This window comes from Sorex araneus, chromosome 3 (assembly GCF_027595985.1).
Source record: "Sorex araneus isolate mSorAra2 chromosome 3, mSorAra2.pri, whole genome shotgun sequence".
Taxonomy (NCBI): Eukaryota; Metazoa; Chordata; class Mammalia; order Eulipotyphla; family Soricidae; genus Sorex; species Sorex araneus.
The window spans coordinates 116,146,445-116,207,392 of NC_073304.1; the positions used below are offsets into that span (position 1 = coordinate 116,146,445).

At 50.7% G+C, this 60,948-nt stretch overlaps 2 protein-coding genes across 2 annotated transcripts; one reads left to right on the plus strand and one right to left on the minus strand.

Moving 5' to 3' along the window:
* Positions 1–40,365: 40,365 nt before the first annotated feature.
* COMTD1 (catechol-O-methyltransferase domain containing 1) lies at positions 40,366–42,129 on the plus strand. The gene is made up of 7 exons (XM_004615445.2): positions 40,366–40,577; positions 40,678–40,805; positions 40,930–41,035; positions 41,121–41,239; positions 41,339–41,393; positions 41,482–41,615; positions 41,891–42,129. The coding sequence occupies exons 1-7, from the start codon at positions 40,484–40,486 to the stop codon at positions 42,041–42,043; spliced, it is 789 nt and encodes a 262-aa protein (XP_004615502.1). The 5' UTR covers positions 40,366–40,483; the 3' UTR covers positions 42,044–42,129.
* Positions 42,130–44,995: 2,866 nt separating this feature from the next.
* On the minus strand, positions 44,996–58,718 carry VDAC2 (voltage dependent anion channel 2). Its single transcript, XM_055131937.1, has 10 exons — positions 58,560–58,718; positions 58,339–58,393; positions 57,379–57,447; positions 56,557–56,606; positions 53,170–53,322; positions 53,020–53,072; positions 52,082–52,309; positions 50,365–50,515; positions 48,475–48,532; positions 44,996–45,225 (listed from the first exon to the last, which is right to left on the minus strand). Exons 2-10 carry the CDS (start codon positions 58,367–58,369, stop codon positions 45,134–45,136), a joined length of 885 nt encoding a protein of 294 aa, XP_054987912.1. The 5' UTR covers positions 58,370–58,393; positions 58,560–58,718; the 3' UTR covers positions 44,996–45,133.
* Positions 58,719–60,948: the final 2,230 nt, after the last annotated feature.

Genomic DNA, 60,948 nt, shown 5'->3' on the forward strand with positions numbered 1-60,948 from the left:
CTCAGGCAGGCCTTGCCACCTCCCTCAGACTGTCTCAGGGATGGTCTGCGAGGACATGAACAATGGCTCCACGGGATAAAGACGTCCCCGCTCTGATGAGCACATTTGCAGAGAATATGTCAGATCCTGGGGCGGGAGGCTAGGCGGGCTCTAAAAAGTTGTTTTTTCTCCTTCTTCCCCCCGCCCACCTTGCCCTCTCCCCTCAGCTCCCCTCCCCTTGCTTACTTATTGGAAGAGTAATAAATATTGGGCCGACAGGCCCTTCTCGCAGTTACAAAGCCTACCTGTAAGCGAGCTCAATAATTAGCAGTCTTGAAGATGATATATGACTTTCATTACCCTTTGGGACTGGGGACTAAATGAGGACAGAGCTAATTGCCGTGCAAAGCAGTTTGGCATGAATGAGAAAAATGCAGGCCCTGTCTCCTGCCAAAAAAAGGGCCCTCTCGCCGCTCTGATCTCAAGGCTGGTTTCTGCCGCAGGAGTTCACCCGGTGTCCATAAATCACGGGCTGCTTACAGCTGGGCTGCCCTGACTCGTCAGCGAGCCGCGCTGAGTGACAGATCCCAGCCAACTGCATTAGAACTTCAGCTTGCTCCTTTCTTCTCCTCCTCCTCCTCCTCCTCCTCGTCCTCCTCCTTTTTTGGCACTGACCAGAAAATTAAACCCAGGCTCCACAGAGAGGGCATCGGCGTGGGTTGGCAGGGGCGGGCATGCGATTGCTGACTTGGGTTGGGTCCCCACAGTCCATGCAAGGCTGCTCATTCCCTGTATACAACCCCCCACCCCAGAACCACTTCCAAAAAGGGCCACCAAGGCCAGGGCAGGACGGTTGCCCCCGACCCCCAATGCTGGGGCTGAGCCTTTGTCCTTGGTTTGTCATGGAGACAAATGTGGCCTCCCTTCTGGCTGGTGGGTCCCCCACCCTCGCCCCACCCCTAACTGCAGGAAATGCTGCCTTAAAGGGGAAGGACAAGCCACATATGTGCACAGCTGACAGATGGGCACAGGCCACAGAGGCCAGAGGCGGCCGAGGTGGGACCAACGAAAAGGTGGGGGGTCGTGGTCATTCCTCCAGGCCCCAGGTGGAGCATTGCTGGGGAAGCCAAGCTCCATCCTGGCCCTCCTTTCCTCCCTGGGCGGCAGGGGGCCCCTCTCCCCTGTGGCTGACACCAATTTCACACTCAGAGCTCAGCTCTCTGGCTTTTCTAAGGGCCGTCACATAATTAGCTCTGAGTGTGGCCAAATTATATTTGACACTTCATTTAAAACTCAAGGTTCCGTGATGCAAAATCCTCTTCCAGCACTAAGGATGACATGCACCGAGAGAGAGAGAGAGAGAGAGAGAGAGAGAGAAATATGAGAGAGAGAGAGAGAGAAATATGAGAGAGAGAAGAGTGAGGAGAGTGAGAGAAACAGAAATAGAGAGGAGAGTGGAGAGTGAGATGAGAGAGAGAAGAGTGAGGAGAGTGAGAGAGAGAAACAGACAGAAGAGAGTGAGAGAGAGGAGAGTGACAGAAAGAGGAGAGTGAGAGAGAAAGGAGAGAGGAGAGAGAGAGAACAAGGGAAAGAGAGAGAGAGAGAGCCTGAGACAGCCTGACAACTGGAGATGGTGGATGACTCCTTGGGGCTCCCACAGAGGGAAGTGGGGAGGACTTTTTTCTTTTTTGGTTTGTCTTTGTTTGGGGTTACTCCTGGCTCTGCACTCAGGGATCACTTCTGGTGGGCTCGAGGGACCATACGGGGTGAGGGGATCAAACCCAGGTGAGCAACGTGCAAGTCAAATGCCTGCCCGCTGGACTATGGCTCCAACCCAAGGATAGATAGACATTGATTGAATATATATACATATATGCATATATATATAGTTTCCCTCAGAATTAGAGAGATAGTACATGCTCGCCTTGCATGCGCCCAATCCCAGTTTAATCCCCTGCAGCATGTGGCCCCCCAAGCATAGCTGGGTACAGCCCTGGAGCCCCCCAAGTATGGCCCTGAAAATCCCCAGGCACCGCTTGGGTATCTGAGTCATCAGCAGTGCCACAGGGACCAGGGAGCACTGCACTCCCACTCTTGCATTAAACCACTGGCTTGTTGGCCACGAGTCTCTAAGAGGGGTCCTGGGCCTCCTGGGAACCCCCCAGGGGTTCATGCCTTGTTGCAGGCTGAAAAACGTGAATTATCCCTGGTACCACATGGGCCCCCAGTACCACTGGGCCTGAGCAATAAACTGCCTGGCCCAGATACTAGATCCTAGAGACCCTCCTGCTAGAGAGTCACCCCCTCCAAAATAAGGAGTCATTATGGGGGGTGCTCCACAGCCCCCCACAGGCCCCCACAGGCCCTGTCTAGCTCCTGGCTGCCTTGCACTCCCAGACTTCTGGCAATTTCCAACCCTTTTTCAAGCCTCCTCCATAGGAAGAATGACTGTCAGAGGGTGGGGTGGGTGCGCTGCCAGGTGCGATGGGGCTCCTCAGCCGCACCCCACCCCCACCCTGTCATCCTCTCAGACTCATCTCCCTTCTCTCCAGGTCCCAGCAACTTCATATGTCCTGGAAAATAGAACTCAAATTCTTTACCTTGACCTAAAGGAAGGCGACTTATTATCCTGACATTATTAGGGGTAGTGACCCCCTTTTTGTCTCAAATCTGTCCTAGTTGAGGTGATAAATTATGTGGTTGTCTTCTCAAGCAATGGCCTCCACATGTGCCCAGAAATGCCTTGGGCCCAGCCTCCTCCCTGTGCTCGCTCCACTGGACATGCCTCTCTGCAGCCAGACAGGGCGGTGGGGTGAAGGGCCCCAGCTCCCACCTGCCCACCTCATGCCCCTCACATGCCTCATCTCCCCCCACACACACCTCCCAACTCCTGATGCTCAACTCCCAGCTCTCCTTCCAGTGACCCTTAGCCACAGGGGCTTCCTCTATCTGTCTCGCGCCCTCCCTAAATGGGTCCTACCTTTATTCGAGTGTTTTGCTGTGGGGTTGCTTGTTTTTGTTTTGTTTTTTGTTTGTTTTTTGTTTGTTTGTTTGGGGGCCCCACCCGGGAATTCTCCGGGCTTACTCCTGGCTCTATGCTTAGGAAATACTCTTGGTGGTGCTCGGGGGACCATATGTGGTACCAGGATCCAATCCAGGTTGGTCATGTGCAAGGAAAGTGTCCTGCCCGCTGTACTAATACTGCAACACGGTTTTGTTGATTTTATTGGGCAGCATCATTGATTAGCTGCCATATCGGTTGGTTTCATGTTCCTTTCCCGACTCTGGCGTAAGTGGAGGCTCCAGGATCTGTAGAAGCTATTGTCCCTAGCTATTATATGAAAGAACAAATATCCATAATTTCTTCTGAATGTATAGCCTACCCCAAGATACCAAACTCACTGCGATCATCCCCAGGGAGAGGTAGCTGGTCATACCCAGAGCTTTCCAGCAGTGCAACACCCCAAACTCCTCCCAGAAGTGGGAGGAGTCGAACCAGAGGCCACCACAGAAGAGAAACTACACCCTCCTCATGGCCTCCTCCTTGGAGCTCAGGCCGGGCAGCACCTGTCCTGCAGCAGGCTGCAGCTCCAAAGTCTGTGGCCCTGTCCTGTCCACCCAACTCCAGGGATACTTCTTAGTTGAAGTAAGCACCTGTTAACTCTTTAGGTCTAGCTACATTCTGGAACTCTTGAAATGCTCTGTATCTTGATATGTAATGACTAGAATGGTAATAAATTCGATTTTCAAAAAGAGATAGATCTTTCCTGGTTCAGAGAGATAATACTGTGAATAGAGTGCTTGTCTTACATGCTGCCAACCAGCTTTGGTCCCCAGCACTGTTATAGTCCCCCAAACTGCATCAGGAATAATCCCTGAGCACAGAGCCAGGAGTAAGCCTTAATCACAGGCAGGTATGGGCCAAAAATCTAAAAAGAAAAAAAGTGAAATGTTTTTAAAAGAAGGAAGAAAGAAAGAACAAAAACTTTGTTATTTCAAATACATGGAAATTTTGTTACCTGTTACAAGCACATCTTCATATGCCATTATTCACCCTTAGAGAAAAAGCCTACAGAGGCAGGGAGATGGTTCAAAGGGCTGGAGCACCTGCTGAAGCCCTAGGTCTGGCCCTCAGCACATGGTCCCCTAACAACCACCACCAGGTGTGTTCCTGGTGATGGAATAAAGAAAAGAAAAGCCTTAGAATGAACTGAATACTAATAATGTGACCCTGAGCAACGTTCACTTTGACCCTTGCCCTCCCCTGGCATTGGTGAGGGAAGCAAGAAAAGAAAGGGAGAGAAGTTTGCTCAGGGGTGGATCCCCTAGAAGTCTGAAGTATGACAGAAAAGACTCATGGAGGAAAGAAAGCCATTGTCCATGCACAGAACTATGTCCCTCCAAGGCCTAGCACAGGCTGATAGCAATAGCAGCAATAAGCCTTGCACGCAGCTGACCCAAGTTTGATCCCAGGTGTCTATGGTCCTCCAAGCCTGCCGGGAAGGGAAGGGAAGGGAAGGGAAGGGAAGGGAAGGGAAGGGAAGGGAAGGGAAGGGAAGGGAAGGGAAGGGAAGGGAAGGGAAGGGAAGGGAAGGGAAGGGAAGGGAAGGGAAGGGAAGGGAAGGGAAGGGAAGGGAAGGGAAGGGAAGGGAAGGGAAGGGAAGGGAAGGGAAGGGAAGGGAAGGGAAGGGAAGGGAAGGGAAGGGAAGGGAAGGGAAGGGAAGGGAAGGGAAGGGAAGGGAAGGGAAGGGAAGGGAAGGGAAGGGAAGGGAAGGGAAGGGAAGGGAAGGGAAGGGAAGGGAAGGGAAGGGAAGGGAAGGGAAGGGAAGGGAAGGGAAGGGAAGGGAAGGGAAGGGAAGGGAAGGGAAGGGAAGGGAAGGGAAGGGAAGGGAAGGGAAGGGAAGGGAAGGGAAGGGAAGGGAAGGGAAGGGAAGGGAAGGGAAGGGAAGGGAAGGGAAGGGAAGGGAAGGGAAGGGAAGGGAAGGGAAGGGAAGGGAAGGGAAGGGAAGGGAAGGGAAGGGAAGGGAAGGGAAGGGAAGGGAAGGGAAGGGAAGGGAAGGGAAGGGAAGGGAAGGGAAGGGAAGGGAAGGGAAGGGAAGGGAAGGGAAGGGAAGGGAAGGGAAGGGAAGGGAAGGGAAGGGAAGGGAAGGGAAGGGAAGGGAAGGGAAGGGAAGGGAAGGGAAGGGAAGGGAAGGGAAGGGAAGGGAAGGGAAGGGAAGGGAAGAACATTTCCAGGATACAGCAAAGCGGAGAGAAATCCCAGGCAAAATTGAGTCAAGCTTCTGTAGATATGATGATCTCTGCAAACACAGGTTAGGGTCCCAAGAGGAGAGAGTTGAATTGAGATTCAAACTCAGAGAAGTATAGTTCCCTCTCAGGTACGCCACAAAGTGCTAAGTGCTAAGTGCTAAGACCAATATATGGTGTGTGAGGTTATCTGAACCCTGGCAAAGAATTACTGAAAAGTTTAGAGGGTCAGGAGTATTTTCTGTTTCCACCAGCTAACCTAGAAATCCTCATTCTTCATTGAGTATTGAACAGAGTACTTTAATGAGTACTGTAATGAGTCTTGCTTCCACTTGCAGTTAGAATTAAATTAATCCTATAGTAACCTACTTGTATTCTACTTAACAATTCTTGAAATCAACACTCAAATGAGTTAAACTTTTTCTAAGTAATTTAGGAGAATCAAAAAAAAAAAACTCAAGAAGATTTATAATAGTACAAAAGCATCCAAATCAATCAAAGTCAAACTTAAGATGTCTTCCATAAATCCAAAATGACCATACATGCACAGAAAAAAGGTTACTCTATACAGAAAATAGCAAAATATTAAGGAGAAAAATCAATCAATATAAACCTAGAAGTGACACAGATATGAGAATTTCAGGCAGGAAATATTAAAACAGCTGCCAAAATGATACCCATCCATTCAAATGTTAGAGGAAGACCCAAATAGCTCAACAGAAACTGGGAGACATTAAAAATGCCCAGCCAGGGGCTGGAGCAATATTACAGCGGGTAAGGTGTTTGCCTTGCACACGGCTGGCCCGGGTTCAATTCCCAGCATCCCATATGGTCTTCTAAGCACTGCCAGGGGTGATTCCTGAGTGCAGAGCCAGGAGTAACCCCTGTGCATCGCCAGGTGTGACCAAAAAAGCAAAAAAAAAAATGTCCAGGCAGTTATGGAACTGTTCAGTCTACTGCCCAGAGAGAAGATGATAACTAGCTAGCTACACTGATGATAGATATTTTACCAATCTAGATATAGATGACTAGCTCTCCTAAAGAAAGAAGAGAGGAAAAAATTAAATTAGGATATATCAACTGCTATAGAGAGATGATACATACTAAGAAAAAGAAGAAATATTAGCCAAAATTTTTCATCAACTACTAAAGTTCACTCAAGAAGATATAGATAGCCTGAATATTCCTCTGCCTGTTAACAGAATTTGAATTTATAGTAATAAATCTTCCCAGGTCCAGATGACTTCACTGATGAATTTATCAAACTCTTAAGTAAGAATTAACATCAATTCTATACAGTCTACCAAAAAACTCGAGGAGAAAATGTTTTACATCACTCTATATTAGTAGCATTATTGCTAAAACTATAGACATTACTGAAAAAAGAAAAAACTTTTAGTTATTTGAACCTAAAATATATTTTCAAATATCATAACACATTATGACCAGGTAGAATTTATCCAGGGTTGACTTAATATACCCAAATTAATGTAATATAATGATATAATATATTAGCAAAATGAGAGGGATAAAAGTTAGTCAATTATTTCAATTGACCCAGAAAAATAACTGACAAAATTCAACATCTACTTATGAAAATAAATACTCAATAAACTAGAAAATTAAGTAACTTACATTGATCTTTAATAATAGTTAATAACCTAGGGGCTGTAGCGATAACACAGCTACTAGGGCATTTGCCTTGCACATGGCCAACCCAGGTTCAATTCCCAGCATCCCATATGGTCCCTAGAGCACCAACAGGAGTAATTCCTGAATACAGATACAGGAGTAACCCCTGTGCATCACCAGGTGTGACCTCAAATATCAAAAACAAAAAATATTAATAACCTAAGGTAATCAGGGGCTAGAGATCAGGGGCTAGAAATAGTACAGCAAACAGCCAACCCAGGCTTGATCTCCAGCATCCCATATGATCTCACAAGCACTGCCAGGAGTAATTCCTGAGTGCAGATTCAGAGTAAACCCTGGACATTACCAGTTGTGGCCTCCAAACAAACAAACAAAAATAATACAGTGACTAAGGACACCACTGAAAACCCTCAGCTAGCATCATATTTAGTAGTGAGAGGCTGAAGTGCTTTCCCCTAAGACCAGAAAGAATATTCTGATGCCCATTTTTGTTACTTCTATCCAACATGGTACTAGAGGTTCTAGACAATACAATAAAGAAAGAACGTGTTAATTAATCACAATAGCCAAAATCTGGAAACAACCTGAGTACCGAGGAACAGATTAATGTATTAATAAAAAAAAAACTATGGTACATCTACACAATGGAATACTACTCAGCTGTTAGAAAAAATTAAGTCATGAAATCTGTCTAAAAATGGATGAACTTGGAGAGCATCATCTGGGTGAAATAGTGAGAAAGAGAGAAACACTCGATTCAATCAGCTTAATCAATGGCTGAATAAATAGCAGTACTTCTACACTTAAAAAAAGAGAGGGACAAATATATAATGACTGCATTCATTTGTGGTATATATATATATGTGTGTGTGTGTGTGTGTGTGTGTATGCATATATATTAGAAGACATATCCATGGCCAGGGAAAACAGGACCTAGGAGAAGGACTGGTCAATAGTGGAATCAACCACAAGTGTGTTGGGCTGGAAATGATCACGCCAGACAAGAACTAAGTGTCAAAAGTAGGTAAAGGGATATACTGGATAACCTTTCAGTATCTGTGTTGAAAACCACAATACCCAAAATGAGAGAGAGAGAGAAAGAGAGAGAGACAGAGAGAGAGAGAGAGAGAGAGAGAGAGAGAGAGAGAGAGAGAGGGAGAATGCCTGCCAGAGAGGCATGCTGGCTAGGGAGGGAGATGATGGGAGTGAAATTGGGGACACTGGTGCTGAAAAATGTACACTGGTGGAGGGAGGGGTGATGGAACACTATATGACTGAAACCTAATCATGAACATCTTTGTAAAAATCTATCTCACAGTGATTCAGTAATAAAATATTTTAAAAAACAAAAGAAAGAAAAAGAAAAAGAAAAAAAGAATTAAAGGAAGAAAGAAAGGAAGACAAGAAAGAAAGATGAGAAAGAAAGAAAGAAAGAAAGAAAGAAAGAAAGAAAGAAAGAAAGAAAGAAAGAAAGAAAGAAAGAAAGAAAGAAAGAAAGAGAGAGAGAAAGAGAGAGAGAGAAAGAAAGAAATGAGAACATGTTAAGAAAAAAACATGTTAAGAAAAAAATTCCAGTGCCAGAGATTTAAACAGAGGTGCATGTTTCTGACCTTAATTCAAATCCCTGGCAGCACATATGGTCCCCTTAATCCCATCAGGAGTGATCCCTGAGCATAAAGCCAAGAATAATTCCTTAGTATCATGTGGATAAAATGCCTAATATTAATAAAGAATAAATAAATCAAAAGACATCCAAATAGGAAAAGAGGCAGCAAATTGCATTTATTTACCTATGTAAATAAATGTAGACATGGTCTACATACAATCCATTGGCCACAAAAATGCCTGCTAACTTTTCTGCCGCCAAGCGAGCTCAACCCCGGAGGCAACTGAACTCCTTTGGACACGAGCAGCGCCCCAAAAATGCCTCCAAACTGTGTGATCAGAGCTACTGGCCCCTGGGCCTCCAGCGGGGCACGGTCTTTTCTCTCTCAACTCTCTCTTATTTTTTTTTTCTTTTTGGGTCACACCCAGCAATTCACAAGGGTTACTCCTGGCTTTTCACTCAGGAATTACTCCTGGCGGTGCTTGGAGGACCATATGGGATGCTGGGGATCGAACCCGGGTCGGCCGAGTGCAAGGTAAACGCCCTACCTGCTGTGCTATTGCTCCAGCCCCAACTCTCTCTTATTGAATGCAGCAAGGTGATTGCCAGTTTTTAGAGTATGCAGATACCCACGGAAGTCCGGGAAAGCCGAGGGGGCGGGATTTCCAGATCCGCCCTGCGCCGATATTTAAGCACAGCGCCATGTGGGTATGTTCTTTTCTGCCGCCGCGCGAGCTCGACCCTGGAGGCAACTGAACTCCTTTGGACACGAGCAGCGCCCCAAAAATGCCTCCAAAGTGTGTGATCAGAGCTACTGGCCCATGGGCCTCCAGCGGGGCACGGTTCTTCTCTCCAGGCTTCTCCATCATATGAGCACCACGAAAGGGAAATAAAAGATTGCAGTGATGCAATTACCAATAGAATTTTCCCTGGACTTCATATGGAAATCCCAAACCGCGAGGCTGCTGTTGCAGCCGCGCGACCTAATATCTCCTAATTGTCAGCAACGTGAAAAGGTTCCTTTTTAGCAGATCTTACTGTGGGGGGGAAATTCCAAATAATAGTACCGTGTTTTTTGTTGAAATACTGAAGGTAATCAAAGTAGCAGCTATTTCTTTAGACTGTGAAGTAAGCCAAAGCCCCACACCGGCCGAGGTGAGGAAATATCCTTCTTTCTTGGTTCTTTTCCCTTTTCAGGGAGAAACGTGGTGTGGTGTCCACCATATTATGAAGTCTATTAAGCAGGCACGAACTTAGAGGCACGGGAATGGGAGGGGAAAAAAAAAAACTATATACTTTGAACAGCGGGATGCTTGGGAAGTCTCGGGCCAATACCAGCGCATGCTCCTCTGAGACTCGACCTGGGTGGCCACACTTTGAGTGGCCGCGATGTTGCTTATCAACCAGAATCCGGAGCCTAACTAGACTACTTCCGGTCCCAGAAACTACTTGTAACCATGTCTCTAGACTGAACTAAGCTATAGCCCCATGCCGGCAGAGGACTGGAAATATCATTTTTTCTCTTAGGGCGGCGTGGTGTCAGCCATAAGATGAGGACTATTCATTAAGCAGGCACGAACTTGGTGGCGCGGGAAGGAGGGGGGAAAAACTCTATGTACTTGAAACAATGGGACTTCATATCTCTCCAGTTTCAGCAATGGAAAACTAATTATCAAATGCTGCATGGGCAGTAGGGCTATCTTTCTTGGGGGAAAACTCCAACAATAGTGAATGTTGTGTTGAAATATGGAATGTAATCAAGGTAAAGTGAAAATGAAGTGAAATTTATCAACTAAGCAGGCAGGGATGGGGGGTGGGGGGCGGGGGTGGGAGGTATACTGGGGTTTTTGGTGGTGGAATATGGGCACAGGTGAAGGGATGGGTGTTTGAGCATTGTATAACTGAGACATAAACCTGAGAACTTTGTAACTTTCCACATGGTGATTCAACAAAAAATAAATCTAAGAAAAATGCCTGCTAAATCTTCAGCAAAATTTCAATATGATCTCCAAAATTACTTCTATTTGTATATTGTAATAATGAACATTCAGATTAAATTGGAGACATCCCACGGCCCCCATCATGTTAACTCATCAACTCAGATTCACGAATCATCTTGGAAGAGAAGCAAGCCAAGCCACTGAAATGTATGGGTACATGGGTGTTCTGGCTGAACACTCTGAGGCAACTTCTGGAGAGGGCAGGCCAAGTCCCCCCAAAGCCTCAGCAGCTGCACCCACACCCCACAGCCACTGCCATGGCAAGGGCCCAACCCCACCGCATCACAATTCATCTCTGCAGTGATTCCAAAATGGATGAAAATTCTAGGTATGCCAGTTTTCAGGCTGAAAATCTGGGGTCTCCTTGGAGTGGAGCGGGCAGCCTCACTCTGCTCCCTTGAACCTCCCTCTGCCCCAGAATCCACTGCCATACAGCTTGGCCACCACATGTACACACATCAGCCTATGCTACAGATCCCGGAGTTCCTGGAGCAGGCAGCCGCATATGCGGCCACATGACACCAAGTTCCACAATACCGACAGCCCAGTAGGATCACTATAAATTAAATGGGAAAGTAGCATAAAAGCCAACTAAGCTCAATAAATAATAACAATGAAATGTCAGACTCAACTAGCAACAAACAGCTTAATAAACCTTCAATAATAAGTTTTATTGAAATTTTAAAATGTTTTTAATTTTTCATAAATTTTCTTTTACTGAAGTATTTTTGATAATTCTATTAGTCATTTAGTTGTATCAAGAAATATAAAATAGGGTCTGGAGCTATAGCACAGCGGGTAGGGTGTTTGCCTTGCACGCAGCCGACCCGGATTCAATCCCCAGCATCCATATGGTCCCCTGAGCACTGCCAGGAGTAATTCCTGAGTGCAAAGCTAGGAGTAACCCCTGTGCATCACCAGGTGTGACCCAAAAATCAAAAAATGTATATATATAAAATAAATTATTTTGTGCCTGCTACATGGGTATGCTTAGGGATGGGTGGGAAACTGGGGACAACAATGGAGGGAAGGTCACACTGGTGGTGTGATTGGGGCTGGAGCATTGAATGCCTGAAACAATTGCATTATAAACAACTTTGTATATCATGTTTAAATAAAGTTAAAAATTAATATGGAAATTAAAATTCCATTATTGTGAAAATTAGAATGACTAACATTAAAAAGACCAAAGATAACAAGATAGCAAAGATATGGAGAAAAGACATATTGTTGGTAGAATGTAAATGATGCAATCACAGTGAAAAACAATATAAATTTTCCTTTAAAAATTTAATACAGTTTGATCATTGTGAGATTGTAACCCAAACATGAAAACTTGTAACTATCTCATGGTGAATCAATAAAATAAAATTTTTTTTTTTTTGCTTTTTTGGGTCACACCTGGCAATGCACAGGGGTTACTCCTGGCTCTGCACTCAGGAATCACCCCTGGCGGTGCTCAGGGGACCATATGGGATGCTGGGAATCAAACCCAGGTCGCCCGCTTGCAAGACAAACGCCCTACCCGCTGTGCTATTGCTCCAGCCCCCAAAATAAAATTTTTTTAAAAGATAAGAAACAATAACAAAAGTTTTCATAGAAGAGTATGGGTTTAGAAGATATGATATATATGTATACATAATTAATATTATTATATTAATATTATTTACCCACAAAAGAGAAGGAAACTTGGATGGAACTTGAGGGTATTATTACTGTCTGTCACTGTCATCCCATTGCTCATCGATTTGCTCAAGTGGGCACCAGTAACATCTCCATTGCGAGACTTGTTGTTACTGTTTTTGGCATATCAAATATGCCATGGGGAGCCTGCCAGGCTCTGCCATGTGGGCGTGATACTCTGGTAGCTTGCCGGACTCTCCAAGAGGGGTGGAGGAATCAAACCCGGGTCGGCCATGTGTAAGGCAAACACACTATCCACTGTGCTATTGCTCCAGCCCAAGGGTATTATATTAAGTGAAATAACCTAGAGAAAGACTGTCGTATAATCTTTGCAGTAGAATATGTGGAATCTTTTAAAAAGTCAAATTTATGGAAACAAAGTATGAAAAAGCTATTGTCAGATACTCAGTTGGAAAAAATAGAGAGTGGTAAATAATTCAAACTTTTTATTTTATTTTTTTATTTTTTGTCTTGCTTTTTGGGCCACACCTGGCTATACACAGGAGTTACTCCTGGCTCTGAACTCAGGAATTATCCCTGGCATTGCTCAGGGGACCATATGGGATGCTGGGATTCGAACCCGGGTCGGCCGAGTGCAAGGCAAACGCCCTACCCACTGTGCTATCACTCCAGCCCAAATAATTCAAATTTTTAGCATAAGGGCATAAGCTCTGAGGACTTTAAATAATGACTATAGTTGATAACACTGTATTATATAATTAAGATTTTTCTAGAATAGAACCTAAATACTCTCACATATTTAAAAAAATAAGTATGAGATGATGGATGTGTTAATCAACTAGATTGGGAGGAATCCTTCCATACACATATCAAATCGTCACAATGTATACTATATCTTATGATGTTATTTTCTAATAAACCTGAAAAAATTAATCATCTACAATAGCATTAAAAATATGAACTGCTTAGGAATAAATCTGACAGTGGATGTGTAAATCTGTACACTGAAAACTAAAATCACTACTGAGAGAAAATAAAGTAGGCCTGGATAAATGGTGAGTTACGCCATGCTCAGGGGTCAGGAGATGCTTCGTGTCATTCTCAAATTGATGTACAGCACCAAAGCTATCCCAGCCAAAATTCAAGCAGGCTTTGTTGTGGAAATTGACATGCTGAGTCTATGGTTCAGAAGACTTAAAATAACCAGACCAACTCTGAAAGAGAACAAAGTTGAAGGTCTTGCACTACCTGACTGTGTGGTCATTATAGCTAAAGTTAACAAGATAGTATGCTATTGGCATCAAGATTGATAAATGGTCAATGGAACAGAGAGAGACCCACACATATATGGACAATTAATTTTCAACAAAGATGTAAAGGCAATTCATTGAAGAAAGGATAGTCTTTTCAACAAATGATGCTGAAACAATTGGATATGCACATGTAAAAAATGAAGTTCGATCCATACTTCATACTGTAATTTACTAAAAATTAGATCAAAATGGGTCATAGACTTCAAATGAAAAACCTAGACTATACAATTTTTAGAAATCTTTGTGACCTTGAGTTAAGTAAAATTCTTAGCTGTGACACCAAATGTATGAAACATAAAAGAAACATGATAAATTGAATTTCATCAAAATTAAGATTTTAGACTTTTTAAAAAACTTCTAAGAAATTGAAATGAGAAGTCATGTACTGGGGAAAATGTGCATATCACATATCTGAAAAGAAATGAGTATCTAGATTATACAATTAAGTCTCAAAATTCAGTTAAAATAAACAATTTAATATAAAATTATAAAAAAAGTGAAAACTTTCCCAAAGAAGATAAACAAATGTATGTGATAGTCAATAGGGAAATGACATTGAAATTATAATGAGATACCACTTCCTACCTACTGGAATTCAATGTAAAGGATTGGCCGTACCAAGTGTTTCTGAGATTATAGAACTAGGACTCTCATGCTCTGCCCTTAGGAATGTAAAAAGGTACAACTGCTTTGGAAAACAGGTTGAAACTCTTAAGAAAGTTAAACATACAGCTGGCAGATGGTCCAGTCAACTATCAGGTCCAGGCCAAGAGAAATGAAAGTATTGGTGTCTATGAAGACTTGGAGAAAATGGTCTGCAATAGCTTTATTTCTAATAGTCCCAAATGGAAATAACCCATTTGTCTGTCAACAGATGAAAGGACAAACAAGTGCTAAAATAAGAGAACAAAATGCTGAAGAGATCCACGTATGCCACATTCATAGCAACGTAGCTACAGCCCAAAGGTAGTAGACATTGACAGATGAACGGATTAACAAAATCTGTTTACACATGTGATGGAATATTTTATTATTCATCCTTTAAAACAAGAAAGGAAATTCTCCAGCTGGAGAGTTAACTCAACAGGCTGAGGGCATGTTTGCATACGGTTGGTCACAGTTTGGTGGCCAGGTCACATGGTCCCCCAAACACTGCTGGGAGTGGCCCCCTAGAGCGGGCCAGCCAGAAGAAGCCCCTAGCACAGCACAATGTGGTCAAAAACTAAACAAAACAAATTTGAAACTGGCTGTCAAGGGTAAGAGGTACAAAATCTCAGTGGGGTATTTGTTTTATTTTTGTTTTGGTTTTTTAAGAGACGCTCCAGACAGTACTAAGAGGGCCAAGAGGCCACGACTGTAGACACTTGGGCAAAACAGGCCAGAGGGTTAACTAGACAGGTCCAACCATGCTGGGAGCTACCAGGACCATCCCCTGTAGATCCAGAAAGAGGGAAGAGGTGTGGTCCCAAGAATTGAACCCAGATCCTTACTTATTCAAGGCCTATACACTTGCCTTGCATGTGTTAAGCCCTCAGTTACATCCCTGGTACAAGAAAAAAAAAAAAGAGGTATTGGGGTCCAGAAACCTAGTACAGCTGGTAAGGTGCATGCCTTGTACACAACTGACCCAGGTTTGATCCCCAGAACCAAAGTTCCATCTGGAGTAATCCCTAAGTACAGAACCAGGAGTAATACCTGAACAGAACTTGATATGCCCCTCCCCCAAACAATAAATAATAAATGAGGTCTTCGGGTTGAATGGTGATGAAAGCTGCATAGCATGAATGTATAAACAATACTGAACTATGCACTTTAAAATGGTTGTGATGAGGGGCCAGAGCAATAGCACAGTGGGTAGCACACTTACCTTTTACCTGGCAAACCAGGGTTTGATCTCAGGAATCCCATACCATCCCATATGGTCCCCTGAGCACTGCCAGAAGTGATTCCAGAGAGCAGAGCCAGGAGTAACCCCTGAGCACTGCTCGGTATGACACAAACGAATAAAAATCTTATGATGATAAACTTTTATAACTTGTGTATTTCATCAAAGTTAACTTTTTTTTTCAATGCCATGGGACGAATTTTGGAGGTGGGTGTGTTTTGGGAATATGTGACATGTGGTTACACCTGGCAGTGCTCAGGGATCACTCCTAGTGGTGGTCAGGGGACTATATATGCTGCCAGAGATTACACTGGGACTGGTCATGTGCAAGGTCAGCACCTTAACCCTCAAACTATCTCTCTGGCCCAGTGAGAGATTTTTTTATATATACTTTAAAAAAGGACGGTAGCAATAGTACAGCAGATAGTGTGCTTGCTATGCACACAGCCAACCCGAGTTTGAACCCCAGCATCTCATATTCCACCAGCTTGCCAGAAGTGATTCCTGAATGCAGAGGCAGGAATAAGCCTAAGCACTGCTGGGTGTGTGCCCCACCCCCCCACCCCCACCCCCCGTAAATATAAGGAAAGGAATAGGGACTCATGACAGAGAAATAGGACAGCAGGTGGTATGCTTGCCTTAGAGGTGGCCCACCAGGGTTCAATCCCTGGCAGCCTATACAGTCCCCCAAGCACCATGTGAGTGATCCCTGGGTGCAGAGCCAGGAATGTCTTGAGAACTGCTGAGCCTGGCACATAAACCAAAACAAACAAACAAACAAACAAACAAAAAACTAGTATAAAAGCTTCCTGGAGGAGGTGATATTTATATTAGAACAGAACTCATCTGGTGAACAGGAAGTAGAGTCCCAGGCAGAAGACAACTTGGGCAAAGGCAGGGAGACTGGAATGGCCCAAGAACGGTGACAGAGCTGGCAGCAGACACCCAGGGCTCAGGAGAACGCCTTCGGAACACAGACCCAGCCCTCTGCGGCCTTCCAGCCTCTGCTGGAGAAAAGACATTCGAAAACAGCAGCCTGGCTGCTCCAGAGCCCAGCACCCCCACCCATGGAGACGGCCACTCGGGAAGGGGGAGATTGGGGTTGGCTCTGGACAGTCGTTGAAAAATAAACACGTCCCTGGACATTCGGGAAACGCTCTGTGAGGCTGTGTCCAAGCAGAACTATTTGCTTATTTGTGACTTTCCTGCTTTCCATCACCCTGTCAGCGGCCACCCTGCCCCCGTCCTGACCCTGCCACCCGGCCCAGCCCAGCCTGAGACACTGGCTTCAAAGGAAGGTGAGGGTGGGTGGGAGGGGCCCCAGGAAGGCATGTGGGCCTCAGCGCCGGAGTGTTGGCACACAAGAGGTCTGTGCCCACACATGTGCAGGGGTCTGTGTAGACACTGACACATGTCAGTAGATCATGGTTGCTTTTGTGCTACCCCAGCGTGGATGAAGGGGCCAGCATAAAGCAGAGACGATGGGCCCAGCTGCTCGGGTCAAATCCAGCGTGAGCAAGTTATGCAGCCTCTGTGTGCCCAGTTTCTGTATCTGCCCAGTGGGGGTGGCCAGGAGATAGTCAGGGGGGTCAGAGGCACAGGTTTTGCATGTGCAGGAGTCCAAGCTGGACCCCAGCAGCCCTGGGTGGGGTTCCGGCTCCTTCCAGCCAGACCCAAGCATGGAACCATCCATCCTGCTTGACCAGTGCTCTCCTGAGTCCCCAAGTACTTCTGAGCGGTGAGAGGTAGGCAAAAATGGAGAAAATGACAGTCCCTGTCTCAAAGTAGATTTGAAATGAACCCAGGATTAAAAATGGGTATTCTAGGCTCTCTGTAGAGGGGCCTGTGCTTTCTTTCTCTCTCTCTCTCTCTCTCTCTCTCTCTCTCTCTCTCTCTCTCTCTCTCTCTCTTCACACACACACACACACACACGCACACATATACACACTCATACTCACATACACACACCTCTTTCTCTCCTATTTCTCTAAACAAACTGAGTTTGTTTCTTTCTTTGAGGGTGACAGAGGGCTGGAGAGATAGTGCTTGCCTTGCATGTGGCAGACATGGTTTGCTCTCCAGCACTGCATTGGTGCCCTAAGCACCACCAAGAGGGATCTCTGCACTCAGGGCCAGGAGCACAACCAAGTGTGGCCCCCAAAACACACAAACAAAAGCACCTGATTTATTTATTTACTTATATAGGTTTTGGGGCCTCAACAATGTTCGGGGGTTACTTTTGGCTCTGCACTCAGGAATTACTCCTGACAATGCTTGGGGATCAAATATAGGATGATAGGGATCAAACCCAGGCCAACTGCATGCTAGGCTAGTGCCTTACCTGCTGTACTATTGCTCCAGTCCCTTTTTGTTTTGTTTTTTTAATCCAATGGTGTGGATATAAGAAATGCACTGGGGCCGGAGCGATAGCACAGCGGGTAGGGCGTTTGCCTTGCACGCGGCCGACCCGGGTTCGATCCCCGGCATCCCATATGGTCCCCCAAGCACCGCCAGGAGTAATTCCTGAGTGCAGAGCCAGGAGTAACCCCTGAGCGTCGCTGGGTGTGACCCAAAAAGAAAAAAAAAAAAAAAAAAAAAGAAATGCACTGAATGCGATAGCTGGGCCTATTGCCAAGTCTCCCCTGGGCACCTGTCTATGTGCGGGCTCGGCGTGACGGAAACAAGGGCATCTCTACAAGAAGACTGCAGGGCAGCAAGAGGTGCCGGGTTTGGGGGAGAGCTGCCAGAACGCGCCAAGTGCCAGCGTTTCCGAATGTGCTGCCTCTCTGCACCGCTCAGCCCTCTGGGCTCAGAGCCGCGGTTTCTCTTTCTCCCTCTGCCCCAGGGAGCTTTGCTGGGCCTCCGTCTTCCTGCCTGGACCTTTCCTGAACGCTACTTGAGCCTCTTGCTGTCTTCACGTTTCCTCTGCTGCACTGAGGCGTTTTGTTTTGTTTTGCTTTGTTTTTCTGTCAGGGGGCACTGATCCCAAAAAAGAAATCAAGCTTGGGTCATATACATAAATCAAATTAATCTAGGAGCTGCTTTTCCTTAAAAATAAATAAATAAATAACTCAGTTCCTCTGCTTTTTAAATCAAGACTAGTCAATGGTGCCAAATCTTATTTTTAAAAGTCCTCGATTTCACATTACATGGAACTGCCTAGTGCCGGGTGAAGCAGTTCACAGATGTGAGGAATTCTCTTCAAGAGGCACAGAGGCGAGGGTAAGGAAACGAAGAGAGCAAGAAGGAAGTGCATGGGGCCAGGGACGTGACTGGGGTGTGCTCCCCAAATCTTAAACCAAGGCAGCACCCCAGGTCTCCAGGGTCACCCCATGGCACTTCTGCGGTGATCCCCAGAAGCAAGCATGCTCCCTCTGACATCACAACAATAGAAGTGACAGGAAAAGGGAGAGAAAAGCCCCTGAGACAGAGGGTGGAGCTGACCGAGTATTACTAAACTTCGGGTCCATCTTGCAATGCAAGAAGTGCTGTAGCTAACGGAGCTCTATGGGCCAAGCCCTTGATGGAAACAGGACGATAGTCCCAGTTCTGCCTCACCAACAGGGCTCCTATGTTAAACACCATGTCCCAGTCAGGAATGTGGCTCAGAGGTGTGAAATCCTGAGTTATATTCCCAGCAACAACAACAAAGAATACCAACAAAGAACAACCAACCTTGCCCCACTACTCAGATGTCTGTATTGAGGGATGAATGATGACCCACAAAAATGACATGAATGTGTAGTTAGTCATGAGACCCAGAGACCCTGCTTTGAGATTTGGGGTGGCAATATTAACCTTTCAGTTCTGTCCCGGTGACATAGACTCAGGTAAGCAAGACAGAATCAGAATCACAGTGAAAGTTCTGAACCTCTCAAAAAAATAGAAATTGAGCTCCCATTTGACCCAGCAATACCACTCCTGGGAATATATCCTGGAGAAGAAAAAAGGTATAGTAGAAATGACATCTGCATTTCTATGTTCATTGCAGCACTGTTTACAATAACCAAAATCTGGAAAAAACCAGAGTGCCCAAAAACAGATGACTGGTTAAAGAAACTTTGGTACATCTACACAGTGGAATACTATGCAGCTCTTAGAAAAGATGAAGTCATGAAATTTGCATATAGGTGGATCAACATGGAAAGTATCACGTTAAGTGAAATGAGTCAGAAAGAGAGGGACAGACATAGAAAGATTGCACTCATCTGTGGAATATAAAATAACATAGTGGGAGACTAACACCCAAGAGTTGTAGAGATAAGGATTAGGAGGTCTGCCCACAGCTTGGAAACTGGCCTCACATGCCAGGGGAAAAGGCAGCTCAGATAGAGAAGGGAACACCAAGTGGAGGATGTCGAGAGGACCCATTCGGGTTGGAAGATCCGAGCTCAAAGTAGACTATGGACCGAACATTATGGCTACTCAATACCTCTACTGCAAACTACAACACCCAAAAGGAGAGAGAACAAAGGGGAATTCCCTGCCACAGAGGTAGGGTGGGGTGGCGGGGATGGGGTGGAGTGGTGAGAGGGATACTGGGATCATTGGTGGAGGTGAATAGGCACTGGTGGAGGGATGGGTAAACAATCACTGTATGAGTAAAATGCAAACACAAAAGTTCATAAGTTTGTAACTGTACATCACAGTGATTCTCTAATAAAAATTTTTTAAAAAAGAAAGTTCTGAGCCTCACGGCCGTCTGAAACACTGAAAGCCACTGAAAGCTTGTTTCCCTCCTTCCTTGCCTCCTGATTGCTAGAAATCTAGAATTGAATTAGCCAGTTCCTTCTCTCTAGTTCCTTCTCTCTGTCCACTACTACCCTCTCCTGTTATTTTTTGTTTTGGGGTCACACCCAGCGATGCTCAGCGATTACTCCTGGCTCTACACTCAGGAATTACTGCTGGCTGTGCTCAGGGGGCTATGTGAGGTACTGGAGATCGAACTCCAGTCAGCCACATGCACGGCAAGAGACTAGTCCTCTACCCATTGTCCCCTCTCTCCAGCCCCAACCCTGTCACTTCCTTTTCAGAGCAGCAACTGCTGAGTGTCAGCTGGACTCGTGACTCTCCAATTAGACCTCCCAGACTCCCTGGCAGCTAGCTGTGGTCTCCTGCATTCAACCAATGGGATGGGAGTGGAACTGATGTTGCCCTCAAAGGAATTTTCTCAAAGAAATTTCTCCTTTTCCTCCCTCACTTCCCGAAGTCCTCGAGGTAGGTTGGTGGAGCCCCTTACAGCCAGGCAGGTGCAGCCAACCCTTTACATGTGCTCTTTTTCAGGGCTACTCACCATATGTAGCTACTTAAATAAAATTAAACAAGAGCCAGAGCAATAGTACAGCGCTAGGGTGCTTGCCTTACAGAGGTTGATCAAAGTTCAGTTCCTGGCACCCCATTTGGTCTCCCAGCCCTTGGGGAATGATCCCTAAGTGCAAAAAAAAAAAGTCATATTTTTGCGTTGATTGAGGTGCCAGGAATCCCTCTTAACTTTGCTGGGGAGCAGAGAGCAGGCGATGTGTGCACGCCGGGGTCTAACTCAGGGCGCCTATGTGCAAGGCTGCTCCCCACCACCCACCTGGCACCCTCCTCACACTTCTATACGAAAGAAATAATGCCTTTATCTGTCAAAACTATCAAGCCAACATCCAGTAAATAACTCCTTTTCTCTCCTTTAAGTTATCAGTTATTTAAATCTTGGCTCAGACAGTCTTTTAAATCATGACATTAACAAAGCACTTGGAAATGAGGATTGTGATCGAATGTTTGATTGTCTTGTGCAATTGCTCTTCATTTTTTTTAGGTAGAATAATGACATTTTTCTAGGTATAATACTTTCAAATAAAATTATCTGTGCCATTTCCTTCAATATAATCTGGAAAAGGTGAAGAGAAAGGAGGCATGGATGAAAAAGAAAATGCCATGAGTTGAAAACTGCTGAAGCTGCATTATGGGGTTTTTTTTTGGAGGGGGTCACACCCAGCAATGCACAGGGCTTACTCTTAGCTCTGCACTCAGGAATTACTCCTGGCAGTGTTCAGGGGACCATATGGGATGCTGGGAATCGAACCTGGGTCAGCCTCATGCAAAGCAAACACCCTACCCGCTGTGCTATTACTCCAGCCCTAAAGCTGCATTATGGATATGTAGAGTTCATCATACAATTCCTTTTCTCTTTAGATATTACAAAAGTTCTGTTAAACATTATCTTTCTTTTATTATTTTTTCTCTTTTGCATTTGGGTCACATCTATTGGTGCTCAAAGCTTGCTCCTGGTTCTGTGCTTAAGGATCACTCCTTGAGATGCTTGCAAGGAAAAAAAGCACTTTTCCTGCTGTACCTCCAGGTCACATGTTAAATACCCTCTGAAAGACTCCTTTGGGATCTGCACCTATTTGAAATTTTTTTTTAAATTTTTAATTAGCGAATCACCATGAGGTAGAGTTATAGACTTACAAACTTTCATGCTTGTGTTTCAGTCATACAATGGTCAAGTGCCCATCCCTCCACCACCAATGGTCCCAGCATCCCTCCCACGAACCCCATCCCGTCCTCTCCACCCCAGCCCACCTCTATGGCACAGCATTCCCTTTTGCTCTCTCTCTCCTTTTGGGTGTTGTGGTTTGCAATAAAGATATTAAGTGGCCATCATGTATTTAAAATATTTTTTAATATTTTTAAAAAATATTTGTTAAAAAATAATTAAAATATTTGTTAAAAAATAAAAATAAATAAAAATATTTGTTAAGTGCAAAACCCCAGGATACATACCAAGAGGACTGACCAAGGAAGATTTTGGGTTCTGCTTTCATCTCCCCTCCCCTATCACCCCACCTGAGCCACCTCCATTCCACCAGCCAAATACTCACGTATTTGTCTATGGGGTTTTTATCCCAGGACCTCAAAAGCCTTTTCTGCCACAGAGTCTTGATATCGTGGCTTTAGTAATGTCTTCATGAAGATATGATTCACATAATCCATAATTCACTCATTTTAAGTATACAAGCATACAGTATACAATGCAAACATCCCCACAGTTCAAAACATCACTACTGTGTCTTTACAATTGACACATTCCAAAATTTCCTGACATCTTCAAATCTTTTTGTTTTTGTGCTTCTTTTTAGGTCACACCTGGCTGTACTCAGGGCTTCCTCCTGCCTCTGTGCTCAGAAGTAACTCCTGGCAGGACTCAGGGTCCATGTGGGGTGCCAGAGAGCCTACCCAGGTTGACTGCATGCAAGGCAATTATCCTCCCCAGTATGAGGAGGGATCGTGTCTGGGCCACACCAGCAATGTGTAAGTAAGTGTGTAAGTAAGCCGGGCTTCCTCCTGGCTCTGTCTCGGATCACTCCTAACGGTGCCCAGGGACGATATGTGGGCCAGAGATTGAACTTAAGTCAGCTGGATGCAAGGGAAGTGCCTTACCCACTGTGCGATCCCTCAAATCTTACAATACAGGAGATCAAGTGTCATCTTTTCTCTCCAAAGGTTGAGTTCCAGGTGCCATTTGCTCCTGCCACACACAGTCCTAGTCACCTCTCTGGACATCCCCTCGGAGAGGACAGAGATGATGGTCTTCCAGACATCACACCCAGTGGGAACAGGGGTGAAATGCATGAAGCTGTGGGACCATGAGGAATCTTCAATTATTCATGAGCTGAATAACTGAAGAGATGGGGCTGGAGCAATAGCACAGTGGGGAGGGCGTTTGCCTTGCATGCGGCCGACCTGGGTCCGATTCCCAGCATCCCATATGGTCCCCCGAGCACTGCCAGGAATAATTCCTGAGTGCATGAGCCAGGAGTAACCCCTGTGCATCACCGGGTGTGAGCCAAAAAGCAAAAAAAAAGAAAGAAAGAGACAAATTCTGGATGGGCTAAGGAATCTGAGTCCAGTAGGCCAGCAGCATGGAGTGGAGGGGGCTTGGGGGGCTCCTCCCTCTGCCCTCCCCCAAGGAGGCTAGCCCTGCCCACCCTCAGCAGAATACCCATCCTCCCACTCCTCCTCCTCCTCCCTCCTGCCCTCCCTCCCCCATCTTCCCAGTTCCCCTCCTGCCCATCCTCCTGCTCCTCCTTCTACCTATCTGCCCATTTGTCCCCCTGCTCCTCCTCCCGCCCATCCTCCTCCTGTCCTCTGGCCTCTTCCAAGTCCTACACCTTAGGCACCCTGGGAAAGTCCTACCTTTCAAAGCAGCGCTTTTAGTATTTGAGGACAAGCAATGTTTTCACCATGGGCAAGCCAGTCAGGAGCCCTTTCTCCTTCCTGTCCTCCCTTCCAGGGCATCAATCTTCTTAAACCTTATCCTCCCAGAGACCATCTGGATGAAACTGTTCAGGAAACTCTGGCGGGTACAAAGCCCAGAGCCCTCATCCATCTTGCCCTGTCAGAGCCCAGAGCTCCAGCCTTAAAGAATCTTTACAATGAGGCCACCCGGACCCAGCCACGGGAACAAACACTGCCTGTGCTCAGAGCCACAGCCCCCAAACATCTGAAACCCACAGTCTTTCCAGCGCATGCCCCAGCTCTCCATTCCTGGTCCCGCTCTGCTGTGACGCCCAGCTAGAAGAGTTGGAGGGGGCTGGAGAATAGTACAGCGGGTAGGGCGTTTGCCTTGCGCATGGCCAAACGAGTTCAATCCTCAGCATCCCATATGGTCCCCTGAGCACTTCCAGGAGGGATTCCTGAGTGCAGAGCCAAGAGTGACCCCTGAGCATTGCTGAGTATCCCCTGACCCTCCCCAAAGAAGAGTCAGAGTGATAGTACAGCAAGTAGGGTGTTGCCTTGCAGGCCATAACCCGGGTTTGATCCCTGGCATCCCATATGGCCCATCAAGCACTGCCAGGAGTGATTCCCTGAGTGCAGAGAGAGGAATACCCCCTGAGCACTGCCCTGGGTGTAACCCCAAAAGCCAAAGCAAACAAACAAGAAGAGTCAGAGAAAGGATCTGAAGATCCTTGGGAAGGAGCCACAGGAGGATTTCAGAGACCCTGGACTCAGACCTTTCTCTACTGTGTGGCCTTGGCCAAGAGACCTAGCACCGGGAGTCTCAGTGCTCTCATCAGCAGAGCTGTGACCCTCTCCTGCCTGTGGCAAGAATTAAATGAGATCAAATAGAGTTTTAAGTGACTCTGCCAGGGCAGGGAGCTAGTAGAGAGGCTTAGGTACTTGTCTTATTTGATTCCCGGCCCTGTGTCAGTTCTCCTGAGCACCACCAAGTATGATCCCTGAGCACAGAGCCAGGAGTAAGCCCTGAGCATCTGCATGTGTGGCCCCCAAACAACAAAGTAGATAACAGAAAGTAAAAAGAATAAAATTACTCTCCTCCTTGTTGATTTTGCTCCAGTCTTTGCTGTCCCTCCATTGCCCCATCCCTGGGCCTTTGCACATGCTGCCCTGTATGCTCTGTGGGCATGACTCTCTTCCTTCACAGCTCAGTTCAGAGTAACTGCATTTCGCCACATAATCATCACAGATTTTACAGCCCCCCCCCCATTTTATTTTGCAAAAACTGTGGGATGCCACTATTATGTGATGCTTTTTTAAAGTTTATGCACCAATTCTTTTCTTTCTGGGGCTTTATAGGTTTTGGGTCTTACATTCAAGTGTTTAGTCCATTCTGAGTTGACTTTTAGTGTGATATAAGATAAGATTCCAGTTTCAGGGGCTGGAGCGATAGCACAGCAGGTAGGGCGTTTGCCTTGCACTCGGCTAACCCGGGCTCAAATCCCAGCATCTCATATGGTGGAGCACCGCCAGGAGTAATTCCTGAGTGCAGAGCCAGGAATAACCCCTGTGCATCGCCAGGTGTGACCCAAAAAGCTAAAAAATAAAAATTAAAAAAAAATAAGATTCCAGTTTCATACTTTATTACGTGACTATCCAATTTCCCCAGCACCATTAATAAAGGTAGTGTTCTTTCCCCATTGTATATCCTGATTCTTCTTCAAAAATTAATTGTATTTGGCTCCCTGTTCTGAGCTAAATATGCACCAATTTTTGAACTAAAAAAAATTAATGTGCGATGATTAGGTGGTGAAACAGGGTCCCTGAAGTAGACTCTTTCAGATGGGTGCCCACACCCCTCACACCCGCTCTGCCCTTTACCTCCTGTTGTAGTTTCCCTCCCAGCTCCCTAGCTCCCCCAGGCCTAAGGGAGTAATGCACCCGCTGACTGCCCATCTATCATGCTAAAACAGAAGTTCACTGAGGACAGGAATCAGGTAGTTTAGTTCCTGCTGTCCACTGAGTACCACGACAAGGCCTGGCCCATGGCACACCCTTGCCACAGATTTAACCATGAATTTAAGTCACAAACAGCGAACAGCCGGGCCTTCACTGCGTGCTCACTGGTTCTCTTTTGCTTGGTTCTTGGGCCACACCTGGAGATAACTCAGGGGTAATTCCTGGCTTGGTGCTCAGGAATTACTCCCGGCAGCACTCAGGGTACCATATGGGGGTGCCAGGAATCGAACCTGGATCAGCCTTGTGCAAGGTAAGCGCCCTACCTGTTGTGCTCGCTCTCCAGCCCCTCGGTATCTCTTATTAGTCCTGACGTGCAGGTGTTGAGGGGCGCAGTGTCCTGGGTTCCTGAGTTCCTGGGCGGGACTGAAGACAACTCAGAACTCAGGGCTGCCCACAATCTGACTGAAGCCAAATCCCGCAAGACACGTTCAACCAAGGGCAGGACTTGCCACGATCAATTCCAAGCCCAGAGCCCAGTCTCGCCTCCTGAATGTGCCAAGTTGGGGGTGTCTAGGGCAGGCAGGAAACTCCTGAGCCTGGACAGGAGCGCTGAGCCGTAAGCTGCATTCCCAGTCAGCCCCCGTGCCGAGGATGATGAAAAACTGTCTCCGAAGGGACCCTCAGCCCAGGGGTCATCAGTCACCTGCGCTGACCTTGTGCCGGACTCCAAGCCAGGGAGGCGACCAGGCGAGGCCCAGCAGAGAATGCAGAGAGCGGGGTAGGAGTCAGCCGCCTGGGGGTTTCCAGTTCAGAACTGGCTGGGTCGGAGGGCGCTGGAGGAAAGAGCAAATCTTCCAGCTTCTCTCTCCGAACATCAGGATTCCTGGCTGTCAGGTAGAAATAATACCCAACTCTGGGGCTGGAGTGATAGCATAGCGGGTAGGGCGTTTGCCTTGCACGCGGCCGACCCAGGTTCAAATCCCAGCATCCCATATGGTCCCCTGAGCACCTCCAGGAGTAATTCCTGAGTGCAGAGCCAGGAGTAACCCCTGTGCATCGCCAGGTGTGACCCAAAAACCAAAAAAAAAGAAAAAAGAAAGAAAGAAATAATACCCAACTCAGAGCAAAAGTCAGAGATACAGGTTGGAAAGGGAGGGAAGTTTGGGGTGAGTAAAACGGGCAGTGGAGGGCAGGAGGTACAGAGGAGTCCTGCTATAAACAGACTCGGGGGTAAAGAGATGGCTTAGTGGGCTCCGCACACTGGCTCAATCCCTGGCTTACATCAAGCCCTGGACTTCTCTGGAGTGACCCCAAAGCACAGAGCCAGAAGTAGCCACAAAAAATAAAATAAAATCATATGCGGAGGGAGGGAGCTTTCACGGCATTGTCAACAATAGTGTAGCTCCGTCACTTGAAAGTTGCCAAGAAAGAAAATCCTAAAAATTCTTAGAGCAGAAAAGAAAAAAAAATTGTAACTTTGCAAGGTGATGGCTGGCAACTAGATTTACAGTGGTGAATGCTTTGCAGTATATACAAATATTGAATCATTATGTTGTACAACTAAAAACTAATATAATATTATATGTCAATTATACCTCAATTTAAAATAAATCTACCTCAAGATGTTGACAGGAGGACTATTAACAGAAATAACAGTTACCATTCATGAGCATGTTACCATGTCCTGAGGGTGTTCCATTAACTCCATTAAAAATGGCCCCAGGGAGGTATTTCTAGCCCCTCTTTTTATATCTGGGAACCACACTCAAGGGGCTGGAGAGATAGCCCAGCAGAAGGGCATGTGGCTTGCACGCAACCAACCCCAATCCCATCCCTGGCATCCCATATGGTCCCCTGAGCCGCACCAGGGATGACCCCTGAGCGCAGAGCCAGGAGTGGTCCCAGAGCATCCCCAGGTGTGGCCCCCCAAACATGCATGCACATGCACAGGTGCGCACTCACAAAACATACACACACACACACACACACACACACACACACACACACACACGGGTCACACCCAGCAATGCTGGGGATTCTGAATACTAAGGCATCTTGGTTTCTCCTGGTGATACGGTGCTTGCACCGGGTGGGGCCTAAGTGAGGATGCTCAGGCCTGTGAGGAGCTGGCACTGAACTCGGGGCCTCACACGTCCCAGACATGCGTTCTGGCCACCCGAGTCCCTCCATTCCTTTTCCAGAGGAGGAAACTGAGGCTTTGAGAATGTGGTGACCAGCCCAATGCCACAGAGCTGAGAAAAACCAGAATGAAACTGAACCTGCTATTCCTAAAGCCCTTTTTTGTTTGGGGGCCAGGCCCAGTGCCCAGGCTCCGTGCTCTATGGGCAGCTGCTGGGGGTCCGGAGGAACTATGCAGTGCCAAGAAGCCAAGCCCAGTTCTCCCACGTGTAAAGCATGTGCTCCTGCCCTTCCGGCTGTTTCTCTGACCCGCTCTATCCACCCTGGGGAGCAGTGCCTTTATACTACTGGCCCATCGCCCTGGACTGGCCGCAGTGGAGAGGTGGGTAGTCACTGCCCCACGATGAGAGCTGGCGTCTCCTCCCCTGAGCGTCAGGTCTGGGGTCAGGTGAGACGGGGACGGTAGAGCTGGGTGACCCTGAGGCCGCAGTCTGGGCTGGCTTCTTGCTTCCAGCGGCCAGAGGAGCCCCCTCCCCAACCCCTCCTCCCAGCGTGGGGTGGCTGGGGCCATCACCGCAGAGGAAGTCCAGCCAGGTCAGGCCTGCCCTTTCCCACAGCCCCTGAGTGACCCTCGGAAGTTTCTCCCTCACCTCTGGGCTGAGATCCCCAGGGCCTCCTTCCCCGGGCCTGAGGGGTTATACTGCCCCTGCACTAAGGGACAGCCTAACTCATGTATGACCCACATCAATAAATCAGGGAGGGGTGGGTGGGGACCTTCATAAATTCATATCAAACTGCCCCCAAATTATGACAGATGACATGGCAGTCATAAAATTGCACAAGCAAAACTCACCAAGTCATTAATTTCATGGCCGTAGAAAATAAACAGACACATTTTTTCGCGGCCCTAATAAATTTTTTAAAACTCAAAGAATGGTCCATCTGCTTCGAATAATTTTTAATTTCCTATTCTGTCTCATTCCCATTAGCTATTCCACTGAGATATTTGCTAAATTCTTTCATTTACCTCCTCCCATCTGTATTCAATTACCCTATTCCCAAATAGAGTGAGTTTTTGTTTCTCCAAAGCACGGGACAAAATACCCCCGCCTGTACCTTAAAGCAAATGTTCTGTGTGTTTTATTATCTGTTAGACGGTATGAGTCATTCTAACTCGGTTGCCTGAGCAGAAAGGCTTGGAGAGCAATCTGATTTTGATGTTTTCTGGCTTGGGTGGAAAACACCTGCCCGATTCTCAAAGCTAATCTATTAACGTGGTAAATGCTGTAGCAGATGTTCGGGATTGAGCACGGGCCACGCTGGGCTGTGGCCGGCCCGGGGTGTCAGGCCCGCTGTGGAAGTGTTCAGGGGTCAGAGGGCATCCGTGCCACAAGGGGCTGAGCTGGCCTGAAACGCTATTTGAGGGCTGCCCCCGGCTCCGGCTGCCCCCTGGGGCTTGCAGCAGCCACTCTCCTTGGAAGGACATTTCAAGGGCATCTGGTCCATTCCCCCATTTTGTTTTGCTTTAAATTTTAAGAGCCATCAAAAGGCACATGAAAAAGTGCTCTACATCACTAATCGTCAGAGAGATGCAGATCAAAACAACCATGAGATACCACCTCATACCACAGAGCCTAGCACACATCCAAAAGAACAAAAGCAACCGCTGTTGGAGAGGATGTGGGGAGAAAGGGACCCTTCTACCCTGCTGGTGGGAATGCCAGCTGGTTCAGCCCTTTTGGAAAACAGTATGGACGATTCTCAAAAAACTAGAGGTTGAGCTCCCATTTGACCCAGCAATACCACTGCTGGGAATATATCCCAGAAAAGCCAAAAAGTATAGTCGAAGTGACATATGCACTTATATGTTCACCGCAGCACTGTTTACAATAGCCAGAATCTGGAAAAAACCCGAGTGCCCTAGAACAGATGACTGGTTGTAGAAACTCTGGTACATCTATACAATGGAATACTATGCAGCTGTTAGAAAAAATGAGGTCATGACGTTTGCATATAAGTGGATCAACATGGAAAGTATCATGCTAAGTGAAATGAGTCAGAAAGAGAGAGACAGACATAGAAAGATTGCACTCATCTGTGGAATATAGAATAATAGACTATAAGACTAATGCCCAAGAATAGTAGAAATAAGTACCAGGAGATTGTTTCCATGGCTTGGAGGCTGGTCTCTCATTCTGGGTAACTCAGGGAAGGGACCACCAAGTAAAATGTGGTTGGAGGTCATGTGGGGGAAGGGTGATGCGGGCCGAATACAGACTAGAGACTGAGCACAGTGGCCACTCAACACCTTTATTGCAAACCACAACACCTAATCAGAGAGAGAAAACAAAAGGGAATTCCCTGCCATAGTGGCAGGGTGGGGTGGGGGGAGACGGGACTGGGGAGGGGGGGAGACGGGACTGGGGAGGGGGGGAGGGATGTTGGGTTTACTGGTGGTGGAGAATGGGCACTGGTGAAGGGATGGGTTATCGAACTTTGTATGGGGGAAACATGAGCACAAAGATGTATGGATATGTAACTGTACCCTCACGATGACTCTCTAATTAAAAATAAACTAATAAAAAAATAATAAATAAATAAATTTTAGGAGCCATGAGCTGGAGAGATAGCACAATGGGTAGGGTGATTGCCTTGCTCAGGGCTGATCCAGGTTTGATTCTCGGCATCCCATATGGTCCCCTGAACACCACCAGGAGTGATTCATGAGTGTAGAACCAGGAGTAAGCAGAATTGCCTGGTGTGCCCCCACCCAAAAATAAATTAATTTTAGGCATCAGGGGCTGGAGTGATAGTACAGAAGGTAAGGCGCTTGCCTTGTAAGCTTCTGGCCGAGGTTCAATCCCTGACATCCCATATGGTCCCTTGAGCCCTGCCAGGAGTGATCCCTGAGCACAGAGCCATGAGTAAGCCCTGAGCACTGTTGGGTACGAACAAGTTTAGACATCGTGATTTACAATGATGACTGACTGGTAATGATGGGGCTTTCTACCTGCAACGTTCCCGACACCACACCGTGTGCCCCTCAAGCCCCTCAAGCCCCTCACCCCTGAGGCAGGGGTGTCCTGAGTGGGTCTGGAGGCTCACGGCGTGCTCAGGGATCACCCCTGGTGGTGCGAGGGTCAAGCCCCTCGGATACTTCTCTGGCAGACACAAGGTGGCCTGTGGAGGTCACACCTTGTCCCACAGTCCCCCGCACGCCGAGTGCAGGCACCTCGCGGGCCCGGGAGCAGGGAGCTGAGCCCGCTCTGTGGGCACTCCTTCCCCTTCTGCCCGCGCGCCTGGACTCCCAGCTGGCCCAGAAGCCCGGCAATGTGAAGTCCACCATCTGGGCCAGCCCCCAAACTAGGGTCTTTTTGGTGGGGGGCAGAGAGGGTCGAGCCCCATCTGGCAGTGCTCACAGCTTCCTTCTCACGCCAAGAGCTGTGCTGAGGGCCAGAGCGGCAGTGCAGTGGGTAGCGCATTTGCCCTGCATGTGGCTGATTGGGTTTTGTTCCCAGCACCTCATGCGGTCCCCTGAGTGCCACCAGGAGTGATCCCAGAGCACAGAACCAGGTGTAAGTCCTGAGAACAGCTGGGTGAGCCAAACCACCACCCACCCCCACACCAAAAAAAAAAAAAAAAGAAGAAGAAGGAAAATAGTAATAGCCATATCTTGGGGGAGGGTGCTGGAGGGTGCCTTTGCAGGGGTCCGAAACAGCAGCCTAGTACAAACCACGTCCTCCTCTCAGATGCTTCTTCAGGTGGAGATTCTGGGGTGGGCGAGCCGAGGTCCCAGTGGTTCCAACTGGTGGGGCCTATCAAGTGTCTTCAGAGCACTGGACTTGAGCAAGCCTCCCCTGTCCCATCATGCAAATGGGGAGCTGAGGCTCTCGGGCAGAGAAGTCACTTTCACACTGCACTCTGGCTTGGAGTCCCTGTACTCCGGAGGGAGCCTGTTGAAGCCAGGCGCAGGCCAGGCAGCACGCCTGTCCTGGGCTGTCCCCGGAAGTAGCTGGAGGAGAGGGCTTCTACCCAGGTGATTTTCTGGAAGTCCCTGAGGAGCAGGGAGTGTGGGAGGAGGGTACGAGGGAAGGAAGAACTAAGCCAGGCATGATCTCAGACAGGCGTCGCTGCAGCCTGGTGCCATGGAGAGTTCTGGAACACGAAGAAGACAGCCACCATCCACATAGACCACACAAGGTGGGGCACAGTGGGAGACCCAGGGGAGCACTGAGCTGGGAGCAAGTGGGGGATGGGAAACTCCCAGGGCAAGAGAACAAGCAGGTGACCCAGCCCAGTGCCTGCCAGAGGCAATCCCATCCCAGGAGGGTCGGACCCTGGGCCGTCACCTCGGCAGCCTTTCCCCCCTCCCCCCGGCCGTGGAGCACCCCTGCGACCCTCAGGCTCTGCGTTCCGAGCTCTGTGATTCCCCAGCTATTTGTCCCAAGTGCCCCAGGGGCCCCTCAGTAGCTCGTCCACCCGAGGGGCCATCGAGTGCCTCCAGCCGGCTGAGCAAGCGGGAGTCAGTATTTCTTGAAGTGTAAGCACCGAGACCACACCGGGGTGTCAGTAAATTCATTATCCCATTACGCAGGCCTGAATTATTCAGCGCGCCGGGGGCCTCGGCAGGAGCAGACTCAATGCGGCATTAGCGGGATGGATGGAGCCAGGCTCGGCCACAGCGGGGGCCGCGAGGACAGATCTGGGCCTGGAGGCGCGGGAGGGTCGGGCAGGCAGGCCCTGAGTTCTCAGGGAGGGAGGGCAGAGGGGGCCAGAGCCAGGCACCGCCCCAGCTGGGGCTTCTGGCAAACCCGTCGCCTCTGTGCTTCTGCAAAAGGCAGCCGCAAGGACCCATCCTCCCTTTTAAATTTAATCGTAGAAATTAGTTTTAATTGGGTGTAAAAACCTCTAGAAAATCTTTATTAGTTGCAGGGTTGAAGTGTCCATATGACTATGTGTATCAAAGAAATGCAGGTAGAAACAGTCTATGAAACCTTAAAGTCACATCTTTAAGGGAAGGGAGATAAATCCTGTTTTACCCCTCTCTCCACAAAAACCAGACAGAAGTTGTGATGGCTGGAGCCCAGGCAGTTATTTTGCTCAATGAGGGGAAGTCACATGATGTTGAGATTTTTGGTGACAATGCTACAAAATTAAATCAGAGTCTCTGTTGGTCCTGGAGTCTCTTTACCTTCTCCAGACTATATTTATATAACATATAAATCAATTTATTTATTTTGGTTCTTGGGCCACACCCAGAGCTCAGGGCTTACCCTGGCTCTGTGCTCAGGGCTTACTCCTAGGGACCATATAGTGTGCCCAGAATCAAACCCAGGCCAACCGGGTGCAAAGCAAATGCCCTACATGCTGTACTATCAGTCCTGCCCCCAAAATCAATTTATTTCTTGGTTAAGTCCTTTCCCTTTTTCTTTTCTCTGTCATAGCCCAGTCCAACTCTACCTCCTTGGTTAAGTCCAAGAATGAGACAAGACTTATTAGGAAAAGCAGTTCAACCCAGTAGGCATTTCCTCTGGAATGTTCTTTTTTTTTTTTCTTTTTTGGGTCACACCCGGCAATGCACAAGGGTTTCTCCTGGCTCTGCACTCAGGAATTACTCCTGGCGGTGCTCGGGGGATCATAGGGGATGCTGGGAATCGAACCCGGGTCGGCCGCGTGCAAGGCAAACGCCCTACCCACTGTGCTATTGCTCCAGCCCATCTCTGGAATGTTCTTACCCCTGGGTAAAAACACCTAAGTACTGACCTGGTGGTGGGTGTGGTTTGAAATGACACCTCCATGAAACTATCGTTAACAGCATTAAAAATCACAATATATCAACAAAGATTTAAAAGAATGAAAGAACATAAAAGAAAAAATGATGCATTCTTTCCACTGAAAACAGAAAATCACTTTAAAAGAACAAAGCAGTAAACATCGAAGGGTCAGAGATATAACTCAGTGGCGCAACAAATGCTTTGTGAAGTCTTGGGGTTGGTCCGTAGCACTAAAAAGCAAAGAACTGTAGGGCTGGAGTGCTAGGACAGCGAGGAGGGTGCTTGCCGTGCACAGGGATGACCCAGGTTGGATCCCCGCTACCCTACATGGTCCCCTGAGGCCTCCAGGAATGATCTGAGCACTGCTGGGTGTGGCCAGAAAGGAAAAGGGGGGAAAAAAAGTTTGGGAGGGGAGGGGAGGGCAGGGAAGGGCAAGGCAAGGAAGGGCAAGGGAGGGAAAGAGAGGAAACGAGACGGGAGTGGAGGGAGAGGGAGGGGAGGGGGGCAGGGCTGGTATACTCGAGGGCTGTGTGGCTATCAGCGGCGAGTACCCCACTCTTAGATGCCCAGGTGGTCCCTGCAGTATCTCCCAGTCTCTTCACCTGGACTTTCTTCTCCAGGGACTGTGGTCAGGGATGCTCTAAGCCTCCATTGCAAAATCACCTCCCCTCCAGGGCAAGGACTCCAGGGGGCACTGATGGGTGGGGGGCAGAGCCCGAGCTCTGGGGTCAGGGCACCTGAGTGGGATAGAGGAGGGTCTGTCTCCACCAGGAGAGAGAAATTAGCTCCCACAGGCAGCCCTGGTGCCAGTGCAGGCCCAGAAGGTGGCGTGAGTCGCCCCGGGTGAGGGCAGCAGGGAGAGGTGGAAAGGAGCAAGGGCAGGCAGAGGTGAGTCCACCGACCCACCACACAGCACACGCGCCCGGGTGTCCAGCGTGCTCTTCCTGCCCCACCCGCGGGTGCTCAGGGCTGACTCCTGGCTGACCCAGCTCACCCCAGCAGGGCTCCCAGGACCCTGTGTGACACCTGACTCGGCCGTGCGCAGGCACCCTGCGCGCCGCGTTCAGACGGGCTCTGCTCTTGGGGACCACTCTCGGGGCTCAGGGGGCCATGGAAGGTGCCGGGCTGAACCGGGCTCTGCCGTGTGCAAGGCAAGCGCCTCCCCACTGTACCAGCTCTCGGTTACGCAGCATCTTGGTGGGCTCTGTCCCTGGTGCTCCCTGGGCACTGAGCTCTGCTGCTGTGGCCAGGTGCCAGTACCATCCGGCACCGCTGCTCGGCGGCACCCAGCGGGCTCTCTGAGAGGCTCCCAGTGCTCAGCCCTCCAGGCCAGCGAGGCGGCCACTGAGTGCGGGGTCAGCGGGCTCCTCCTCCGGAAAGCAGGGCTGGGGCGCCCCAGGAGGCGAGCCGGTTCCTCTGGCCCTGCCCTCCCTGACACCCAGATCCTGCCCTGCCCCCGAGAGCCTGTAGGGACAGCAGCTGGGCCACCGCCGTGACCTCCGCACCTGAGCGTGAATGGCGGATCCGGACCCCACTTGGCCCTCTGGGGACAGGGCTGCTGACAGCATCCCTTTGGAAGGCTCTGGGATGTGACTCCTGTGCCGGGAGCCACAGGGTGTCCCCGCCGTCCCAGAGGCTGTGCGCATGAGGAGAGCTCCGAGTCCTGCTCCAGAGATCTAGGGTGAGCCCCCCAGGCCCTCCTGAGCCTGGACAGCGGGGCGCGACCCGAGAGCACAGAGCCAGGAGTAAGCCCTGCGCACCACTGGCGCGGCCCAAAGACCGTGAACAAACAGAGTAACCCACTGCTGGGCTCTGCCCCGACACAGAAGCTCCTTCCTGCCCCCAGCACGGAAATCGGGGACACCGCCGCTGCCAGGGTTCAGAGGCTACAGAATGTCTTGGAGAGCCAACTCTGTGCCTCTGTCTCTGTCTCCCGTCTCTGTGTCTGTCTGTCTCTGTCTCTCATGGTCCCTCTCTCTCCTGTGTGTGTGTGTGAGGGGGGCCTGGGGGGTGAGTGTTCGGGCCACACCTGGTGATGCTCATGCTTGCTCCCGGCTTTGTGCTCGAGGTCACTCCCGGTGGTGCTGGCGAGCCGTGTGCAGCGTCAAGGCAGTCAGCGGCCAGGCCAGCGCCACCCCTGCGGCATGACTTCCCCACCCCAAGGCAAGAGTCTGAGACAAGGACAGGGCAGCTGCCTGACAGCCACACAGCCACCTGGACGCGGGCGGGCCAGGCAGGAGCCCCGGGCAGAGTGGGCGCCTCTGGCGGGGTGTTGGGGGGTGGGGGAATGGGGGGCGGGGGGTGAGGCCCCCAGAGGAGCAGCAGGGAGCAGGGAGGCGACTCTGCCATTGCCAAGGCCCTCTGCGTAGACACCGGCCCCCTGAGAAGCGGCCCCCAAACACACACATGGTCACCTCCCACTGGCTTCGTCTGAGCCCCTTGCAGACTCGAGTGTGGGGGTCGGGGTGCCGGCAAGGCACCTGTCTGGCAGGAGGGACGGCTGAGCCGGGGCCACGCGTGCAAAGGGCCAAGCCCCGGGGGCACAGGCCCGAGACACTCTGCCGGTTCCCTGAAGGGGCCCAAGAAGCCGTGACTGTGTGAGGGTCCGGCCTTGGAGCTGGGGGCCTGGCCATCTGTGGCCAGGAAGGACAGCCAGTGCTACAGACCCCCTGGGCCCCCACGTGGAGGACCTGAACTAGTGGGCTCAGCCCCGCCCATGCCCTGACCCCGGGGTGGCTCTGTGGGGGCAGCACGGGTGGGGTGCTACCACTGGGCCCCCCGACGCCAGCAGCTGCTAGAAGCGGGGCGACGGGCTCCCAGCAGCCTGAGGCGGGGCTGCGGCGCCCCAGGCCCCAGCTCTGCTCTCCCCACAGCTGGCACCTTCTGGGGCAGGGGAACCCTCTCCCCACGAAGCTGGCCTTAACCCGAGTAGGTGGGGGTTCTCGGGGTACAGTGCCACGGGCCTGTCAGGAGAGAAGGAGGCAGAGGCCACCGGGGCCCCAGGAAGATCGAGGGGCCCTCACTGACCTAGCAGTGTGGGGGCTGCAGCAAAGGCACGCTCTGCAGACAGCCAGGGGCGGGGAGGGCAGCTGTGGGCACACGCCCCCGCCTGGTTCGGACCCGCACCAATGGGGCCTGTGGGGTGCGCCCGCGTCTGTGCCCCGAGTCTCTGCCCCGAGCTCTGCCCCAAGACTGTGTCCCGAGACTGTGCCCCGAGACTGTACCTCAAGTCTGCACTGAGTGTGTACCCCGGGACCATGTCCCGAGACTGTGCCCCTGGGTCTGCCCCGCTTGGCACTCCCTGTAGTGAGCACTGTCTCCTGCTTCACCAGGGGATCCTCCAATAGGGGGCGCCCAGAGGAGCAAGTCTGGATGGGACCCGGAGTGAGTGGCAGGGAGTCAGCCCCCGGGTGAGTGTGGGCGCAGGGAGTCGCCCCCCACAGGAGCAAGGTCTGCACGTAGGAGCCCAGTCCTACCCCAGCCCTGCAGGGTTCCCCAAGCACCCGGGCAGCCCCTAGAACTAAGGGGGAAAGAGTTGGCGCATCATGGTGGGAAGCAAACGGCCCCCGGGTTACAGAAACTGAAGCCAGCCCAGGAGAGAGGCCAAAGGGCCAATGAGGGACGCCTGGGGCAAGGGCAGGGCGCCAAGGCAGAAAGGGGGCCCCTGGGCCAGGGGCAGGGCCCGCCACACCTTGTGCTCCAGGCCCTGTCCAGCTTCTCTGCTCCTGCCCGCCAGGCCCCATGCCCTCGGAGACAGCGTCGGTGAGACTCCGGGATGGACCCTGCAGCCCCGGCCACACAGCCGACAGGGCAGCCCCCACACTGGGCCCACTCACCCTGCCCCCACTCCCTGCCCTCCTTGCACCCTCTCTCTCCGGCAGGCCGAGCTTGGGGGACTATTTCCGATCCCCCACTGGCTCCCCAAGACACTGAGGCTCCAACCTCTCAGTCTCATCCCCAGGGCCCCGAGGTGTGACTCTGTTTCCTGAGTGTCCTGGGGCCCCGAGAAAGGGGGTGCGGGGCCATCACCCAGGCCCGAGAAGCAGAAGCTAGTCCTTAGGGTGGAAACCGGGGGTCACTCCATGACCCACTTTTATGGACACTTCCCAGGGACCCCGCCTGGCTGACCCCACGGGGCAGCCCGGCCTGGACAGACACCCAAGTTCTCAAGCCTGTGAGCCTGGGCTCAAAGGGTCAGTGAAAGCAGTGACGCCTGGACAGCTGCCCCCAAGGCGCCCAAAGAGCCTGGTCCCCAACCCAGTGTCCCCGGCCCGAAGCGCTGCACCTCGCGGCCTCCCGCCTGTGTGCGTGAAAGAGACAAGAAATGAACAGCGAGCCGGGGAGGGCGGTGGAAAAATTAAATTTTGCATGATCAGCAAGGCCTCGAACAATCGCGCGGCAGCTGAAGTGGGTGCCGCGTCCATAAGTCATTCTGTTTTATAGACCATTAGGGTCTCCAGAGACAACCTGCATGGAGACCACTGCTTTTTGTTGAAATTAAAATGTCAGAGAAGAAGAAATAGAACAAAACAGGGAATCTGCAATTAATTACCAGGCCATAAAAATTCAATAATCAGGAGGCAGAGCGGCCGCGGGCCCAGCGGTGTCGGAGCCGGCGTAACAAGAATGGAATACATTAATCTTTTCAAATTAGTTTTTTAATCTGACGGGGATATATGGTGACAGGCTCCCCTCCCTGCCCGAACCCCCACCTTGGGCTCCGGTCTGAAGCCAGAGGGGAGGGACGCTCTGGCGGAGCAGAGTGGGCCCTGCCCAAGACGCCCCATCAGGGAGAGTGGGGGGCAGCACCCAGGCACGCGGGCGGTGCAGGGGCACCCTGAGGTGTCGGGAGCACTTCCTTGGCGGTGGGGTCCTAGGGGTGTGCTTTTCCCGACAGTGGCTCACAGTCTGAGAAAGCAAAGGCAGGGACCAGAAGGCTCAGACAGCAGACAGGGTGCTTGCTCTACACAGGGACGGCCGCGCTCCATCCCCGCCATCCCACGCGGTCCCCTGACCCCAGCCACAGGCAACTCCCGAGAGCAGAACCAGGGGGAAGCCTTGAGCACTGCCCTGTGTGGAAAGAAAGGAAGGGAAAGAAATGAAGGGAAGAAGGGCCGGAGAGAGATTGCAATGGGTAGGACGTGTGCCTTGCATGCGACTGACCTGGGTTCAATCCTCGGCACCCCAAGGCTCGGCACTCCTGAGCCTGCCAGGAGTGATCCCTGAGCACAGAGCCAGGAGTCAGGCCTCTCCAAAAAACAAAGAAAGGGGAGAGAGGGGAAGACAGGGAGAGAGAGATAGGGGGAGAGAGAGGGGATGAGAGAAAGGAAGAGAGAGAGACAGAGAGAGAAGGGGGGTCAAGAGAGGGAAAGAGAGAAAAGGAGAAGGATAGAGAGAGGGAGAGAGACAGAGGGAGAGAGGAAGAACGGGAGAGAGAGGAGAGAGAGGAGAGGGATAGAGAGAGGGAGAGAGAGACGGAGGGGGAGAGAGGAAGAACGGGAGAGAGAGGAGAGAGAGAGGAGAGAGGGGAGAGGAATAGAGGGAGAGAGGAAGAGGGGGAAGAGAGGAGAGAGAGAAAAGAGAGGGAGAGAGAGGAAGAAAGAGGGAGGGAGAGAGGGAGGAAGAGAGAGGAGGAAGAGAAAGGGAGAGAGGGAGGGAGAGTGGGAGAGGGAGGGAGAGAAAGGGAGGGAGAGAGGGAAGGAGAGGGAGGGAGAGAGAGGAGAGAGGGGGGAGAAGGAGGGAAGAGGAGGGAGAGAGAAAGAGGGAGAGGGAGGGAGAGAGGAGGAAGAGAGAGGGAGGGAGAGGGAGGGAAAGAGAGAGGAGAGAGGAAGAGAGGGCAAGCTGCAGGGAGGGGGCCAGGGCAGGAGGGGAGGGGAGGGGAGAGCAGTGGACTGGAAGGGGGAGGAGAGGAGAGGAGTGGGGGGGGGAGAGGGGAGGGGAAGGAGGAGAGGGGAGAGGAATGGAGGGGTGTGGACAGGGGAGGAGGAGGAGAAGAGAAGGGAGGGGACAGGAGTGGACAGGGAGGGGGAGGAGAGGGGAGATACTGTGGCTGGAGGCCCTGGGTTCTGTCTCCAGCATCACGGTATTTCCCCAGAGGTGGTCCCCAAGCACCATCAGGGGCGGGACGGTGGGGGGGGGGGGAACAGAAGTGAGGAGCGAGAGGGCGGGAGCACAGCCCCCCCAGAGCAGGCTGGTTGGGGTGCTGCTCCTGAGCTGCAGTTTTCTCTGGACACCGGGAACCAAGTGTCCGACACGCAGGCTCCGGGGCACTGTTCCAAGAGCACTCGGGTAGGCGGCGCTGAAGGGGACTCCCGCGGGCAGGAGGGGCCTGGGGTGCAGGGTCCCGTAGAGCAGAACGGCCCCGTGGGTCCACGGCACCTGGCCTGCAGGGGGGCCGGGCTGCAGCTGACTGGCCGGTCGGGGCTAACCCCCAACACCCCCTCTGACCGCCGGCCCCGCCTGCGCCCAGCGCTGAGTCAGCCGCCCTTACGGACAGCGTGGGCCAGGACAGGGGCTAGGGAGCCCCGACCCCTCCAGTTGGACGGGAGTAAGGAGAAGGAATGGAGCGGTCCTTCTAGCACATTCTACGCACCTTGTGGCTCGGCGGGTCCAGCCCGGCCAGACCATCCCGGGTGGTGCGTGCGCTCAGGAGCCACTCGCAGGAGGAGGCGCGTTTGGGGGCCACACCTGGGGTGGTCAGGGCTCCCTCCTGGCAATGCTCGGGCCCCCTCTGGGATGCAGACGCCCTCCCCGCCAGGAGTCCCCCGTTTCCCCCGGTGACCCTCACAGTCACCCGACCGCGGGGGCGCGGGGAGGAAGGAGCCGCGGGGCCCAGAGGCCGAGCGGCCGCCTCGGGGCGCAGTTCCGCGTGCGGCCACCAGATGGCGAGCGCCCCTCTGCGGCGGGCCTTGCGGTCCGCACCCGCGGCCACCAGATGGCGCCCGAGGCCGCAGCACCGCGGGCCGCGCGGGGAGGAGCCTGCGGGGAGCACGGGGCCATGTGCGCGGCCCGGAGCCGCGGAGGAAGTTCCCCGCCGGCTGCCGCCTGCCGCCCGGGCCATGCCCCAGCCCCTGCCCAGGATCTCCGTGCCCGCCGCGCTGGCCCTGGGCACGGCCGCGCTGGGCGCCGCCTTCGCCACCGGCTTCCTCCTAGGTGAGCAGGGCCCGGGCCGCGGCGCCGTCCACACAGGCCCCCGCGGGGGCAGGGGGGACCGCGCCCGCCGCCCCGACGGCTGAGACCCCCTGCCCCGCAGGGCGCCTGTGCCCCCGCTGGCCGGGCCGGCGAGAGCGGAGCCTGCTGCCCCCCGAGGACAGCCCCCTGTGGCAGTACCTGCGGAGCCGCTCCCTGCGCGAGCACCCGGCGCTGCGGAGCCTGCGGACGGTCAGCGGCGGCCCCGCGGGTCACCTTGGGCGGGGCGGGGGCCCCCGCTGGGCTTGCGGGGCGAGGGCGAGCGCGGGGGGCGGCCCCGGCCACGCCCCGCCGCGACCCTGCCGCCTCTCCGCAGCTGACCCTGGAGCAGCCGCAGGGGGCTTCCATGCTGACCTGCGAGCAGGCCCAGCTGCTGGCCAACCTGGCGCGGCTCATCAAGGCCGAGAAGGCGCTGGACCTGGGTAGGCACTGGCCGGCCGCACGGGGGACAGGGCAGCCCCGCCGGCCCCCGCCCCGGACTCAGCCCGCCCGCGTCCCTGTCCCCAGGCACCTTCACCGGCTACTCAGCCCTGGCGCTGGCCCTGGCGCTGCCCCCGACCGGGCGCGTGGTCACCTGCGAAGTGGACGCGGGGCTCCCGGAGCTGGGCCGGCCCCTGTGGCGACAGGTGGGTTGTCCCAGACCGCCGGGTCCCGGGCCCGCCCCCCGCAGCACGGTCAGTGCCCGCCCCGACGCCCGTCTGCCCGCCCCCCTCCCCCCCTTGCAGGCCGAGGAGGAGCACAAGATCGACCTGCGCGTGCAGCCTGCCTTGCAGACCCTGGGTGAGCGCCGGGCCGGGCCGCGCTGGGCACGAACGAGTGACCAGCGCCGGGCCCGGGCTCAGCCGCGTCTCCCCACCTCCCCTTTCAGATGAGCTCTTGGCCGCGGGCGAGGCCGGCACCTTCGACGTGGCCGTGGTGGACGCGGACAAGGAGAATTGCGCTGCCTACTACGAGCGGTGCCTGCAGCTGCTGCGCCCCGGCGGCGTGCTCGCCGTGCCCAGCGTGAGTGGAGTGGCCGGCGGGGCCCCTCCCCGCGCCCCTGCTGCCCGGCCGCCCGCAGGTGCTGTGGCCAGGGCAGGTGCTGACCGCGCCCCTGCTGCCCGGCCGCCCGCAGGTGCTGTGGCCAGGGCAGGTGCTAACCGCGACCCCGATGCCCGCCTGGCCGCCCGCAGGTGTTGTGGCCAAGGCAGGTGCTGACCGCGCCCCTGCTGCCCGGCCGCCCGCAGGTGCTGTGCCCAGGGCAGGTGCTGACCGTGATCCCGTCTCCCCACCCGCAGGTGCTGTGGCGCGGGGAGGTGCTCCACCCGCAGCCCCGGGACGCCGCTGTGGAGGTGGTGCGCAGCCTGAACGAGCGCATCCTGAGGGACGCCAGGGTCCACATCAGCCTGCTACCCCTGGGCGACGGCCTTACCCTGGCCTTCAAGATCTAGCAGCCTGGGAAGGGGACCTGCGAGCCCCGGGTGAACCCTGACTTTACAATCCATAATAAAGTGGGGGCTGGGACCCCATCTTCTGGCCCCCGTGTGTGCATTTATGGGGGGGGGGGCGCAGCTGGTGGTCATTGCAGAGGCCACCCGGGTTTGGGCCAGACACGGTGTCAGAGACCAAAATTTTTTTGGCAAGACCACATGCAATCCGGCAGAGCCTTCACTCCGCAGTTGGCCGCCACAGGACCCGGTGGGCTGGAAGCAGAGGAACCAAGTTTCTCAAGGCTCCCAGAGAGCTGGTCGGGCAGGACTAAGGCCCTGCCTGCAATGGGACAACTGCAAGGCCAGTACTTTGGTAGGTGACACCAGTTCTGAGGCCATTTACAGTACCCTCAGCTCAGCCCCAGTGGACATCCTCAGGCCACTTGGCTGAGACTTGGGGACCTGAAGATTAGTCAGCATGCCTCCCACTGCCTTGAAGTCATGCAGGAGAGTCCAGTGTGAAGCTGACTGCCCTCCAGACGGGTGGAGGACAGCAGTCACTGTGTCCCGGGTCCGAGCCAGCAGTGCCTGAGGAGCTGCATGCAAAGCAAACAGGCCCTTGTCCCTGTGCTCTCTGGCTAAGAGAGCAATAATTTAGGGGGTGGTTCTTTTTTGTTATTTTGGTTTTGCTTTTTTGGGTCATACCTCTGTGATGTTCAGGAGTTACTCCTGGCTCTGCACTCAGGAATCATTCCTTGTGGTGCTTGGCGGTTAGTATGGGATGCCAGGGATCGAACCCGAGTTGGCCACGTGCCGAGACAAATGCCCAGCAGTTTTTAACAAATCCTCCCAAAACAAGTGTCTTACCCAGCTCTCTCTGGCTGAGACAATTTTGAACAAACCTCCCAGAGCAGACTCGGGTAAGTCAGGCTTTCAGCACTGACATCACAGGCCTGAGTGCTTCCTCCTTCAGAGCTCAGGTTTACACCTGGCTCTTCCCACTGAATTGCCACAGGCTGACAGGTCCTCGCTTGGATCACAGCTGGTGTTGCCACTCCCTGGGTAGGGCTGGGCAGTGACCGGGAGCAGCAGCTGTCTGAGCTGCATGGCACTTTCATAACCCCTCAGCCCAGGTGCTACACTCAGATAATGCCCAGGGTCCAAGGTGCAGACTTACCCTCACCCACCCAAGGACGTCCATTAGAAGGCATAGGCATCTGGCACCATTAGTAATCCTTGACAAATTGCTAACTTTCAGACCTCATCTACGACACTGTCCAAAGCCCATCCAGGGCGCAGCATGAGGGAAGGCCCCCGGTCACTGAAGGTCAGCAGGCCACGAGGAAACTTCAGGTGCTCCACTCCTGACATTTTCCACCCCTTTAGCTGAAAACTACATCAGGGATGCTTCCAGAAACACCTCAGATTCACCACGGGGTTGACTCTCATTCCTTTCTGGTAGTGTTCTGAAACCTTTCACTCCTGCCCAGTTTTCCCATATTGACCCCGTTTAAGACGCTGGGTTCTAAAGCCTTGAGGTCCATCCCTCAGCACTGCACCACTAGAGGTCTGAAAGCTGCTTGCCAGTCCCACCTCTTCATATCAGTGAAGAGGTACTTTCACACCAAGCTTACAGACGGCCTGCTCGAAACCCTTTGCTTTTGGGGTAACAGTCAGCTGCACTCAGCACTTCTTCCTGGCTCTGCACTCAAGGGTCCCTCCTGCTGGTGCTCAGGGGGTCATGCACAGTGCCAGGATGAACTGCAGTTGGCCCTATGCAAAGCACAGCACCTGAACCCCCGCAACATCTCTCTGGCCTCATCCCTACTTCTCTTATCTAACAACAGCACCTCTAATTCAAACAAACTGGCTCACATTCCAGTCTTCTGGCACTGCTCCCACCAGACATCTGACTCTCACAGGTGATTTCATTCCAGCCTTAGAGCGGGTCCGGAGAGGTCTTTCTGCGACGCCACCATCGTGGGCATCTTGCATGGGCTTCTCAACTCTCCGCAGATTCTTTTGGACACTTGCAGCAAGAACCATTTTGAGGAGGTGGCCCTGGTCTGTGCTTGCTAAGGTTCAAACTATTTCAGATGAGTATGATTTGTTTCAACATTCTCCCCACATCTCTAACCTCTGATACCCTTCAAGCTCCTCCCCATCCAAAAACACTTTCCTACTTTAGCCGTAAGAATCACCTCTTTGTATGCACTGCAGTCCAGACGGCACTCCTGCTGGTCCCAGCCCCCTTCCAGGGCTAGCCCAGTGCTGGGCAGGAGCGTGCAGTGGGTTATCGTGGGGGTGTTAACTTTAGCACTGACCCCTCATTTTTTTCTCTTCATTTATTCTGCAACACTTATGGTTAACAATGAGCCAAGGTAATTTTACACAAACTTACAAACTGAAGATGTAAGGCATATATCCTCTTATTTTATTGTAAACTAAAAAAACCTCATGGAGTTACTCTAGGGACACAAAGAAGTCTATGGCACAGGTGTAGGTTAGGAGCAAAATGCTCACTGGAAAAATAAGGTTTTAACCATATACCAGAGAGCTTGACCCTAGCTGGCAAAGTCTTCATTCTGCAAATACTTGGAGTCATTAATTATATATACTTGTTTTATTCATAATTTGTAATGTTTGGGGATACCAAAGTAGTTCTAATGATAGCTGAATTTAACCAAAAAGGGAAAAAAAAACCCTCATCTTAAAACATCCACTGATCCGTCTCATTGATCCATCTCATTCAATGGCAACATTCAATGTTAAAAGGAACATAAAAACAAACATGCACACAATTGCACAGTTTTCATAAAGGTCTATTTCATTATTGGTGGGTAGCTCATTTAACAGTTAAATACATTTAAATAATGTATAGGTGACTGCATGGCGCAGCATTGGTAACTAGGCAGATAACCAATTCAACTAGAAACCAGCTAACGAGTGACTGTCTAAATATTTAAAATACAGTTCTTGTTTAGATTTAGATCATTTTTTGTTTTGATCACCTTCTTGGGGGGGAGGGGGAATAGAGAACCCTGCTGGTCGCACTGGAAATATATTAAGGCCGAATCTGACGCCCTTTCCCAGAGGTTCCTTCCAGCTGGGTTAAGCCTCCAACTCCAGGGCCAGCCCAAGCTTGTGCCCCCCAGCGTTGACGCTTTTCCCATCCACCAGCGCCGACAGTGTGAGCTTCACACCTGCGAACAGAAGCAGACAGCGTGAGGTGCCACCCCGCCTCGTCAGCCCAGAGCCAGACTCTTGCTCAGGCCGGCAAGGGACCCACGCTGTTGGCCACACCACCACGGAGTGCCCAAAGCCCAGGAAGTATTCCATTACAGCAGCAAGATCCAGCAGAAAAACATCAATACAGTTCCAAGTTTTCTATGAAATACAGTGTAATATTCAGTGTGCTACCCAGACTGAGTCTAGAAAGACAATGGTAATGAGCTCTAAGAAACAGAAAACTCCAATAAAGGGACCAGCAGCAAATGCCGAATATAAACTCTACCAGGCACAATGTTAACTGTCTTAGCTGTGATAACGGTACTATGTTAAAAAGAAAAGTCGCCCTCTGCATGCTAGAGTTAATGTATTGCATGTATGCAAAACATCGATTTAAAAGCTAAGGCCAGGGGCCAGAGAGGTAATAGCAAGGCACATACCAAGCATGCCTCCAACCTGGTTCAACCCCGCCAGCCCACAGGGTTCCCCGAGCACCGGCATGAGTGACTCCTGGGTGCAAAGTCAGGAGTATGGCCTGAGCATTGTGGGCTGTGGCCCCAAAATACTAACAAAATGCTATAGTCAGATGTCACAAAGGGCTCTCCAGAGTGCATACTCCGGGCCTGCACGTGCCAGAGCTGAGTTTGGAACCCAGCAGTATATGGTATCCCCTAATACCACCAAGAAAATCCTCAAGCACTGCCAGGTGTGGGCCAGCAACTAAAACCAAGTTCATAGCTGGAGAAAGAACAGTGGGGAGGGGACTTGCCTTGCAGGAGATAGACCCAGTTTCAATCCCGAGCACCAGAGTCCCCGAGCCCCACCAGGAATGATCCCTGATCACAGTGCTACCCCAGCCCTACCACCACAGGGTGTGACCCCCCACAAAAAATTCATTGAAGCACCTGGAGAAAAAAAGAGCTAGTGTACACAGACACGAAGAAAACACAACTGCGCTATCAGTGGTGATGTGGGGAAGAACATATATATATATATATATATATATATATATATATATATATATATATATATATATATATATATATATATATATATATATGAGGGGCTATGGTACCAACCTCTTCAAGTAACGGACACGATTCAATTCCCAGCACAGCATATGGTCCCACTGAGCTCACAGCCAGAAGTAAGCTTGCCAGGTATGGCCCCAAACCAAAAAAGCCCCACCCCGTATCTCCACAAAAAGGAAAGCTTAAAAAATAATAAATGAGGGCCAGAGACAGTATAAGAGTTAAGGTTTATGGTCAGCAGCCTTGAACACTACTGACCAGGCCTGACCCCAGAGCACAGCAGCCCAGGAGTAAGCCCTGAGAAATGCTGTGCCTAAAATATATCTATGGAGAAAGTCTGTATAGTTTAAAAAAAGAAAGCTTTTAAGTGCTTCAGAACTTTGCTATTCACATAAAAGCTGTCAGGGACCCAGGGACAGACAGTGGGTGAGGCACTGGCCTTACAAATGGCTGACCTGGCTGACTTGGGTTCGATCCCCAGTACCATATACAGTTGATCAAGTGCCAGGAGTGAGAACTGAGTACCACTGGGTGTGGCCCCCAAACCACCTGTAAGCTTGTCAGAACACTGTACCCTACAACCACTACACTAAATTGGAATTTGCATTTTGGGAAGAGGGTTTATACCCTGTAGTGCTTGAAGATGATTCCTGGTTCTGTGCCCAGGAAATCACTTTTGGCAGTGCTCAAAGGACTAGGATCAAATCTAGGTTGCCCACAGGTAATACAAGTAGTGCCTTCACCCCTGTGCTATCTCGAGTGCTGAAATTTGAATTTTACAAGAGTTTTCTCAGGTAACTAGCTCATGTACACGGAGACTGAGCTGAAAATACTAGGGTCAAAATCACTGTATCACTGTCATCCCGTTGCTCATCGATTTACTCGAACGAGCACCAGTAACGTCTCCATTGTCAGACTTGTTGTTACTGTTTTTGGCATATCAAATACGACACGGGTAGCTTGCCAGGCTCTGCCATGCAGGCGGGATACTCTCGGTAGCTTGCCAGGCTCTCTGAGAGGGGCGGAGGGTCAAAATACTGTATTATAAACAGAAGTCAAGACTGAACAACTGCATCAGTAGAAAAATATTTTCTGTATGAAGTTTCAGGTATAAGAAACAGTGGATAAGGTGCTAGCCCTGCATGCAGCTGACCCAGATCTGACCTTAGCACCCCTTAGGCTCCCTGAGCACTGCCAGGCCAGGAGTGATCCCTGAGCACAGAACCAGAAATAAGTCTCAGGCATAGCCAGGTGTGGCCCCCCCAAAAAAAACCAAAGCAAAACAGCAAGGAAAGTAAGTAGAAAATGGGTGTTTAATAATACAGAATCAACTGTATTTTTTTTGTCGTTTGGGTTTTGGGTTTTTTCAGTTTTGTTTTTGGACCACACCCCATCATGCCTGTCAGTGTTTAAGTCCAGGGATCTCTGCCCTGGTAATTACTCCAGGCGGTGCTTGGGGGCCCATATGAAATGCTAAGGATCCAACCGTGTCTATGTGCAAGGCAAGCTTCTAACCCACTGTACTAAGTCACCAGCCCCAAATCATTGTTAACTTTCTCAGTTGTACTAACAGTTTCACGGTTACACAGATAAGAAAATAACCCTATTTAGAGACAAAAGATAAGGATTTAGAGAAGTTTCAAATGAGGGGAAGTCAAATAACCAAGCAGGAAAAGGAACAATACACTGCAGCAAAAGGTAAATATGGCCATTGTATTCCTGCCCATGGCTTCCAGGGCCGCCCCAGCAGCACTGGGGAAGGGCGAGAACCTCCCGGGGATTCCGCCACCCCACCCAGTGCCAATCCCGGATTCTGCTCAGACCAATCCAGTGTATGTGGGGGTCTGTGTAGAGCCAGGAATCTAAATGAGGCTGGCTGAAGGCTAGACTAGCCTTAGCCCCTATTCATCTCTCTGGCCCCTTGTCAGCTGTTGGTTTGTTGTGGGTTTTTTTGTTTGTTTTTGTCTTTTTGGGTCATACTGGCAAGTTCTCAGGCATTACATCCGGTCGTCCCTCAGAATTACTGCTGGCAGTGGCCGCATGCAAGATGCTCTATAGCTCAGTATTATCGCTCCTGCCCCCAGCCCCTCCTGTCAATTCTTTAACCCTGGAAAGTTTGCAAAATAAGCTCAGAAATGACAGCAAAATTTGAAACACACCAGAATTAAGCCTACTTTTACCAGGAATACTCACCAGGCCTCAGAGTCTGCGTGTAGCCCACTCCGATTAAACTAGAGTTGTTGACTTTTGCCTAGAAGAAATGCCAACAGAAGAAAAAGCTTTAAGGGTTTCCCAAAGAATCAAAACACCAATATTAAACTCCAACAAGAAAAAAGTCCATTTCACATCCTGACACTTCTAATGCCCTGGGCTTGGCTGTCCGTAACCAGACTGAGGAGACGGCATCATTGACCTACTCGGATCTCCCACAGCCTCCACAATTTTTTCATTTACTCAGTTTCAAAAGCTAGACGAACACAGAAGAGCAAAACATGGTAAGGAAAGTTGCTTCCACTCCCACGGAGCCACAGCAGGGCCTGTGTCTGAAGGAGAAGCTGGCCCCAGGGCAGAGCCATGCCCGCTCTGACTGTGCTAGTCTGAGGGAGTGGCAGCCGCCCACACCACAGACTGTAGTGTACTCTCGCGCTTACATTTCTCTAGAGTCTAACTATTTTACTCAAAAGGGAAAAAAAAGGTGAGCAACTACGTCTGGGGTGAAAACAAATTTAGGTAAGATTTGATGTCTATACTCACAAAATTAGTGTAACACCAAAAGACCTCAATCCAAAGAAAGAATTCACATGTCACTTTTGTTCACTTAATTATACTGCCAAGTCTCCATGAACCCAATAACCATGTCAAGAAAAGTGTCTAAGGAAGAAATGGCCCACTGTGACCATCCTGTTTGTCCCTAACTAATAAAGAGCCCCAGACAATCAGATATGAGGACATATCATTTTAGAGAAGGAATCAGGCTATGATGGGAGAGACTCCATTAGGGTCAACTCTTCGGGTAGGAAACGCAAGAAACATTTCCAAACCAATTCCCAGGAGACACTCAAAGACATGCATGCTGCAAACTGCTTCCTTCCCATTTAGACTCTCAGAACTGCACCTCTGACCCTGATTAGGAAAACAAGCCCAGAGATTTGAGGGCCATGTGCAGCCTGAGGCTTTAACTCAAGGTTAGAAACAAAGAAGGGGAAAATACAAGGACTGCGGTTTTGCCAGTGAGAGGCATTTGGAACGCTGCTTACTCTCCCTACTCTAGGACAGCTGCGATAACACAGCAAAGCAGCTAGAACTTAACTGCAGTCCTCGGGAATACGAACAGAAACAATTCTCATGGAAGGCCTGACTTTCTTTCTTGCCCACAACATTACAGTAAGGGCAGTCTCACCGCCCCAAATAACTGCAACACGAAGAGCTTCGGCTCTCCGGGGCCCCTCCACACCCGGGCACTGTACTTCCTCCTCCTACCAAGACTCCTACCAAGGAGCTCCCAAGGACCCTCCACATGAGAAAGCAGGAGCTGAGGCCAAGGGTTAGTGGCAACTGGACCCCGCTCACCCAGAACAGGGAAAAGGGAAGGTAGACTCTTGGTGTGTGTAAACAGCTGGTCTCAGGCAGACAGCCCTGCAGGGAGACTCGCAAGCCATCCACGGAGTACTGGCTCTACTTTGCCTTCCTCCCACTCTGCCTCTCCTCCCCGTAGGGCTCCTTTCCCTCTCTAAGCTTCCGTTTCTTCACCTGTAAAACCATACATGTACCACTGACAACCAGATCAAACCTGAAGATATTCTGAAGCCATAAAAGACAAGTCGAATAAATAAGATACTCCAACTCTGACATAGATGAGAACTGTCTAGGGCCCCAAACACTGGCATTCCTGAAATGAGATCCTGATTTCTTAGACTTTGATATGTGCCAGGAGCTCCTGAGGCCAGGCGTTCGTTAAAGTCTAACACTATCTCCACCATAAAAGTCGCATTCCAAATTCCAGGCCCAGTCCCTGTGAACCCTAGTTTAGACTCTACCCGAAGACCGACTCTCCCAACTCTGAGGCTTGTAGCATATACTCACAGAAATGGAAGCAGTGGGATCCAACTGGTATTTAGCTGCAATGCCGAAGCGAGTGCAGTTGGTACCTGAGGTCCAAGCAAGGTTTACTGAGGTGTCAAGATCTTCACAGACTTTCTGATAGATCGATCCTCCAAATTCTGTCCCATCATTGCTACAAAAGATTTTATCAATAATAACACTAAGCTAATTCTGTAGCACTATACTTAAATAGAGCCATTGTTAACACGGGTTACCAGTTTCATTCACTTAACACCAAAGTTTTAAAGGTTTTCTGAGCTGATGTCCAAAAACAAATATATTATGGCATATCCATCCACTGGGATTGCCATAGTGTCACTAACATCATGCAGGAGATTATACAGTGCTATGGGGGAAAGTGCATTACGGAAAGGGGGTCAGTAACAGTCTTCTGGGCATGACTGATATTTATACACATATAGAAAAAGAAACAAACCCATTACCGTGACTGTGTATGTATGTACATACAAGCATAAAGGGAGCAGGGATAGCAGAGCAGGATGGGCGCCTGCCTTGACACAGCCAACCCAGTTTCCGTCCCAGGCTTCCGTTATGGTCCCAGAACCCACCCGGAGTGAGCTCTGTGCAGAGCCAGGAGTAAGCCCCAGGTGTGGCCCCAAGACAAAAACAATAAAGGGAGTAGGACTATGGGAAAATCTGGCTTCCTTCTTTATACTTCCATTATCTCACAGACATTTTCATTACAGAACTACACGCGCACATATATGTATATACCACCATGCATGTATCCCGCTTGGATCAGGTAAGATGCCAGGCTAGATGGCAGTCCCGTCAAATCAGGACCTCACGCAACTAAGTGAACACACCAGCAGGATTTTGGCAATTATCTCAGCATCTTCTAAAACCCAAAGCATTAAACCTCACGTGAAACGAAGAAGTGACCGGGCCCAGATGTAAGACTACCATTTTTAATAGTTTCTCTTTATTCGCTTCTGAGCCATACCCGGCAGCGCTCAGGGCTTATTCTGGGCAGGGTTCAGACAACTGTATGTGGTGCCAGGGATGACGCAGGCCCGGCTCCTGCAAGGCTGAGCCTCCCCCACCATCCGAGCCCTCTGGCTCTTTACCATTATTCACGAGGGCCACCCTGGAAATACTCAAGGAGGAAGAGGAGATGTGGGGGCCACACCCAGCAGTGCTCGGAGACTGAAACTAGGTCTCCCATGTGCAAGCAGCAAGCATCTTACCTCATGCACCATCTCTTAGCCTGGATGATGATCTCTTATGTCAAGACATGCATTAGGAGCTGGGCAGCTAGCTCAGAGCCAGTGAGCTGGCCTGCCATGCCTGGGCCCTCCATCATTCCCAAACCATAATGCCAGGGAGAGCTCTGGCCAGCCTCACAACAGCTAGAGAGCCACCCACACACCGAACCTCCCAAAGAAATCCTCATTATACCTAAATCACGAGTCCCCAAACTTTTTGTCTTACTGCCCATTTTCAGGGAAAAAAAAAAAATGATCAGCACCTACCTGGAAAGAAACTTAAATTAAGTAAACAAAGAGACAAGAGGGGCCCCAACTGGCTACTACCGCCATCCTGGGTCATTCCACTGTACCCTTCAACAACTCCCCCCAAACACAGTGACTCTGGAGAAGGATAAGGTAACAGATTCCAATAAGATATGATGAGATAACCACCCAAGGTCATACACATGTAAGACCTACAAAATACTCACACATTAGTATGTAGCTGGAAGTCCCCGGTCCTGTAGCCCACTGCAAAGTTATTCCTCGTCAGCTTTGACTTGGCACTGTCAAAGGTCATCTGGTACCCAGCGAGCCAGCCCTCATAGCCAAAGACAGCTGAACCGTGGATTGCAGGCCCAGCAAAATCAAAATCGATATCACAACCAAGGTTTATACACTCCCTCTTGTAAGAAGACTTGATTTTACCACTTTTCTTTCTGGAAAAAGAACAAATTGACTTAAAATTGATGCCAGTGGGAAAGATTTACCTATATAACTTCTGCAAAGAAAATCTAAAACATCTTGTTTGGCTTTAGGGCTCTTTGGGGATCCTGTGTGTCACACATCACACCTGGGTCTCCTGAAGCACATGTGCTCAGCCCACTGAGACATCTCTCGGGCCACAGAGACTGCAGAGGCACTGGATTAAAAGCAGTAGCAGGGCAATCCTCAGCAGTCAAATAAAAGTTCAACCAACTAAGAACTCAAGAGCACGTGGGTAAGTGGATGGCCACCAGCAAAGAAAACTGCTCTGCAGAACTGGCACAGGCACAAAGGCCTCTCAGAAACACGCTCATCCCCAAACTGGGCACAGAAAGAGGCAAGTATCTGGCAGCAAGCCAGTAACAGTGTCGTGGTGCTCCTGCTCCAAAGGCAGGAAACCATTCCGTCAGAAGGCACTGAATCAGCTAGCAAATATTACCCCCTTCCCACTCCCCCGCTGGATGAGGGTACTTTATTCCTAATAACCCAGAGCCTGTACACTGGCTAAAAGGGCTTTAGATGAGGCTGTGGCAGACCTTGATATGCTTAAGCTCACAAGGAAGATCCTTGTCGTGAAGTTGTGTTAGCGAACATTTAAGTGTGCATCTTGCCCCCAAATATAAGTACTTCCAAATTTAAGCAGTTAAAAAATGCGCTAGCTTACCCCGTGTTTGGTGAAAAAGTGGTATCAAACGTCAGTTTCAAACCTTGACAAATCTATTTTGAAAGAAAAAAATTTTTGCATTTAGCTTTATTTCCTTTTGAAATATGAAAATAAAACCACCAACACAAAAGCACATTTTCAAAATGTTACCTGGTCTTCAATTGCAATTTCTGTTCCCAGAGTGTTATCAGTGTTCCATTTTTCTGTGAAGGTCAGACCATACTCACACCATTTATATTTGGTTTCCAAGGTCCCAGTTACTTTACCAGTGTCTGTATTAGATGAACCAGATGTTGAGAATTCCTAGTAAGACAAAAACTTCATGAATTTTTCTTATATCCCTAACAGAATGCAACAATTTACCAAAGAACTTTTAAAACCCCACTATGACAGTAAATAGTTTCAAGTGCCCCAATTAACCCTCATCTTCTGCTGAGTATAAATAATAAAAGTGACTAATTGACCTCTACAATACTGAATGCCAACTTATTTCCAAGCAATCACAAGTTAAACTCTTAATTCTCAAGTGAACAACAAGCGGTCTTTCAAGGAACTTCTGTTAAGGTGAAGGACAGAGAAAGGGCTCAGGAGTAAAGCACAGAGCAACCATCCCAAGGCCCTGAGGTCACTGCCATAGCTGGAGGGTGGCCCTAGTGACTGCATCACTGGCCCAAGGACTGACCCAAAGGGAGGGTGACCGTGTTTGGCACTGTATCTGACCTATTCATAACACTGAGAAGGTCGATAAATTACAAACCCTACTTTTGATAAACAGAATTTGTAACTACTGATAATCTATAACCTAGTGTCTCCTGAAAATCATGAAATTTGACAGCACCCATGAGAATTCATACCATGAACAAAATTCATACAAATTACTTGCTAATCCCAGTATTATTTTTCTGATCTGTAGTCTTCACGAGGTTTCCTGTCTTTCCAAACATCTTTCAATTCTTTTTTTTTTTAAAGTTTTTGAATTTGGGGGAGGCAGTTTGTATACCCATCAGTGGTACTGTGTTCAGAGGTCAAACCTGGGTCAGCCTTGTACAAGGAAAGCACCTTGCCCACCATACTATCTCTCTGGCCCAGGAATGTGACATTCTAAAAAATACGAATGTGGTGCCAGGTGACAGTACACCAGATAGGGCACTTGCCTTGCAAGCAGATGACACAGGTCCAATCCTCAGCCTCCCAGATGGTCCCCCAATCACCACCAGGAGTGATCCCTGGGTGAGTAACCACGAGCACTGCCAGGTGTGACCCAAACCCTCCCCACCCCAAAAAAGTAACTAAAAAAATTTATTTTTAGGGCTGGAATGATAGCACAGCAGGTAGGGCATTTGCCTTGCATGCGGCCGACCCAGGTTCGATTCTCAGCATCCCATATGGTTCCCTGAGTACCACCAGGAGTAATTCCTGAGTGCAAAGCCAGGAGTAACCCCTGTGCATCGCTGGGTGTGACCCAAAAAGAAAAAAAAAATTTTGAAATGAGAATATAAGCCAAAGCTTCGTAGCAGCTCTGTAGCAAAACAGACAGAATCCCTTCAACCTTATATCCAAGAACCTAAAATTAGATGCTTTCATTAGCAGGAATTTCAAGTCTGGGCTTGGCATTCCATGCCTATTAAAAAGCACTGGTTTATGTTAAGAAAGAAGACTGGGTTTAAATTAGGAGCCCTAGCGCCCAGTTCTGGCTTTTACTAAATGAATTAAACTGAGGCAGACACTTAACTTTTGGAAGCAAGGTCTGTTTCCTCACTTATAAAAACAACACAGCTTCTGTAGGGTTAAACTGGACTGACACTATGAAACCTTTGCGTATTTTTGTGTACTCAGCACAAAAGGAAAGCGTTATTAAAACGATATACATGGAAGCACGTTCTTTTGGCAGACATTTGGAATGGATAATTTCTATGAGCAGCTCATTTTAATCCCAAGTGACACTGATTAGTGACTCTTACGGCCCCACCCACTGCCATCCATCAGCCCAAATACATGTCAAGGAAGCCTCAAGACACAAAACCAGTATCACTTGGACCAGAACGGGACCATGTGATACCCCTGGTAGCAATGACACCTTCACTCTACCACCAGACATTTAGGTTATCGTGCTGAGCTTGTCTAGGCATCTCTGCAGATCAAGTGAATAAAGAGAACCAGGCATTACTGGGACATATTTGTGATCAAGGACATATTACAAAATTAAAACCATACTAGATGAATTTACACATAAAATAAAAAATGTGATTTTATATCTACTCCAGCTCCTATACATTCATCTTAAACCTAATTTCATAAAATGTCCCTTAACTCTGTCCACAATAATCCTTTCCTTTCTCAAACAAGCCATACTTGATATACTTCTATCGCCCAATTTTAAGTTTATTGTGACTCTCCACCTAGCCAGAAAGCTATTTAAAAACAGTAAGTTATGTTTGGTTTTGCTTTATTAAATGTTTCAAGGTACAAATGTTTCAAGTGATTGTAAGGAAACCTGGCCAAGTCAACGAAGACCATGTCTCTACTCTGGAGCCTGTACCTTACATGGGTCCGTCCCAACACAGCAAATACTCAAGGCTTCTTTCAGATCTAAGGAAATAGATGGCGCATACAGCTAATGTATTCCACAAATTCAAGTATTCAGAAACTACAATATGACTGATTTTAGTAAAATACTAACTACATATGCTGATATGTAGCTATAGCAGAATTCATCAAAATAACCAACAATATTCAACTTACACAAAACAAAGCAGTTCCCAAAATAGCAAAATGACAACAAAAAAGATTTAAGAGCAGGAAAAAAAAATTACACAAAATTAAATTTCACTTTACTTGAACGAGACATATTAAGGAAAACTAGAAACCCCCAAACACTAAAAAAGTACCCACTTTTGGGGCTGGAGCGATAGTACAGCGGGTAGGGCATTTGCCTTACACGCAGTCGACCCGGGTTCGATTCCCAGCATCCCATATGGTCCCCTGAGCACTGCCAGGAGTGATTCCTGAGTGCAGAGCCAGGAGTAACCCCTGTGCATCGCCAGGTGTGACCCAAAAGCAAAAAAAAATAATAATAAAAATTAAAAAATTTAAAAAATTTTTAAAAAAGTACCCACCTTCAAAATACACTACCAGGGTACTCTAAATTCACAAAATACACTTGAATATCTTCCCCCAGGAAGGATACAACCATTATATAAATTATCTGTACATTAAAATAAGGAGTTAAAGTTTTTATGACTAGAGCCCTTAATGAGGGTAATTGGCATAGAAAGTTGCAACAATGTGTACAACACATAGTTCTCCGCCTTTGAGAGAAAAGGAAGTCCCACACAACTGATGTCTTTCCTGAGTTCCTTGTTTGCAGCAACATAGCAGTGTACCACAAGAAAATCAGAAATCATATTCTAAGTCAAAAACAGATCAAGTTACATGCAAATTCCTTACAACTACGGCCTGCCTCTTCTTTGAGATGAAGTGGGCAGACCTGGTTCAGCGGCAGAAAGGCTTGGCAGAACGTAATGGACTAACACTCACCACGCCACTGCAGGACTTTGTTTTCACATCCAGCTTCACCAACCCAAAACCTTCAAGAGAGCAAAAGGGATTCTTTTGTAAGAGATACATACTAATTCACTGTCTCTCTCTCTAAAAAAAGTCACATTCAGAGAAAGGATACCACCAACCAGCACATATTTACATGGGGAGGGGGAAACCTTTGTGTTTTGAAACAATATTTAAGTGGGAAAAAAAAAGAAAAACTGCCAAGAAAAACTTTTCTATGCCGTTTTGCTGAGTATTTTACTGTACAGTCAGCATCCAAAATAATGCTTTCAAACCATTCAAACATCTAACCGATTAAAATAAAAAAATCAATTCATATCACAGAAGAGCCAATGGTTATTATAAAACAGGCACTTTTAAACTCTTATCCCAAAGGCATATTTATCCCTTTTTAGTAGTTTAAGTGGATGAATATTCTAGAAACTCTAAAGAGGACATATACTGGTGTGTGGAACAAAATCTTCAAGAAATAAAATTCACTTAAATACGCCTTCAAGCCATTAGAAATCATTAACCACAAGAGCAGAACAGTAAAATATAGTAACTCTAGCCACACAAGGACTAGGAAAACCAAAAAACCAAAATAGTGGAATCCTTTAACAGTAATTTGAAAAAGAAAAAAAAAAGGCATTATCACAAAGCTTTATTTACAATAGAAGTTTTATTGAAAATAAAGGGGATACAAAAGTTAGCTCAGCGTGAAAAGTTAAAGAAATGACTGACTTAACTTTCCTATACAACTCCAAAGACACATTTTTTTCACTTCTGAGCCGAAAAAAAGTTTCAAGTCCTTACCAAATCCTTTGTTGAAAATATCTCTGGCGGCTTTGCCAAGGTCACAGTATGCGGGGGGTACACACATCTCTAGAAGAGAAAGGTCCCCGTTAATGTTCCCGATGCTCCCGTGCTCCCACTGACCTCCCACCGTCCTCCCACTCGGGGGCAGCCGGGCAGGGCCGGGGGCGCCTCCCGAACAAACCAGCCAATGGAACGAAACCGAACACGCCGCGGCCCACCTCGCTACAGCCCGGGCGGCTGGAAACGGGTTCTAGCGCTTATCCTCCCTTTCGGGGTTCCACACCCGGTATTCCACGGACGGTATTCCACCGTCCCCCCCCAGGGGTCCTCCCTAACGGGGGACCCCCAGCTGCGGGGCGCCCCGCGGGAAAGGCCACTTCCTGGTCCAGGGGGCTGGGGCGCGCGGCCGGGCACGGGGCCAGCGGCCCTCACTCACCGCGGGGGGCTGCCGGGACCCAGAGAGCGCCGAGAGGGGCCCGCGCCGGGCTCCCGCCGCCCCGGCCGCTGCCCTCGGACGCCTCGGGCCCAAGCCGACCCTCGGGAGCACAGGGGGCAGGTTCTCGGCGCAGGACCCGAGTCTTGGAACTCGGCGAGAGCGCCCATGCTTCAATTGTCGACGTCAAGGAAGCCTCCCTGGAGACGTCGGAAGCCGAGGCCCGGGGCGGCGCCGGCCGGGGGCGCTCGGGGCGCCGGGCCGCGGCCCATTCATTCTCGCGGCCGCGTCCACGCCCGTCCCCGCACACGCGGTGACCTTGCGCCCCGCGGCGCGGGTTCCCCGGCGCCCCGCGGAGCGCACGGCCGCGCCCCGGGGTGAGTAGCCCCGGCTCCGGGTGCGAGCAGGGCCACGGCGGGAGGAGGCCGGGGGGGACGCGCGCCCGCACGACTCCCGGGAGGACCCCCGGCGGCGGGGGCAGCCCCGGCCCCCGCCCTCGGCCCGCAGAGCCCCGCGCTACTCACGCCGCTTGCAGCCCGATCCGTAGGCCGCCATGGCGAGGCCGCGGGAGGAGGTGATCTGCGGGAGGAAGGACAGGGGCGGTCAGCGGGGCCGGCCAAGGGCAGGGCGCGGGGGCGCGGGGCGGCGCGGCCATCTTAGGGACCCGCGGCCGACCCCGAGTGCGGCCTCCAGCCGGGCGCCGCCCCCCGGGCCCTCGGCGGCGGGGACGCGGGCGCGGCGCTACCTGGGGGTCTCCGGAGGGGGCCGCCGCGCCGCTCGGAGCTCGGGCCGCTCGGCTCGCAGGCTCTCGGGCTGCAGCTGCCGCGGCTGGAGGGCGAAGTGAAGGAGACACCGTTCCGCCCGCCGCAAGCCTGTCCTCCCCGGCCAGGACCCCGCCGCGGCCGCCGGGGCTGCCCGCCGCGCCGCCTGTCCGCGCCGCGCCGCCCCGCGCCCACCCCTACCGGTTCCAGACCCGCTTGGGGCCCGCGGGCGCCTCCGCCTCCGAGCTGGCCGGTCGCCGTCCCCCGGCGGGCGTCGCCGAGGCCGAGGCTGCGCGCCTTGGGGTCAGGCAGCAGCGAGGGCAGCCCCGGAGGCCAAGGGGCGGGGAACGGCGGAGGCGGCGCGCTGGGGAGCGCGCGGCGGGGGCTGGGGCGGAGGCCGCGGGTGGGCGGGGCGTCGGGCGCGTGCCCGCGCGGCGTGGCAGTCGGGGAGCGTGCGTCCCCGCCGCGCGCAGGCCGTCTCTCCTGGGGCCTTCTGCATAGAGGCTGCGGAGGGACCCCGGGGGTCCTAGGGGCGGGCTGCGCACGGAGGGGAGCCGGAGGGGCCCCGCGCCCCCCTTCCCGGCACCTGCGGCCTAGCTGCCCTGTGCAGCTCCTCCGGGTGCCCGGCCTTCTTCCCACCCCAAGCCTGGGGCTTCTCTGCTTGGGAGCAGATACAGGCACGCATCCGGGGCGGTCTTGGCGAGTCAGACCCGCAGGAAAGTAGGACTCGGGCCGACGAGGCATCCAACGCCGCACTCGGGGTCCCTGGGCGTGCAGGAAGCGGGAGCTAACAGGAAACGGGACAGAGCTCCCGCCGTTGAGATAGAAAAGGAGAGAAACTGAGTCTCCGAAATCAACCGCCTGCTTCCCCATCTATAAAGTGACCCTGCTGGGGGGCGGGACAGAGGATTGGCGTGTTGTATCACCGGCTTTGCCTGCGGGCGGCCCAGAATAGATCCCCAGCACTGCACAGGGTACCCCGGGCACACCAGGACTGTCTGTCCCCCACCCCTCCAAACCCTAATATCAAAAATAAATAAAATGTCAAGATTCAAAGTTTGATATAAGGCATGTAGGCAGTTTGCCGCCGGCTGTGAGCAAAGCCTTCCCCCTCCACATTTGCTCTGGCCGCAAACTCGGATGCTGCTCAGGCCCCACCCTCCCGACCCGGGGAAAGAAGAGCGTGATGTGTCCCCACGATGTGTCCCCACGGCCTCAAGCTGCAGCGGGCGTTTCCACCCCGAGCAAGCCCAATCAGCAACCTTGCACCGTCCTGGTCCGATTACTCAACGGAGTCCGCTCGGTTCAGACCCGGGGCAGCACGGAATTCAAGCCCTGGCAGGTTGGTGCAAATCCATCCTGCGTGGGAGCTGGTTTGGTCTATCTTTGATGGCACTGTGAGGCTCATGTCAGAGACTGCCACGCGTCCCTACTGCAGCCACCTCCCCACCCCCCTGACCTGCTCCATCAGTCACCTCCATGACTTCTAATTAGACTTAGTCATGTTGTGAATTCTCTGTAGCCTTTCCCACCCTGGAGAATTTCACTTGCTTCAGAAGCCAGACTGAGGCCTCTCCCTCTTCAAGTCCTGACAATACTAGAAGAATCAGCGGGAGAGACAGGGCGGAGGCTCAGGAACTGGCTTTATATGCAGCCAGCCAGGGTTTATTTCCCAGCACTGCCTGTGCCCCCAATCTACCCTCCACCTCTCAGCACCTCCAGAAGTGAACCGAGAGCAGCAGTCAGAAATAAGTGGGCTGAAGAGATAGTATAGCACGTAGGGCCCTAGCCTGGCTGGCAGGCTGCGGACCAGGGGCGATCCAGGCATTATATATGGTTCCCCACCACAGAAGCACCAGCAGCAGTCATTCCTGAGCACCGCCATGGTGACCCCCTCACCCCCCCAGAGGGGGGGAGAGAGAGAGGGAAAGACAGAGGGAGAGAAAAGCCCTGAGCACTGCCAGCTGCGGCCCCAAAACAAATAAACCAAAATCAAAACCATGGTAATGTATTTCAAGGGTAGGACCTAGGGGCTGGAGAGAGAGTACAGGGCCAAGGTGCTTACCTTGCACATGACCTACCTAGTTCCATTCCTGGCACTCCCCAGCACTGCCTGGAGTGATCCCTGAGCATAGAGCCAGAAGTAAGCCGTGAGCACTGGCTGGCGTGCTTCCCCACCCCAGAAGGAAAAAAAATCTAAATAAGATTTGGTAAACTTAGGGGAGTATTTCCATCCCGTAAGTTTAGCCCAACAACCTTGCCAGCAGCCACCACTTCCAGAGAGCAGCTGCCTTGTGTCCCCCAGTGGGAAGCAAAGTCCAGTTTCTGCTCTCAAAGCCCTTAAGAGTTAACTTTGTGTACAAGTATCAAAAG

Bases quoted from the DNA above. Each gene is read 5' to 3' on its own strand.
- COMTD1 (XM_004615445.2), top strand. From the start codon at position 40,484: ATGCCCCAGCCCCTGCCCAGGATCTCCGTGCCCGCCGCGCTGGCCCTG. The intron at 40,578-40,677 runs GTGAGCAGGGCC...CCTGCCCCGCAG, and splicing joins CGCCACCGGCTTCCTCCTAG to GGCGCCTGTGCCCCCGCTGG. The intron at 41,616-41,890 runs GTGAGTGGAGTG...CCCCACCCGCAG, and splicing joins GCGTGCTCGCCGTGCCCAGC to GTGCTGTGGCGCGGGGAGGT.
- VDAC2 (XM_055131937.1), bottom strand. From the start codon at position 58,369: ATGGCGGCCTACGGATCGGGCTGCAAGCGGC. The intron at 57,448-58,338 runs GTGAGTAGCGCG...TTTCTCTTCTAG, and splicing joins CGGATCGGGCTGCAAGCGGC to AGATGTGTGTACCCCCCGCA. The intron at 56,607-57,378 runs GTAAGGACTTGA...GCTCTCTTGAAG, and splicing joins TATTTTCAACAAAGGATTTG to GTTTTGGGTTGGTGAAGCTG.